At 43.8% G+C, this 62,442-nt stretch overlaps 1 protein-coding gene across 2 annotated transcripts; it reads left to right on the top strand.

Annotated features, from left to right (window-relative positions):
• The first annotated feature begins 15,459 nt into the window (after positions 1-15,459).
• Positions 15,460-57,865, top strand: LOC111972074 (protein shisa-like-1a). Of its 2 annotated transcripts, XM_023998915.3 has the most exons (5): positions 15,462-16,058; positions 35,744-35,929; positions 38,729-38,942; positions 43,447-43,758; positions 54,223-57,865. In XM_023998915.3, coding segments are annotated over exons 2-5 (594 nt in total). In that variant the 5' UTR covers positions 15,462-16,058; positions 35,744-35,862; the 3' UTR covers positions 54,224-57,865. The 2 variants fall into 2 exon arrangements, with proteins under 2 accessions (XP_070302213.1, XP_023854683.1); XM_070446112.1 differs by lacking the exon at positions 54,223-57,865 and having other exon boundaries at positions 15,460-16,058; positions 43,447-43,762.
• The last annotated feature ends 4,577 nt before the right edge of the window (positions 57,866-62,442 follow it).

Here is a 62,442-nt window from a genome sequence, read left to right as displayed (position 1 = left end):
CTTCCTTAAACCGTTATGTCATTCAGCCCTCGATAATCCACGCAGGGGCGCAGAGTACCGTCTTCTTCTTAACAAAGAAAAACCCCGCTCCGGCGGGAGAGGAAGAAGGCACCACTGGTACGGCGTCGAGGAGAACAGACAGATAATCCTCGAGAGCTTACGTTCGGGAGCCGACAGAGAGTATAGTCTACCCGAGGGGGAGTGGTCCCCGGAAGGAGATCAATACAACAATCATACGACCGGTGAGGAGGAAGGGAGTTGGCTCTGGACCGACTAGAAGACCGTGCGCAGATCATGATATTCCTCCGGCACTCCTGTCAAATCACCAGGTTCCTCCTGAGTAGAGGGGACAGAAGAAACAGGAGGGATACAGACATTAAACACTTCACATGACAAGAAACGTTCCAGGATAGGATAGAATTACTAGTCCAATTAATAGAAGGATTATGACATACTAGCCAGGGATGACCCAAAACAACAGGTGTAAAAGGTGAACGAAAAATCAAAAAATGAAATAGTCTCACTGTGATTACCAGATACTGTAGGGGTTAAAGGTAGTGTCTCACATCTGATACTGGGAAGAGGACTACCATCTAAGGAGAACATGGGCGTGGATTTCTCTAACTGTCTGAGAGGAATGTCATGTTTCCGAGCCCATGCTTCGTCCATAAAACAACCCTCAGCCCCAGAGTCTATCAAGGCACTGCAGGAAGCAGCCGAACCGGTCCAGCGTAGATGGACCGACAAGGTAGTACAGGATCTTGATGGAGAGACTTGAGTAGTAGCGCTCACCAGTAGCCCTCCGCTTACTGATGAGCTCTGGCCTTTTACCTGGACATGACATGACAAAATGTCCAGCAGAACCGCAATAGAGGCAAAGGCGGTTGGTGATTCTCCGTTCCCTCTCCTTAGTCGAGATGCGAATACCTCCCAGCTGCATGGGCTCAGTCTCTGAGCCGGGGGAGGAGATGGTTGAGATGCGGAGAGGGGAAACACCGTTAACGCGAGCTCTCCTCCACGAGCTCGGTGACGAAGATCTACCCGTCGTTCTATTACGGATGGCGAGTGCAATCAAAGAGTCACGCTGGAAGGAACCTCCCGGGAGAGAATCTCATCCTTAACCTCAGCGTTGGAGTCCCTCCAGAAAACAAGCGAGCAACGCCGGCTCGTTCCAGTCACTGGAGGCAGCAAGAGTGCGAAACTCTATAGAGTAATCCGTTATGGATCGATCACCTTGACATAGGGAAGCCAGGACCCTGGAAGCCTCCTTCCCCAAAAACTGAACGATCAAAAACCCGTATCATCTCCTCTTTAAAGTTCAGATAATCGATAGAACACTCAGCCCTTGCCTCCCAGATGGCTGTGCCCCACTCCCGAGCCCGACCAGTAAGGAGTGATATGACGTAAAGCGATCCGAGCTCTCTCTCTTGAGTACGTGTTGGGCTGGAGAGAGAACACAATATCACACTGGTGAGAAAGGAGCGACACTCAGTGGGCTGCCCAGAGTAACAAGTGGGTATTAACCCTAGGTTCCGGAGACTTGGAAGACCAGGAAGTATCTGGTGGCACGAGACGAAGACTCTGAAACTTGTCCAGAGAGATCGGAGACCTGAGCGGCCAGGGTTTCAACGGCATGACGAGCAGCAAACAATTCCTGCTCGTGTCTGCCGAGCATTGCTCCCTGGAACTCGACGGCAGTGTTGCGAGAATCCTGTCGCTGGGTCCATTCTTGGTCGGATTCCTTCATTTCTCCCTCTGTTTTCCGCTCCTGTCCTTGTCGGATTCTTGTTTGATGTTTGCTGTCCTGCGTCCTTGTTCCGCCCTGTCGTGTTTTTGCCTGGAATAAAGACTCTGTTTCTTTAAGTCGCTTTTGGGTCCGCATTAATCAGCATAACACTAGGTGATGATGCTTTTTTGTGCTCCATATGAATATGTACTTAATCTCACTTTTTAATTTGCTCCATACGACCAAAATCATAAAACACGGGACGAGATGTTAAAACTCTCCATTGTGCCAATAGATGGTATGCACTCACATGAGATTTGCCGTGATGTTGACAGAGTGGCATGGGAGGTTTATTTCTTAGACTGGGTTAAGATGTCAATTTTGGGACACATCCTCAGTAGTGTGCCTTCGAATCAGTGGGTGTTTTGGCCTTTAATCACTAAACACCCTCATCAAAGGTGGCCAGCTAAAGGGTGATCAAGCCTTAGCTTGTGTCCAATGCCCAATTAAGATTTCCCATGGGACTATGCAAGGCAGGGGCGTCCTCTTCCCTGAGCCAGCCCTACAGTTGACCGCATACCTCATATGCCCTCCTCAAGTTGGAGGGATCTGAATTGGGATCTCAGGTAGCGGTGGGGGGTCATGAAGTTATAGCCCAGCAAGGGTCCTTCCGTTTGATCCAGATCCACTGGCTGCCTCTTTCAGCTGCTTGAGAAACTGCTCTGACGGTCTGCCGCAGAGCCTGTCCATGGATTCCAAGTTCTTTCAGCAACCAGATGGTGGAGGAAGCTACGAATCCTCTGCATCCCACTTCAACTGGTCAGACTTTTGCATTCCAGCCACGCTGAGTTGCGTCTGCTGCCAACTCTGTGTAACTCAGTTTCTTACGCTCGTAGGCCTCTTCAACAGAGTTTCCCACGAGACTGTGAGCTCTATGATGTACACAGCCTTTCGTGAAGGGGACCAGAGTACCATGTCTGGCCTAAGGTTGGTAGAAGCAATCTCAGGTGGAAAAATGAGTTGCTGGCCAATATTGACAAGCATCTTCCAGTCCCGGGCCATGACTAGGTGTCCAGTTTCTGGCTTCCTAGGAGGATGCTTGGGACTTTTCTGTCCCTCCCGGATGAATGTTGTTGTTTTGACGGGATTGCTTGTTTCTGGAGGTAATGAATTGGTTGCAGTCCTCTTGGTCTCAAGTGCTGCAGCCAGGCTCTTGAGGACCTGATTGTGCCTCCAGGTGTAGCGGCCTTGTGAGAGGCTGGTCTTGCAACCTGTCATTATATGCCTGAGAGTCGCTGGAGCTGGGCAGAGGGGGCAGGTCGGGTCCTCGCCATACCATTGATGTCGGTTTTTTGGTGATGGAAGCACATCATAAACAGCTCTTATGATGAAGCTGATGTTGCTTGCCTCCATTTGCCAAAGCTCACTCCAGTTGATCTTTCTCCTCTCCAGGCCTTCCCACCGCATCCATTGCCCTTGTTTAGCAAGAGAGACAGCCTTTGCACTTCTTGCAGTCTCCTCCTGTCTGCGCACCTCCTCGATCACCAGCTTCCTGCGTTCAGATGTTGTTGCCTTATGGAACGTTGGTTTGCTTGCTGCCAGGCCAAAGCCTCCTCTTCCATGCTGGATATTCCCCACAATGTCTTGGTGTCTCAGGGCTGATGTTGCTTGCTGCACGGCCTTGGATGATGTCCATTTCCGTCCAGTTTGCAGGGGAGGTGCAGCCTTGCTAATGGTCTGGTCTTTGGAGTCCTTCAATGTCATCTGAAGTCTTACTTTAGAGCACTTGAACTCCTCCGTTAGACTTGTAAGAGGTAGTTCAAGGACCCTTTTGCCATAGAGGCCGATGTTACTCAGGCATCGTGGGACACCCAGCCATTTCTTCACGTATGAGGTAATGGTTCGCTCCATCTTCTCCACTGTTGTTATTGGGACCTCATAGACGGTGAGTGGCCACATTACCTGGGGGAGAAGTCCAAACTGTAGGCACCAAAGCTTGAGCTTCCCAGGCAGTAGGGTCTTGTTGATGTTCTCAAGACCGTCGGCGATGTCCTGCCTTACTTGCTGCACTTGATCTTTATCCCGGAGGCTTTCGTTGTACCATCTACTCAGGCCCTTGACGGGTTGCTCAGACACCGTTGGTATCGGGTCATCTCCAATGCAGAACCTCACATCTTTAAGCTGTCCCTTGACTATGGAGATGCTTCGAGATTTGCTTGGCTTGATTTTCATCCGGGCCCACTTGATGTTATCCTGCAGTTTTGCAAGTAGCCGCCTGGTGCATGCAAATCAGTCTCAAAAACTTCTTAATTAAGGCTTGGGGGCAGTATTTCAACGTCTGGATGAGAAGCGTGCCCAAAGTAAACTGCCTGTTACTCAGGCCCAGAAGCTAGGAAATGCATATAATTGGTAGATTTGGATAGAAAACACTCTAAAATTTCCACGACTGTCAAAATTATGTCTGTGAGTATAACAGAACTGATATGGCAGGCAAAAACCTGAGGAAAATCCTTCCAGGAAGTGGGATTTTTTTGATGTGGGTAGTTTTCAATTGAATGCCTATAGAGTATCTAATGGGTTAGAACCCAGATTGCAGTTCCTATGGCTTCCACTAGATGTCAACAGTCTTTAGACATTGTTTCAGGCTTGTTTTCTGAAAAATGAAGAAGAATGAAACCTTTCTGTCAGTGGACTGTAGAATCATGCAGTGCTGGTTTGCGAGCGTGACCGGGTGCGCCCTTCGTTGTCTTTCCTTTCTATTGAATACTCTATTGCCCGGTTGAAGTATTATCGATTATTTAGACAATTGTTACATTCAGGAATTCTTGGAATCAACCCATTGACCTGTACAGTACGGAGGTCGGCTAACGATTCATCAGAGGACAAATCAAGTGAGGTAGAGCTGTTATTATCAGGTGTTTATAACCCCAGTCCACCAGGCGTGCTGTGTGAAGTCTCTGTAAATAGATACAGTAAGTCTTCACACATCTCTCCATGCTCCCCCTCTGATCTCCACATTATCCCCCTCACCACACCAATGCCCCTGAGAGGGGCTTGACAAGAAGATTCACTGTACTCCATGTTGCTGAAGGACTTCACGGCAGCGGGGGCCGGTCAGTCAGTGATTCATGGTAAGGCTATTGCTTCTAGAGGCATGGGTATTGATTTGATAAACCCACCCTAGAACCCATACGGCCAGAACGGGTCACAGCACAAGTTATGTGGGGGTTTTTCTTCTGTGGGGCTATTTCCTTTCTAAGAAATGGTGATTATATATAACGCAACACACATAAAACATCTGAAAAATAAGTTTCCTTTGCAGACTGAAAATATAATGTGGAACTGAGCTTTTTCAAAGATTGGAAAACCCTCCTGGTTTTAATGGCTGGCTATGTAAGCTGATACACTGCATTTATGGTCTCTCCTAAAAGGATTCAAAGAAATCTCCTTGAGCCAGACTAACGCAGGGAAGGTTGCACGGCAGAAAATATACACTGTGTCAGGTGGATCTCTCCACTCGCTGAAGGATGGAGGGGTTTACAAACAAAGATGAGCAAGTTGGACAAAATGTCCTGTTCAGTTAAATGTTGATCCTGAACAAAAGCGAAGGCACAGCAATTCAATGAGTAAAATGATCGATGGACATTGTTGTACACACACAGCTTTGAAGTATGAATGAAATCAGCTGCATGACCAACACAGTAATGGACAGGGCATTACATAGTTTCACATTTCAAGTTTTTATTAGTCGTATGTACGGTATACACCGTCCAACAAAACTTACTTGCAGGTTCCTTCTCGACAATGCAACAACAATAACAAATAATAAAAGATGAGAATATGAACATAAAGTAAATGGCTCAGTAGAATATAATATATATTTTAGCATAAGTATATTACAGGAAGGAACAATTTGTAGTGCAATATTTGCACATCTATCATGAAGGGGTGATTGGGTGCAAATGTTTAAATTGTGTAGTATTAGCAATAGCAAATTAGAGTCTGGTAGCAGCAGTTAGAGTGAGTGAATGAGTGAGTGAGTGAGTGAGTGAGTGAGTGAGTGAGTGAGTGAGTGAGTGAGTGAGTAAAAGCCTGATATAGAAACAAACAAAAAGTGCTGCTTTGCATTTAGTTCTATTAGGAGACAAATATTTCTTTATCATTTTGATGACTTGTTGTTATGATGTTGTCCTGTTATATTTCACCGAGCACATGTCCCCCACCAGTGTAAATATGTATATAGTATTTATTATTACGATGCGGCAGGTAGCCTAGTGGGTAGAGTGTTGGACTGCTAACCGAAAGGTTGCAAGTTCGAGTCCCTGAGCTGACAAGGTAAAAAAATCTGTTGTTCTGCCCATGAACAAAGCAGTGTCTTAAGTCATCATTGAAAATAAGATTTTGTTCTTAACTGACTTGCTTAGTTAAATAAATAAAAATGATTACTGTTTCACTTCTTACGTCCCCCTTGCTGCTCCCCCTATGCACATTCCCCAACGGACTCTTACCCTGCCCCCGCAGTTGTAAATGTGCATAGATTATTACTATTATTATAATAATTACTATCTTTATTTTGTCTCATTCACTTCTCTTATTTATTTTACTTTTTCATTGATCTGCTCTGTTGGAACCCAGAGCATAAGATTTTCACTGTACCCTTCAATTACAACTGCATCCCTGTACATGTGACTAATAAACTCTAACTATCAAGAGTAGACTGTGTTTCTGCTCTCTTTGTTTGGCTTATTGTTGGAGGGGTCAGACTGTTTAGCCTCCCTGTTAAGTGGTACCATTACTTCCCAGCAATGACAATTGCCACTCTGCAAAGGACAAGAACTGTAATAATAAAGGTGAAAAACTCTAGACAGATGATAAATAAATGTTCTCGCTCATGGCTGAGTAACATTACAGCAGAAACAGCATACATCTCTTGATACAAGCTTCTCCAGTTATCCTCCTCCAGGATTTCCTGTTGGCTGGACATCATAAACTCAGTAAAAAAAGAAACATCTTCTCAACTGTCAACTGTGTTTATTTTCAGCAAATTTAACATGTGCAAATATTTATATGAACATAACAAGATTCAACAACTGAGACATAAACTGAACAAGTTCCACAGACATGTGACTAACATAAATTGAAAAATGTGTCCCTGAACAAAGTGTGGGGGGGGGGGTCAACATCAAAAGTAACAGTCAGTATCTGGTGTGGCCACCAGCTGCATTAAGTACTGCAGTGGATCTCCTCCTCATGGACTGCACCAGATTAGCCAGTTCTTGCTGTGAGATGTTACCCCACTCTTCCACCAAGGCACCTGCAAGTTCCCGGACATTTCTGGGGGAAATGGCCCTAGCCCTCACCCTCCGATCCAACAGGTCCCAGACATGCTCAATGGGATTGAGATCCGGGCCCTTCGCTGGCCATGGCAGAACACTGACATTCCTGTCTTGCAGGAAATCACGCACAGTACGAGCAGTATGGCTGGTGGCATTGTCATGCTGGAGGGTCATGTCAGGATGAGCCTGCAGGAAGGTTACCACATGAGGGAGGAGGATGTCTTCCCTGTAACGCACAGTGTTGAGATTGCCTGCAATGACAACAAGCTCAGTCCGATGATGCTGTGACACACCGCCCCAGACCATGACGGACCCTCAACCTCCAAATCGATCCCGCTCCAGAGTACAGGCCTCTGTGTAACGCTCATTCCTTAGACGATAAACGCGAATCCGACCATCACCCCTGCTCGTCAGTGAAGAGCAATTATTGCCAGTCCTGTCTGGTCCGACGGTGGGTTTGTGCCCATAGGCGACGTTGTTGTCAGTGATGTCTGGTGAGGACCTGCCTTACAACAGGCCTACAAACCCTCAGTCCAGCCTCTCTCAGCCTATTGCGGAAAGTCTGAGCACTGATGGAGGGATTGTGCGTTCCTGGTGTAACTCGAGCAGTTTTTGTTGCCATCCTGTACCTGTCCCGCAGTTGTGATGTTCGGATGTACCGATCCTGTGCAGGTGTTGTTATACGTGGTCTGCCACTGCGAGGACGATCAGCTGTCCGTCTTGTCTCACTGTAGCGCTGTCTTAGGCATCTCACAGTATGGACATTGCAATTTATTGCCCTGGCCGCATCTGCAGTCCTCATGCCTCCTTGCAGCATGCCTAAGGCACGTTCACGCAGATGAGCAGGGACCCTGGGCATCTTTCTTTTGGTGTTTTTCAGAGTCTGTAGAAAGGCTTCTTTAGTGTCATCTTTAGTGTTTTCATAACTGTGACCTTAATTGCCTACCGTCTGTAAGCTGTTAGTGTCTTAACGACCGTTCCACAGGTGCATGTTCATTAATTGTTTATGGTTCATTGAACAAGCATGGGAAACAGTGTTTAACCCTTTACAATGAAGATCTGTGAAGTTATTTAGATTTTTACGAATTATCTTTGAAAGACAGTGTCCTGAAAAAGGGCAATTTCTTTTGTTGCTGAGTTTACTGTACTTCCCTCGAATCCAAGATGGTGTAGCAGTCACCTTTGTCTTCGTCTTGTCGTGTCCCATGTATATATATTTTTTCTTTGCATATATTTCGTGTATATATTTTTAAATATTTTTTAAACCTCAAATTCAACATACTCTCCTGCAACACACCTCACCCAATGTGGTATGGATCTGCTATTTTCTTTACTTTATAACCGGAACCCTCAACAGAAGCTATCCAGCTAACTAGCTACTATCTAGTAGTCAGCTAGCCACTGCTAGCGGTCATCAGCTAACCTTTAGCCTGGACAACTCCTGCCAGTCTGCACAGCACGATTCAACCCAGAGCATACTGGACTCTTTTCCCCCACATCTCCGGAATCCCACCGCAAGCTCTGAACCTTTTCACCTGGATCACCGGAGCTAGCTAGCTGCTATCCGAGTGGCTACTCCTGGCTAATGTCTCTGTCTGGAGCTAGCCTATGCTAGGCCCATCTCCCGGCTAGCTGAAGAGGTCCATCAGCCACTCCTTGGGCTACAATACCAATTGGTATTGCCAATTGGCCTGGATCCCTTTTACTGCCGATACGGAGCCCCGCCGATCCTTCACGACTGGTCTACCAACGTAATCCACCCGAAGGGGTTTTCAGCAGGCTCCTCCGTCGTGACATCCCCTGAATGCCCATCTGCTAGCCTGCTAGCCCCGGCTCGCTAGCTGTCTGAATTGCCGTGTCTCCAGCCCGCCTAGCTACTCACTAGACCCCATGATCACTCGGCTACGCATTCCTCTCCCTAATGTCAATATGCCTTGTCCATTGCTGTTTTGATTTGTGATTATTGTCTTATTTCACTCTAGAGCCTCCAGCCCTGCTCAATATGCCTTAGCTAACCCTTTTTTTCCATCTCCTACACATGCGGTGACCTCACCTGGTTTAAATGGTGTCTCTAGAGACAATACCTCTCTCATCGTCATTCAATGCCAAGGTTTACCTCCACTGTATTCACATCCTACCATACCCTTGTCTGTACATTATGCCTTGAAACTATTCTTCCGTGCCCAGAAACCTGCTCATTTTACTCTCTGTTCCGAACGCACTAGACGACCAGTTCTTATAGCCTTTAGCCGTACCCTTATCCTATTCCTCCTCTGTAACTCTGGTGATGTAGAAGTTAATCCAGGCCCTGCAATGCCTAGCTCCACTCCCATTCCCCAGGAGCGCTCATTTGTTGACTTCTGTAATCGTAAAAGCCTTGGTTTCATGCATGTTAACATTAGCAGCCTCCTCCCTAAGTTTGTTTTATTCACTGCTTTAGCACACTCTGCCAACCCGGATGTCCTAGCCGTGTCTGAATCCTGGCTTAGGAAGGCCACCAAAAACCCTGAAATTTCCATCCCTAACTATAACATTTTCCGGCAAGACAGAACTGCTAAAGGGGGCGGAGTTGCAATCTACTGCAGAGATAGCCTGCAGAGTTCTGTCATACCATCCAGGTCTGTGCCCAAACAATTTGAGCTTCTACTTTTAAAAATCCACCTTTCCAGAAACAAGTCTCTCACCGTTTGCCACTTGCTATAGACCACCTTCTGCCCCCAGCTGTGCCCTGGACACCATATGTGAATTCATTGCCCCCATCTATCGTCAGAGCTCGTACTGTTAGGTGACCTAAACTGGGACATGCTTAACACCCCGGCCGTCCTACAATCTAAGCTAGATGCCCTCAATCTCACACAAATGATCAATGAACCTACCAGGTACAACCCCAAATCCGTAAACACGGGCACCCACATAGATATCATCCGAACCAATCTGACCTCTAAATACACCTCTGCTGTCTTCAACCAGGATCTCGATCACTGCCTCATTGCCTGCGTCCGTAATGGGTCTGTGGTCAAACGACCACCCCTCATCGCTGTCAAACTCTAGCTGAAAACACTTCAGCAAGCAGGCCTTTCTAATCGACCTGGCCCGGGTATCCTGGAAGGATATTGACCTCATTCTGTTAGTAGAGGATGCCTGGTTATTATTTAAAAGTGCTTTCCTCACCATCTTAAATAAGTATGGCCCATTCAAAAAATGTAGAACCAAGAACAGATATAGCCCTTGGTTCACTCCAGACCTGACTGCCCTTGACCAGCACAAAAACATCCTGTGGCATACTGCATTAACATCGAATAGCCCCCACGATATGCAACTTTTCAGGGAAATTAGGAACTAATGTACACAGGCAGTTAGGAAAGCAAAGGCTAGCTTTTTCAAACAGAAATTTGCATCCTGTAGCACAAACTCCAAAAAGTTCTCCTCCCAACTGCCCACTGCAATGAGGCTAGGAAACACTGTCACCGCCAGATAAATCCACGATAATAGACAATTTCAATAAGCATTTTTTGGTCAACAGCCCTGCACCCCCCTCAGCAACTTGCCCAAGCCTCCCCCATTTCTCCTTCACCCAAATCCAGATAGCCGATGTTCTGAAAGAGCTGCAAAATCTGGACCCCTACAAATCAGCCGGGCTAGACAATCTGGACCCTCTCTTTCTAAAATGATCTGCCAAAATTGTTGCAACCCCTATTACCAGCCTGTTCAACCTCTCTTTCGTATCATCTGAGATCACTCGTCTGAGATCCCCCTCTTCAAAGGGGGAGACACTCTAGACCGAAACTGCTACAGACCTATATCTATCCTACCCTGCCTTTCTAAGGTCTTCGAAAGCCAAGTTAACAAACAGATCACCGACCATTTCGAATCCCACCGTACCTTCTCCGCTATGCAATCTGGTTTCCGAGCTGTTCATGGGTGCACCTCAGCCACGCTCAAGGTCCTAAACGATATCATAACCGCCATCGATAAGAGACAATACTGTGCAGCTGTATTCATCGACCTGGCCAAGGCTTTCGACTCTGTCAATCACCACGTTCTTATCGGCAGACTCAACAGCCTTGGTTTCTCAAATGACTGCCTCGYCTGGTTCACCAACTACTTCTCAGATAGAGTTCAGTGTGTCAAATCGGAGGGCCTATTGTCTGGACCTCTGGCAGTCTCTATGGGGGTGCCATAGGGTTCAATTCTCGGGCTGACTCTTTTCTCTGTATACATCAACAATTTCGCTCTTGCTGCTGGTGATTCTCTGATCCACCTCTACGCAGACGACACCATTCTGTATACTTCTGGTCCTTCTTTGGTAACTGTGTTAACTACCCTCCAGACGAGCTTCAATGCCATACAACTCTCCTTCCGTGGCCTCCAACTGCTCTTAAATACAAGTAAAACTAAATGCATGCTCTTCAACCGATCGTTGCCCGCACCTGCCCGCCCGTCCAGCATCACTACTCTGGACGGTTCTAACTTAGAATATGTGGACAACTACAAATACATAGGTGTCTGGTTAGATTGTAAACTCTCCTTCCAAACTCACATTAAGCATCTCCAAATCAAAATTAAATCTAGAATCGGCTTCCTATTTCTCAAAACAAAGCATCCTTCACTCATGCTGCCAAACATGCCCTCGTAAAACTGACTATCCTACCAATCCTACTACCCACCACTGCGACCTGTATGCTCTTGTTGGCTGGCCCTCGCTTCATATTCGTCGCCAAACCCACTGGCTCCAGGTCATCTATAAGTCTTTGCTAGCAGGTATATTTCACTGGTCACCCCCAAAGCCAATTCCTCCTTTGGCTGCCTTTACTTCCAGTTCTCTGCTGCCAATGACTGGAACGAATTGCAAAAATCACTGAAGCTGGAGACTCATATCTCCCTCTCTAACTTCAAGCACCAGCTGTCAGAGCATCTCACAGATCACTGCACCTATACATAGCACATCTTTAAATTGCCCATCCAACTACCTCATCCCCATACTGTTATTTTTTTTTTGCTCCTTTGCACCCCAGTATCTCCACTTTCACATTCATCTTCTGCACATCTATCCCTCCAGTGTTTAATTGCTAAAGGCCAGGTCGCAGTTGTAAATGAGAACTTGTTCTCTACTGGCCTACCTGGTTAAATAAAGGTTAAATAAAAAAAATAAAAAATCTGCATTAGAGTAGCGTCCATTCCCTGTAGGGATCCCTATATGCTCTGGTCTGGTCCTGCCTCTTGCCTCTCTCTGACTGACACTGGCCTTTATCAGGGAGGGCAATGCAAATAGTCTGGGTAGCCATTTGATTAGCTATTCAGGAGTCTTATGGCTTGGGGGTATAAGCTCTTGGAGCCTCTTGGACTTAGACTTGACACTCAGGTACCGCTTGTGGTGCAGTAGCAGAGCGGACAGTCTATGACTAGGGTGGCTGGAGACTTTGACAATGTTTAAGGCTTTCCTCTTACACCACCTGGTATAGAGGTCCTGGATGACAGGAAGTTTGGCCCCAGTGATGTACTGGGCAGTACGCACTACCCTCTGTAGTGCCTTGCGGTCGGAGGCCGAGCAGTTGCCATACCAGACAATGATGCAACCCATCAGGATCCTCTCAATGGTGCAGCTGTAAAACCTTTTGAGGATCTGAGGACCCATGCCATATCTTTTATGTCTCCTGAGGGGGAATAGGTTTTGTTGTGCCCTCTTCATGACTGTCTTGGTGTGCTTGGACCATGTTTGTTTGTTGGTGATGTGGATGCCAAGGAACTTGAAGCTGTCAACCTGCTCCACTATAGCCCCGTCGATGAGAATGGGGGTGTGCTCGGTCCTCCTTTTCCTGTGGTCCACAATCATCTCCTTTGTCTTGATCACGTTGAGGGTGAGGTTGCTGTCCTTGCACCACACGGTCAGGTCGCTTACCTCCTCCCTATAGGGTGTCTCATCATTGTCTGTGATTAGGCCTACTGTACCACTGTTGTGTCATCAGCAAACGTAATGATGGTGTTGGAGTTGTGCCTGGCCGTGCAGGCATGAGTGAACAGGGAGTACAGGAGGGGACTGAGCACGCACCCCTGAGGGGCCCTCGTGTTGAGGATCAGTGTGGTGGATGTGTTGTTACCTACCTTTACCACCTGGGGACGATCTGTCAGGAAGTCCAGGATCCAGTTGCAGTGGGAGGTGTTTAGTCCCAGGGTTCTTAGCTTAGTGATGAGCTTTGAGGGCACTATGGTGTTAAACGCTGACCTGTAGTCAATGAATAGCATTTTCACATAGGTGTTCCTTTTGTCCAGGTGGGAAAGGGCAGTGTGGAGTGCAATAGAGATTGCATCATCTGTGGATCTGTTGGTGCGGTATGCAAATTGGAGTGGGTCTAGGTTTTTTGGGATAATGGTGTTGATGTGAGCCATGACCAGCCTTTCAAAGCATTTCATGGCTACAGACGTGAGTGCTACGGGTTGGTAATCTTTTAGGCAGGTTACCTTAGTGTTCTTGGGCACAGGGACTATGGTGGTCTCCTTGAAACATGTTGGTATTACATACTCAGACAGGGAGAGGTTGAAAATGTCAGTGAAGACACTTGCCAGTTGGTCAGCGCATGCTCGGAGTACATGTCTGATAATCCGTCTGGCCCTGCGTCGTTGTGAATGTTGACCTGTTTAAAGGTCTTACATCGGCTGCAGAGAACGTGATCATACAGTCGTCCGGAACAGCTGATGCTCTCATGCATGTTTCAGTGTTACTTGCCTCGAAGCGAGCATAGTTATTTAGCTCGTCTGGTAGGCTTGTGTCACTGGGCAGCTCTCGGCTGTGCTTCCCTTTGTAATCTGTAATAGTTTGCAGGCCCTGCCACATCCGACGAGCGTCAGAGCCGGTGTAGTATGATTCGATCTTAGTCCTGTATTGACGCTTTGCCTGTAGTGTCTCATCACTCAGTCACTGTGCAGGTACCACCCACACGCCAAACCACTTTTATGCACACATCAAGATGATAGCAGTGCCATATGTTCCCATCTTTCCTCTTTAAAATGGTTCCCCTTCACTTCATCTTCAGGTGCTGTGTGTGTGGCATAGGGGGAATTATGGCACTTTATCAACACACAGTGCATATATACAGATGTAGGATCTTAATTTGATCACCCTGTTGCAGGAAAACGATCCTGCAATGCAGGACAATTTAAACTTGTAGTGTTTTTGAGGTTTAAAAGGGCTTCTGAAGTTTGTCATTTCCACATTTCTGACACGATTTTCCCTTACAATTTTTTAAATCAACCCCTACAAAAATGTCCATTAATTATAATCCTCATAATAATTCACATTTCCTGTTGCTGCAGGATTATTTTCCTTCTGTAGCAAACTGGCTCAAATTAAGATCCTACATCTGTACATCCATGTCTGTTGGGTGGCGTCTAAATCACCTTCCACTTGACGTCTAATATGGATGGCAAGGGGCTTTCTGTGCATTCTGTAGCATGGTGCTGTGCATTACATTAACTCTCCTGGGAAGAGAAGCACTTACAGCCTCAATTCTGTTACAGGGCACATGTGTCACATCATAAATCAGAGACCTGTAGAGAGATGACAGAGTGCTATTTACAATGCCCATGCCATACCCCGCCCAGTTAAACAGACAGCAAGGACCTCTCATGGTGGGGTGGGAATAACGTCCACTGCTTCTGAGATTCAATCCAAAGCCATCCATTGCGTGTGTGTGCAGGTGTGTGTGCATGTGTGACTGCACGTATGTGTGTTGTGTGTGATTCATTTCCATTTGCAACGGAGATTAGATTATAACTCTCTCTGGGATGCAAATTAACTGTGGGGAATCGAGGAGGAGGAGAAGAGAGAGGGAGAGGGAGGGTGTGGGGAGAGAGAGACAAAGATAAAGAATGAGAGGGGAACGAGAGAGAGAGAGAGACAGCTGTGATAGAGAGTGAGATAGAAACAGATAACTAATTCACACAGGATTCACAGTATGTTGCCTGACGAAGAAAAAAAAGAAGCTGGGCAATGTTTATATAATCCCCCATTTATTTGTTTATACTTTTTCATACTGACAAGGACGATGTCGGACAACAATAGAATGTTCATGACTTAATATGTGCCAAAGCCAGTAAGATGATTTACATTTTATACTGAGCCGTTGACAGGACTTTAAAATATAATACCGCATTCATGACTACCTCGTTTGGTGGAAATAAAAGTACAGGCTTTGTTACTGGCAATATCTTTCTGATATAAAGAAAAGGCAGTAAAAAGAAGACGGCATGCTAAAGTTGGCGGGTTTTTGTCTTGGTCTTGGTATGAATGGGATAAGAGACAGAGACAGCGGTGACAGCAGCTGACCCTGTGGCTTCTGTTTCAGACAACATGTGAGGAATGCCATAGCTCGCACACTGAAACACACACACAAAAGCAAGGAAACACACACGCAAAGCAAGACAGAAGCCCCGTTTATACCTGGTGCTAACATGCGTGCCGTGTCTGGAAAATGTCCACATTCGATTTACCCACATTTTCAGACAGGTGTAGATGATTAAAATACGCATTGTGAACGGATTGTGATCCCGATTTCACAAGTGTAAACAGACTAGATCAAGAAAAGATCAGGACGAAGGACGCATGTAAGTGTCAGGTATAAACGGGGCTAAAGAGTCACCCTAGTGTGAACACTGCTTGCTACCCTCCTCTCTCTCTTACTCGCTTGCCGCTAGCTCTCTCTCACTCACTCACTCAGTATCGCTTCATCTCTCTAGCTCTCTCCCTCTCTCTCTCTTTTTCACACTCTATCGCTGAGCTCTAACGGTTGGATACAGTGCAGCGGACTTGAGGAGAGTGCTCTTTTCTTCTTCTTTGGCATTTCCTTTCTGCCTCTCTCCCTCACGCGCTGTTGATTTAGATCAGGTCCTTAGGGTGAGGATGTATTTGTGTCAAGCTGCTACAAAGGAAGAGTAAACAAAGAGTAAACATTGACTGAACGTAGGAACAGGAAAGACCCTCCTTTATAGGCTCAACAAAGGTGAGTTGAAAAAGCTGGTCTTATAACTAGTAGTTCTCTCTTTCTCTCTTTCTGCTCTGTGTGGACCTATTTTCTGCACTATAACAGTGTGTATTTATATCCTTACATTGTCCTTTCCATAGTCATGCAGGAAGACACACATGAGCTTGTATGGTTTTGTGTGATAGTTTATTATAACAATATATAATAATTTATTCAGATTTAATAGCACTATTCATTATATAAAGAAATCTCAAAGAACTGTAAAGTAAACAACAACAAAAAGCAAGCATTTTAAAAACAACATCATCATGTTGAGAAGATCTACAGTCATGAGACTGAAGGATGAGAAAGTTCACACTTTCTACGTCAAACGACACACTGTTTTCATCGTTGAGGGATGCCTGCCTCTTTTGTTGTGAGGACTGAGGAGAGAAGTTACACTCTGGGTTGGGTTGTAAACATGGTGTGCTCTCTTATTTTCTGATATCCAGGTGGAGTGTTTTCTCTCTACCATGGTAGCAGAGTGAGCTCAGTGTAAGAAAGGCGAGGGCAGCAAATTCTGTCTCTCAGCTCTCCCTTTACATGTGAGGCAATTAAGGCAGATTGGCATTGGCTGTCGGTGGGTAACTTGGAATCAGGCGCGTGGAGGTGCATTGAGAGGATTTAGAGAGGAGAGGGAGAATCCCTTTGTATATCACATAAAGCCTTCTTCTCACTGACTAATGATTTAGAATTCACACTCTTGTGTGTAAAGAAATTAGTTTAAAAAAACGTATGGGCTTTGTTTACCATTGGGCATACACTGGTTGAATAGACGTTGTTTCCACGTCATTTTAATGAAATTGCGTTGAGCCAACATGGAATAGACGTTGAATTGATGTCTGTGCCCAGTGGGTTGCAAGTTTTTGTTTGAGTAAACGTGCCCAGAGGCATCTTGTGTGTGCGTGTGTCTGTGCGTGCACGTGTGCATGTCTGTGATTTGTCTGCGTACAGTATGTGGGTGACACAGTGGCCTTTGGAGTATTTTGAGATAGTGTCCATTAGGGGTAATGCACACAGTGCTGAGCCTTCACATTTAATGACTGCAAACTGGGAAATGATTCAGGCATGGCACTGAGAGCATGTAGCATATTCCCTCTTGAATTGTAGTTGATGGATGCATTTCAGCATGCTTACAGGGTGGTTTTACACAGTAGCTCGCCCGTGGGTCCTTCTCTGAGAACACTGTTCTCTGACGTAGGGAAAGTGATTTAGTGAATGGAAAAGTTTACATTAAATGCTCTGAGGGGGTCTGTGTTGTAAGTGATTATGAATTCACTCGTTTTAATTAAACAAGGGAGAGGATATATAGGAACACACACTCGGTTGGAACATGGGGCAGTATTTCTCAGTGTAAACCAGTGGTGGTCGTTACCGTTTAAGATGAGGGAGGAAGATTGTTATTTATGAGCTTTGCCTTATTTCTATTACAGCATATTGGGTGACTGTCATTCATATTCCATTCACCCAGCTCAATGTAACGTCATGTACCCATCATGAGGTTGCTACAACCTAGCCTATGAATTAAAGTTTACATCGCAGGGGCACAGGTCGAGAATTATGAGTAATCAAGGTGACAGACAGTGACACATTCAATACCGCCTTGCAAACTCTTGCCTGCATCTAGCTGATCTAGGGTGTAATAATTAGTCCAACAGTTGCAAATGAGAGTTTCCATTGGACAAATTCAGGTATGTTTATCCCCGTTTGCTTCCATTTAAGAACAGTTTTTCAACAGAATCTGCAGAATGAATACACCACTGATCACACGCAAACACAGTTCACTTTCATAGCAGCCACATACAAACAGCATGATCCCTTTGCTCCACTTTGCTCACTTTGCTCCTCGCAACTATCTGTGCACTCTCCTCCTCCCACCTTTTCCCTTCGCTTGTGGAACTTCAGTGCACAACACATCAGCTGTCTGTGACCAGGCGAAAAAACCTTTCCAAGCCAAACCATATCATGACTGCTAACCGCTACGCACAGCCTCCATTGTTGTCACCTCATAGTCAACATAGCTACGGGATCTAACACACTAGTAAACCCGCTACAAACATGCAGTACAGTTTACAGTCAGAATTAGCAGTTGCACCGGCGGGCCCTGGCGGCAATTCATTTATAAAACCAAAAGCTTACCTTGACTTGGAAGAGTTCCAGTGTTGGATAGCAATAGCCAGCTAGCTAACATAACATCCCTCTCTGTTTGAGCCAGGTGTTTGAGTAGGCTAAACTAGCTAGCTGCATTCAGCTAGCTAAGTGAAAGTGAACGTTTAAAAAAATGATGTAAACAGCAGTAGACAGTGCCAGAAGCAGATCCAGCAGATGTACTTATCAGGCTTAAACATGAAAGAACTGGAGGAAGTAGGTCTGATAATGGCTAAAAAAAGCTTGGAGTGTCATGACTCTGTTAGTGTCTCACAGGCTGTCACACATCTAACACTGTCTGTCTGGGCAGCTGTTGAGCCCTACAAGGGGAGGTGTCAATTAAAAGCACTAAACATAGCCTCAATCCAATAGGGCTATATTAACACAAAAAAAGAATTTGACATTTTAGTCATTTAGCAGACGCTCTTATACAGAGCAACTTACAGTTAGTGAATTAATCTTAAAATAGCTAGGTGAGACAACCACTTATCCCCTATCAGCAAAGAAAAGTGAAAGGTTTATTTAATTGTATAAGCTTTTCATGGTGGGGGGGATAAGACTGGGATGTCTTATTTAAGATAACACAGAAAGGTTATCAGCATGCCAAGTCTACAAACAAACCATTTAGATGGTTAGCTAAGAAAAAAACTGTCAATGACTTTAATAAACATCTGTAGTCGAAATTTGCAGAATACCATATAGAATATCAGTCTTATCAAGTTATCTCTGCATAAAGTTCATACGGAGTTCCCCATTTCTGGGCTGGGTCTATGAGTCTCTCTCTCTGTCTCTCTCTGTGTGACTGACGGAGCCAGGCAGGCAGCCTCAGTTCATATACAGCAGTCGGTTCCTTGACGTTGCCTTTGATGCTCCCCCGTATCCAATTCCACTCAACAGATGATCATCTCTAGCAGGAACCTAGCAGGAATATATGTATAATAGACTCTCATCTCATCTGATCCACTCATCAGCTGTATTGTGTATCCTCTGTGTCTGTGGGCCCGCAGGGCCTTGTATTTAAAACCATTAGACGCCAGACGCAGTAAGCTAGCGGTCTATCCTGTTACACTGTCAAGTGTAACATCTGATACTAGGAATAGAGAACTCTATTCATTCAGACACCGTTTACTGCTGTGTATTACCGTGTCTGCTCAATGGATAAAACAATGCACAATTAAAGCTTGTCGTTGTTGTTTACTCCATATAAAACCACATTCCATTAATCCATTAAACGCACTCATTAAACTGAAATGTCAATAGTGTTGATTTGTTTGTAGTCACCCTTCACTACAATGTCATTCCATCAGTATACACATTAACATTATTTGTGGGTGGTTGCTTTGTCACCCAACACGAGGGTAGAGTCTCTCTCTCTCTCTCTCGTTGTGTATCTAAGCCTTGCTGAAATGAGAAGCAGGAATAATAAAATAAAGAACATGATGTTGAAATTCAGAGACATTTTCACCCACTGGCAGTTTTGAATACTAATGTGCTGTGTGCTTCTGTGTTAATGCTCTGTGTACAGAAGTGCATCGTTGGGTCAACAGAACATGCATCACATTTTTAAATCCTATACTACCTGGCTATGGAAGTATTGACCTATTGATAAACAAGATTTATAATTACAATAATAGCTGCACTTTGCTAAATGGCGCATATAAACTGTGCAAATATTGGTACTATTGAAGCCTTCTCTGCATTATAACACAATCAGACCGAGAAAGCAATTAATCTGTGATGCCATGGAATCAGCATGCCACTCACCATGCTCCTACCATTGGCAAAATGTCTTGATCCATACTACAAAAACATTTATGGATCCACAGGAGCAGGACCTCAATGTTCTGAAAAGCCCGATGTCTGAATCATACTCTAATGAATAGCTCAGCTCCCCGTCGTCAATACTCATTACTTGCTCTACCTGCCTGTGACCAATTGCTGGACTAGTGGATCTGACCTTTGACAGACCAGTGTCACAGTGCACCCTATACATGTCCTATACATGTATTAGGAAACAGGTAATGACAGATCAGTAAGGAGGGGAGAGTGGGGAGGCAGGGGTGTGTCTGTCCATATAATAGACTTAAGGTTCACTGACCTATGCTCAGCCAGTAGGTGTATACAGAGGGGAATGCCACCAGATCGAACGAAAAGTGAATGAGGGAGGAATGTCAATGTCTGACACCTGCCGTCCGTGATTACAGGTGAATGTGTTAGCATTACGGCATGAAGTCCCCCTAGCTGCCTCTTTGTCTCAACTTGACCAAGCTTCAGGACAGGATGAACTTTTCACCCCAGATAAAAGGATACTGTCAAAGCTGTGACCCTGATGCCTCTCTAGTGTCTGTCCACATGCAATGTGACAGCCAGGTGACCGAAGGGAATATGTGACCTCACCTCACGTCCACCATCAAAGGTGCCAGCTCATTCCCAAGAATATCATTATCTATATTAGAGAAAATGGACTGACCTCTAAGTCAACATCACTCAGAACACGAGTAGTAATATCCAAGGTTTGGGTTTAAACAAACCATGAGAGAGTGGATGCAATTATCACCCATAACTCACTGTCCTTGCTCAGAGGGACAACATTTCTCTCATTATTTGTTCATTGATGTTCAGTGGGTAACATAATCTTTTTACCCAAGCTGTTCATATCTGCAGTTTAGATTCCAATGCATGAGGCATATTCAGGACTTCCCCCTATTCCCTCTAAGTGTCCGTTGACTGGCGGCAGAGTGACTCACCAGAGCAGTGGGACTGGAACGATAGATTAGTATATAGTTCTCAGGGTTAAAAGTGGAGCAAGGTGTACTTTCCTTCTTTGACAATGTTCTCATCTCCATGTGGTCTGGTGTGAACGTACTGACAGACAGGATGGCACAGGGACAGAGGGAACCACAGATAAATAAAGGTGCATCCGTAAGAGAGTCGATTTTTGTCTCTTTCTGATCCAGATCCACTGATGTAGCTGGCAGCTGCTTTTCACAATCAAATGATATTCATGGAAAACTGCACAAAATGACACTGAGACGTCTGTGCATTAAACAGAACATGTGATATTTCTGTTGTAGTAATGTCTGTAGTAATGACTGTAGTTGTGTGTATTGGCCTTGTTGTCTGGGATAATGATCGAGGGAATGTGATTCATTATAAGATCTGTTATTTATGACTCCTGATATTTGGAACAGACAGTATTATAATGAGCCATCTTCCCCACCGTTAATAATAGTAATATGAATAATAATACGAATAATTTGGTGGGTGCTTATATTTGTCCTATTTCGCACATTTACAAGTGTGAATTAATATGCATGTGTGAATTGGAAATGTGTTTTTTGCATATTCCAACTCCCCCTGATACACCTTCGGAGCGTTATCATCCATAATTGTTGCAGAATTCAGTTAGTTTTACACTGAAGTTAAGAAAACTTGAATTGTTCTTAAAGAAAGTTGAAGCTCATTTACTGCATTTCTATACAATTTAAAAACTCAAAAATACTGTCGGAGAACAGCAACAAAAAAATCTAAAATTGCCACAAACACTTAGCCTATTAGCTAAACAGTTAACCGCTACACAGTAAGCCACATTAACTCAGCACTTTTTTTTTTACAGTTTTAAAAGTACATCCTGCAATTCTACACATTTTGCCAGGACTTATGCTATGTTAATATGATATCTGAGTGAGAGTAACTAACAACATCAATGGGGGCCCCTTGGTGGTCAGGGCTCCTGAGCACGTGCCCTGCGTGCCCAGGTCGGTAATTCAGCCATGATTACTAGAAGTTTAGATAGCTGTCTAGACTCATTGACCAATCAAAAATAGTTTTACTGACATGGCCTAATTGAGTGACTGTCAGTGAGTGACATATAACAAGAGGAAAACTGCTGATGCACAACCAAGTTTCAACATTGCACCTCGTGTTTTCTACTATTTCAATCAGCCATATTCACAAAATGTTCATGTAATAAGATTTGAGGTTTTACCCCACAACGATGAGATCTCATACCCATTTTGTATGAAATCATGCAAAAAGTAATCACAATAGAATTCAGCTAATATCTAAGTGCCTAGTGCAGGGCTCTCCAACCATGTTCATGGAGAGCTACCATCCTGTAGGTTTTCACTCCAACCCCAGTTGTAACTAACCTGATTCAGCTTATCAACTAGTTAATTATTGAAATCAGGTACGCTAGATTACGGATGGAGAAAAAGGAACAGGGTTGGAGAGCCAAGTGTATATTTGAGAAGGGACAGAATTTTAGTTATAATGATATCGATTTTTGTTTAGAGAGCATGCCAGAATGGAATGGGTCAGTGTGCTTCATCACTGTAGCATGATGAACTACAGTATCTATAATGCTCTGTGAGTATATCCGGTTCATCTTACTAAATACGTTCCTCAAGCTAACACTATGTTGTCCCATCTTCTTATTAATATATGGTTTCAGAAGTTTAAAAAAACACAGTACGTTACTTTTCTATAAAGTTCCATCACCTCACCTTGACTGAGAAGGTGAACTACAGTACGTTACTTTTCTATAAAGTTCCATCACCTCACCTTGACTGAGAAGGTGAACTACAGTACGTTACTTTTCTATAAAGTTCCATCACCTCACCTTGACTGAGAAGGTGAACTACAGTGCCTTCAGAAAGTATTCACATCCCTTGACTTTTTCCACATTTTGTTGTCTTACAGCCTAAATTTAAAATGGATTAAATTGATATTTTTGGTCATTTGCCTACACACAGTACCCCATGTCAAAGTGGAATTACGTTTTTCAATTTATTTATTTTTACAAATGAATAAAAAATGAAAAGCTGAAATGTCTTCAGTCAATAAGTATTCAACCCCTTTGTTATGGCAAGCCTAACTAGGTTCAGGAGACAACATTTGTTTAACAAGTCACATAAGTTGCATGGAATCACTGTCTGCAATAATAGTGTTTAACATGATTTTTGAATGACTACCTCATCTCTGTACCCCACACATACAATTATCTGTAAGGTTCCTCAGTTGAGCAGTGAATTTCAAACACAGATTCAACCACAAAGACCGGGGAGGTTTTCAAATGCCTCGCAAAGAAGGGCACCTATTGGAAGATGGGTAAAAAACAAACATTGAATATCCCTTTGAGTATGGTGAAGTTATTAATTACATTAGGATAGTGTATCAATACACCCAGTCACTACAAAGAAACAGGCGTCCTTCCTAACTTAGTTGCCGGAGAGGAAGGAAACTGCTCAGGGATTTCACCATGAGGCCAATGGTGACTAAAACAGTTACAGAATTTAATGGCTGTGATAGGAGAAAACTGGGGATGGATCAACAACATTGTAGTTACTGCATAACACTAACCTAAATGACAGAGTGAAAAGAAGGAAGCTTGTACAGAATAAAAAATATTCCAAAACATCCATCTTGTTTGCAACAATAATGCAAAAAATGTGGCAAAGCAAGAAACTTTTTGTTCTGAATACAAAGTGTTATGTTTGGGTCAAATCCAGTACAACACGTTACTGAGTACCACTCTCCATATTTTCAAGCATAGTGTTAGCTGCATCATGCTATGGGTATGCTTGTATTCGTTAAGGACTGGGGAGTTTTTCAGGATAAAAAATAAACAGAATGGAGCTAAGAACAAATCCTAGAGCAAAACCTGGTTCAGCCTGCTTTCCACCAGACACTGGGAGATGAGATCACCTTTCAGCAGGACAATAACCTAAAACAGAAGGCCAAACCTACAGTACACTGGAGTTGCTTACCGAGAAGACAGTGAATGTTCCTGGGTGGCTGAGTTACAGTTTTGACTTATATCTGCTTGAAAATCTATGGCAAGACTTGAAAATGGTTGTCTAGCAATGATCAACAACCAATTTGACAGAGCTTGAAGAATTTTGAAAAGAATATTGTACATTCCAGGTAAGCAAAGCTCTTAGAGACTTATCCATAAGACTCACAGCTGTAATCGCTGCCAAAGGGTATTCTAACATGTGTTGACTCAGGGGTGTGTAAGTGAGATATTTCTGTATTTCATTTGCAATACATTTGGAAACATTTCAAAAAACATGTTTTAACTGTGTTATTGTTGGGTAATGTGTGTATATGGGTGAGAAAATATATTCAAAATATATTCAATCCATTTTGAATTCCGTCTGTAACACAACAAAATGTTGAATAAGTCAAAGGGTATGAATACTTTCTGAAGGCACTCTGGCTGTGTCTCTGGTCATTAACCCTCCTGCTGTGTTCCGGTCGAATTGGACTGATTTACAAGTTCTTTCTCTGAAAAATGTAGTTAATGTAATCTGATTGTCATAAGGTTCCATGACTTTGTCTACACAGGGCATCTGAACACACAAAATACATTTAGATGATTTTCATTACATTTTCGGTGCTTTATTTAAAATTACCGGTCATTAGAAATGAATGGGTGAGTCTACAATTAGTGTATAAAATTGAGTTCAGGCTCATGCCCATTCATCAGATGGACACACTTCCTCTCCCAGACCCCCACATGCATGTGTGTTTGAGCACACAGACACACACACACCTCACTCCCCTTCTTGGCTTCCATGGCAACCCCCACGGGAACCTTTCCCAATATAATTTTTCCCCCAATGGGAACCACACCTGTTGACATTCTCACAAACAATTGCAACATTGTTTCAATAATATATAGAACTTTTCTCACAGTTCTGGTATATAAAGTTTTTTTGAGTTCTTGCTCACAATTCATTCTGTGGCAGCACAATGACCAAATTATATACTGTATTTGAAGCTATTGATCATATCTTTGATCATGACACTGGTGAGGAGGAGAGTCCTTGTTAAACTTTGACACAAAGTAGTCTGTGATAAATAGCACAATATATTTAATCTGAGTATTTGTTATAGTCAAAATCATCCATGCATTATGCATACTTATCCATACTTTTTTTACTCAAAAACGAGTTGTATGAGCTCAGGTCAATGAGGCCTACAGGCCATGAAATAACAAATAGAAGTTCAAAACGTGTAATGTTCGCAAGAACTTTAGTTGATAAAAAGATCTAACACAACATTAGGTGATAATATATGTATTATTATGCATTTATAATCAGCTATAATGGGGTGGTCATTTTGGACCAGGAACACAGAATTAATTAACATGAAACGTACACAACAGGGTTAAGAGGACAGACAGGCTCAGTAACGAGGTGGGATTCCTCAGTAAAGGCCCAGCCACCCAACACTTCACATTACAATCTCTTGAAACAGGCTCTAGCTGGAAGAGCTCACCTTAACTCTCCACTTTTTGGTGTTTAACAGTCCATATAAACCACCTGCCAAAACACCATTAGTGTTTGAAACCCAGAGTAGAGTGATAGAAAGTGGATATTGCATTCTCTCAGAGCAAGAGTGATTCCCAGAAGCAGTGTTTGTGTGTGAAGCATGTGTGTGACCTTTGCCCAGTGACCTCTGTGACCTGGTGGAGTCTGAGCTCTCTGGGTGTATATCTCCTGCGGTGTCTCTGTATCTTGGTTTAAGGAGGGTTATCTGCTGTGCCAAACCCAACACTCCTCTACATACACTTCTGATAACAGGATGTAGTACCCTTTTTGGGCTTGTTAGGGACTTCATACTCTTAAGCTTTCTGCCCATATAAGACATGTCTATGTCCTGGAAAGTTTGCTGTTATTTACAACTGTCATGCTAATCACATTAGCGCATGTTAGCTCAGCCTTCCCGGTATAGGGACACCGATCCTGTAGATTAAGGGAGATTGATGTCAAGTCATTCATCTCAGTCAATATGTTTATTGTTAAATTCAGTTACAGTATTTATAGTTTGGGCAAGTAGTCTGACAACCACAACAGCAGGACTAAGGCTATGGGTACCCAGAAAAATATCCTCCAGAGAGATGTCCTATCCCTGTATGTGATCTTTGATATGGGCAGACAAGACAGTATCTCCCAGACACAACCAGACTGTTTGTTTGGATTCTCTGACACTGTGCTTTGGGCTGAACTAATTTCTCTTGGACTGCCACCACATCATCCTCTGACCCTAGCCTCTAAATATACTCCTAGCCCAATAACCTCATGGACAAATAGCCAGATAGGAATTTCAAATATGGAATCCAACATAGAGACATTAATGCAACATTAATGAAAATAAGAATCATCCATAATGACTGGATGATCTTAATCATTCCCTAATGATTTATTATGAACATCTCAGTAGACAACCATGCTGTTATGAGAATGGCTTAGTGTGGGTACATCTAATCTACAACACATTTTGGTGCTCAGTGAAATCTTTCATTCTAACGAGACATAATTCTAACAAGATATTCATACTTAAAACTTCCTCTGTGTTTCCATTAAAAGCGATGCTTCTAAGATTCTGTATAATTTCAGCCAGTAGTTTTGAAAGTAGCGCTCACGAGCCAAAATGGGTCCCCGAAAATGGTGTACTATGTCATCCATTTCATATAATGTATATTTTTTGGGTAGGATATGTTACAAATTCCAATTTGTACAATATGTTACAAATTTGTAAGTGCCGGACTGCATCTTTAAAGCTACCCACAACAATACAAAAAAATACAGGCAGCCAGACATCAGTGTTGACTAGCTGACTGGTGGCAATACAGGCAGCTGCTTCCTTTGTGTTGATCATAATCCACTTAGCCTCATTCAATTTGGCTGATTTTGCTCTCTCTCTCTCTCTCTCTCTCTCTCTCTCGAATTCTCTAAAGAACAGCTAAGTGAGTAGCTAGGTGCCGAGTAACGTACCGCACGCAGATAACACGAAGATCTGACGCTAGTGAAGTTGACGCGAGCGCCGATTGTGTATCTAGCCGCGTGCCCGCCGGGAGAAGACCCAGGGTCTAGAGAGAGCTAGCCTGAAGTATGAAAAGAAATCTACGGTGAAGTATTGCTCTCCTCTCTCTCCTCCGCTCTCTCCTCTCTCTCTCTCTCTCTCTCTCTCTCTCTCTCTCTCTCTCTCTCTCTCTCTCTCTCTCTTCTCTCTCTCTCTTCTCTCTCTCTCTCTCTCTCTCTCTCTCTCTCTCTCTCTCTCTCTCTCTCTCTCTCTCTCTCTCTCTCTCTCTCTCTCTCATAGAGAAGTGGACCATAGTATTTTATATCCCCTAGTATTTTATATCCTCTGGGATGCATGGGCTTTGTAGATAGTAGAGAGCAACAGAGAAAAACGTGCAATATGATAGGGGTTCTAATAAATTCCAATCCACAATTTATTTTGAGGGCCTTGATTGTATAATGAAATCAACTTGTTACACTCCAGTGGCAGGTTCATTAGAAAATCTCTCGGCTACTTGTATATTTGTATTACTGAGTGAGCTTGGCACCAAAAGGACATCATCGTCAGTTTAATTCTAAGTTGGCCCAGAGAGTATTGAGATCAGCTCTGCTTAAAACCGCTGGGTGGCTTTTACATGTTACTAATATATGCCTTTGAATGGTTCATGCATGTGGATACGTCTTAATCAAGTTATGTCTGTATCCTATTTCCATCACTTTCAACTTGCCAATATCAATCCATATTCAATGAGAAGTCAAGCTTCACAATATCGGTCTAGTCAAAGAAATGAGGAAACTTCAAATATGTTAGCGCCAAATGCATATTGCTACAGTTGCCACAGATTGATTTTGAGATATTGAGATATTCTAAGACAGAAAATATTAATTAGCGATGTGACAATATTATTTCATCCCATATGCGTTCAGGCTCGAAATAGTTGTTTTGAAGCCTTTGGAAAGAATATCACCACAATTGCCCCACTTCTAGCCTTTCCAAAAAAAAAGAAACCCACTTTTCATATCTGTCCTTGAGGATTCTGACGGGAGAAGAACGAGCAGTGTGTGGGATGGGGGAGGGGCAGCGTTTTCTCCCTACAGACACATCTCAACAGGCCTCCAGCTGAATTGAGTTTGATTACAGTGCTGCTTCCTCTGATTTTGTCAACTTAAAACTGTAATCCTTAATTGAAACAATAATAGAGTGGACACCCTGCCTGTGTTTTAGTGAACAGCTGAGGGATGGGCCTGGAGAAATGTAAGGTATCCATTATATCAAAATTATAGTTCACTTTGTTTACATATATTGTTTACATATATTTGGGGTTCTGATGTGGTGAGACAGTTAAACTAAGCGCATGAGGCATTTATAAGTTATATTCTTCAAGAGTCAATTAGTATATATAATTCATGTATAAGTCCAAAAAATGTATGTAGCAACTAAGGATTCTAGCTTTAATTACAAGCCAAAAACAATCCTCCCATGCAGGCAGGCACATAATACAGCAACCCATTAAAGTAGTATGGGCCACACTCACCACAAACACACCACGCTCCCTGGCATGGTAACCCTGCCGTGTTGTTTTATTTTTTTTGAATTTCCTGTTCACTACCACAGACGCTAATTACTCACGAGATAGAGCAATAACCACTCTTCCCCCCCGTCTCTTTTGTGAGAGAAGGTTTCCCAGGCAACCTCAAGCCGCAAGTCCATTTACATGTGCACCCTACTGCCTTATGTTTATTTTGAGGATTTTAATCTTTTTAGAAAAAGGACAGAACTACATCCTCTTCAGAGCCGTCACTATGGGAACAGCAGGTATGATGTACACAAGGCACCTCGAATTTGGAGGGGGGATTTTGTGCTTTTGATATTTCAAGCATGGCAATTTAAACTGGACAACAAAATGCACTCATGCCAAAGGAAGGATATACTTCATAAAATAATGCCACCTCTACAAAGGAAAGAGTCTTATACATTCTACACCACACACACACACACACACACACACACACACACACACACACACACACACACACACACACACACACACACACACACACACACAACACACCAAACCACACACACACACACCACACACACACAACACACACACACACCACACACAACAACACACACACACACACACACACACACACAAAGACCAGAGCATGAAAGCACAGCACCGGATGGTCCCCGTTAAGCTATTTGATCATGATCTGCTGTCGAGGCTTGTGTGTCAATTACAGTCATTAGATCCCAGCGTTACTACAGCTATCAAATGTTGGCTCATAATGGACCACAGCACAGTCTCTAGCTGAAACTCTAAAGTCATAAAACTGGAATAAAATCCAATTCATTCGGATATGAATTCATAAAGAGCATCAATCAGACCATCAGTGAGACCAGGAATGGGAACTGATGCCTGGAGACGATAGCTGACCGGAATGCTCAATCTCCTGTGTTCGGACAGCTAATCTTATTTCCCCACAAACTCACTCCTCTTGTGTCTCGGGGGACAGATTGGCACAGTAGAATTGTACATTAGGATGGATAGACAGAGGGCTTGCAACCAAAAAAGCTATTTGTATGGCTATAGGAAATGAGGAGACATCAAGGCTAGCGCTCCATGTAGGCATTTCAACGAGACAAATACAGGTGAATCAGTGATGCCCTACCGCCGGTTTGCCTGGTGTTGGTGTCAGGCAGATGAGAGGAGCAAGGAGGATGAACGCCTCGGCTGATGGCACCCCCGCTTCGGCCTCTTGATCAGGAAACAGGGGAGGGGGCGTACCCGAACTGACACTCGAACGGCGACCGGCAGTGGGATGTGAGCATACTCCGTCCAGATAAGGAACTTGCTGCAGTTGCTGGCATGTGTGGAGACGAAACAGCGGAGGAACTTCTCCAGCTCCTGGTTGGCCCGCTCCGTTTGCCCATTCGACTGTGGGTGGAACCCCGAGGAGAGACTCACTACCTCCCCCCACATTGAGCAGGAGGCTTTCGAACACCGCGCGATGAACTGGGGCCCACAATCCGAAATAATGTCCTGGGGAAATCCGTGTCGTCAAAAGACATGGGCAATCATGAGATCAGCAGTCTCCTTCGCTGAGGGCAACTTGGGTAAGGCAATGAAATGGGCTGCCTTGGAGAATAGATCAACGACCACCAGGATAGTGATAAGACCTTGGGATGGAGGTAACCCTGTGATAAAGTCTACGGACAGGTGGGACCAGGGCCGGCTGGGGATGGGCAGAGGTTGGAGCTGTCATGACTTGCTTTAGGCACAGGTGAAACAGGCCGCAACAAAGGATCTCACATCCTCAATCATGTTGGGCCACCAGATTAACCCCTGGATGCCCAGTTAATTTAGAGGACTGTCTCCATTGTAACACTTGAGAATGGGCTGATCGTGGATCATAAAGTCTGTTAGTGGGACCCCGCCAGCGTCAGGTTCTTGGGTCTGGGCTTGTCATAACACAGGAGCCACAATGCGGGAGCTGGGGATGATGGGCTCGGAGTCCCCTCTCCTCGTTAGAGACATCGTGTTGGCGGGACAGGGCATCTGCTTTCTGATTCTTGGATCCCGGGCGATAGGCTAGAGTGAAGTTGAACCTGTTAAAAAACAGAGCCCACCTTGCTTGGCAAGCGTTCAACCTCCTGGCTTCTTGAATGGAGACCAAGTTCTTATGGTCCGTCCAGATCATGAAAGGATGAGGTGCCCCCTCTAACCAGTGTCTCCACCCCTCAAGACCCCACTTGACTGCCAAGAGCTCCCGGTTGCCTACATCATGGTTGCGTTCTGCTGGCGAGAACCGCTTGGAAAGAAAGGCACATGGGTGCATTCTCTTGTCCCCGTCGTTCCGCTGTGAAAGGACAGCCCCAGCTCCAGTGTCCGAGGCGTACACCTCTACTACAAAAGGATGAGTAGCATCAGGATGAATGAGGATGGGTCCAGAGGTGAAAAGTCCCTTGAGCTCCATGAATGCCCTGTCAGCCTCGGGAGTCCAGCCAAAACGGGTCTGGGACTTGCGGTTTAGGGCCGTGAGAGGCGTTATCACCGCACCAAAGTTCCGTATAAAACGCGTGTAAATATTGGCAAACCCAAGGAACCGCTGGACTTGTTTGAGTGAGGCGGGACAGGGTCAGTCAGTGACCGACCTAACCTTAACAGGGTCCATTTGGATGCTGGCAGTAGAGATAATGTAGCCCAGGAAAGAGACTTGGGATACATTGAACTCATACTTCTCAATCTTGACGTATAGTTTACTCTGCAGAAGGCGTCTCAGGACTGCGGATGTGCAGGATGTGTTCTGGAAGGATCTTGGAGAAGATCATGATGTTGTCGAGGTAAACAAAGACTAACCGATTCAACATATCGCTAAGAGTGTCATTGGCCAATGCTTGGAAGACTGCCGGTGAGTTTGATAATCCGAATGGCATGACTAAATACTCGTAGTGGCCACTACGGGTGTTAAAGGCAGTTTTCCATTCATCTCCCTCCCTGATTTTCACTAGATTGTAAGCTTTGCGGAGGTCCAGTTTGGTGAAGAATTGGGCCCCCTGGGCCAGCTCCAAGGTGACGCACATCAGGGGTAGGGGGTAACGGTTCTTAATCATGATCCTGTTCAGCCCTCCTACATAGCCTATGCAGGGACACAGACCTCCATATTTCTTTCCCACCAAGAAGAAACCTGTACCAGCTGGGGATGTTGAGGAGCAAATGAAACCTGCCTCCAGCGACTCCCGGATGTAATTGTCAATGACTGCAGCTTCAGGGATTGAGGGGGAGTAAATTCAGCCCTGGGGAGGGTTGGAGCCGGGTAGGAGTTCTATTGCACAGTCGTATGGACGATGAGGAGGGAGGGTGGCGGCTTGCCTCTTACTGAAGGCCTCCCGGAGGTCAAAGTATTCGGGAGGGAGAGCGGAGAAGTCCTGGTCTTCAATGTATGCAGGGGGGCACTGCGAGCTTCTACTTGGGGCATTTTAGACATTTAGTCTGGCAGTTCTCACCCCAGTCTAGTAGGTGTCCCGTGGACCAGGAGAGTAGTGGGTTACGTAGCGCTAGCCAGGGGTACCCTAGGATAAGGGGGTTCTCAGGAGCCGTGATCAAAAGAGAACTAAGAGTGATTCACCCCTACCTTCCGTAGAATGGGCTTGGTCTGATATTCCACCTGGCCGGAGCCTATGGGGCATCTATCGAGGGCTTGAATCTGCAGAGGGATGGGACATTTCACGCAGGGGATTTGTAATTCTCTGGCGAAGTATTGATCAATGAAATTATCTGCGGCCTCGGAGTCCACAAAAGCTTGAATCTGGTGCTGACGGTTGTCCCAGTGGAGGGTTGCAGGTAGTGACAGACGGTGACTGGGTAGCCGGGGGTAACTGCACAGCTCGTCAGGGTCTCCCCTTGTCCTGGCGAGCCCTGGAATTTCCCGTCAGTTCTGGGCATGTAGCATGGAGATGGCCGGGACCGTCGCAGTAGAGTCAGCAGCTTTCGCGCATGCGCCTGTCACGCTCCTGTGGGCTCAGACGTGTGTGTCCCAGCTGCATGGGCTCCTCAATGCTGGGTTCGGGGGGCTTGGGATGCTCAGGAAACCAGGATAGTGTCAAAAAAGTGCTGTCTCACACGTTCTCAAAGGTGGTTGTTGATCCTGATTTCCAGCGTTATCAGAGACTCGAGGTCCTCTCCCAGTTCCCGAGAGGCCAGTTCATCCTTGATCGAGTTAGACAACCCCTGGTGGAAAGCGGTGACCAGTGCCTCCGTATTCCACCCACTCTGGGCGGCAAGGGTGCAGAACTCAATGGGGAAGTCAGCCACTGGTCTGGCCCCTTGGCGGATGTTGAACAGTCGGCTGGCCACTTCTCGTCCTCCGACTGGGTGGTCGAAGCTCTGCAGTGAAAGCTAATATGGAGCTGCAGGATGGTGGCTGCTGTTCCCACACCGCCGTAGCCCATTTCAGGGCCTTGCCTGAGAGTAGAGCGATTATGTAGTTATTCATGGCCCGATTGGTGTGGAACGAGGATGCCTGTAGCTCGAACACCAGAGAGCACTGGGTGAGGACCCCCTTGCATTCTCCCAGGTGGTCGTCATACCGCTCGGGGGCTGGGATCTTGGGTTCCCGGTGCAGGTTCCCTGGAGGAACTACGGAGACACCTGTAGCACTGGGTGATGAGACTTGGGCATTGGCTCCTCCTGGGTTGAGGTTGGACTGTGGAGGGAGTTGGTAAGCGCCCGGAGGGTTTCTGATATCTGGAGGAGTTGTTCTTGCTGTGCTCCTTGGTGGTTTACAACATTCTTGATCTGGGTCATCTCTGCTGGTTCTGTGTTGTAGGCTGAAGCTTGCTGTGACATGGTGAGGTTGGACCCAGGTGCAGAGAAGAGACCAGACAAGGAATCAGCGATTAAGGATAAACATAATACTTTACTGAGAAATGGTAATGGAAGGATCACTGGGAAAACAACAAACACTAAGTCTCGAATAAACTCACTCAAGAGACAAACGAACCCGGCACATAATTCAAGCTTCAGCAAAAGACAACAGAAAACACACCTCTAAATAGGACACAGCTGAGTGTCGTAAATGTCTCTAGGACGGTCTCTGTCACCCTCTGGTGACAGGTGGAACCATGACAGCATGCAGGAGTAATTGGTAACATGTCCAGCTCCTGTTTGATTCTCTGTCCAGACCAGAAAAAATTGCAATTTGTGCATAATACTGTAATAGATTGAATATGGTGTTCTGCCTGCTCCTTCATTTGTGCTGCTCCTTAGCAAATGATGCTTACATTGCATAATATTTGTTCAGTTTTTGTTGTTGTTTTTAGAAAGAATGGCTAGAATATTCTGTCATTTTGCGTTACATCTTAGGACAGTCTTTAACATGCTGCAAACAGCCTGCTGCCCATTCATCTGTGTAACATGTCTGTTCACATGTGCAGTACATGTGTTCAACTCCGGAGATTATATTCTGTGTGTGTGTTGGGAATAGGGGTTCTGCTTCACTTACATTAAGCTCATTATGTAAACCTTCTGTCTCCACATCAGATTCTTTGTTTATCAGAATAAATGTCTGTTTACACCATGTAGACTTAAATAGGACAGCCGATGACACAAAGGGGAGATTCCACATTTTAAAAAAAGATTCAAAAGGCAGAATTCATTAAACCCTGTGAAAGACAGCCTGGGGGAGGGAGGAGGGAGGAGGGAGGAGGGAGGAGGGAGGAGGATCTTTCAGAGGATGGGAATCCCTGGCCACGAGTCACATGTTGTCTGACAGAACACGATACCTTCATCCTCTCTCTCTCTCTCTCTCTCTCTCTCTCTCTCCTCACTCCTCTTCTCTCTCTTCTCCTCTCTCTCTTCTCTCTCTCTCTCTCTCTCTCTCTCTCTCTCTCTCTCTCTCTCTCTCTCTCTCTCTCTCTCTCTCTCTCTCTCTCGCTCTCTCTCTCTCTCTCTCTCTCTCTCTCTCTCCCCCTCTCCCTCTCTCTCTCCAGAAGGCAGAGGAAAAGAAAGGAAAGGCTGCCCTAACAGGCTCCGTCTAGAGAGACTCTCTGACTACCTCCCTGAGGAGGAAAGAGCTATTAAAGACAAAAACTGAAAAAGCCCCGCTATACTGTAATGGCACAAACACTATTCTCTCCTTACTGCACTATACAGTATGGCGGCCATCTGGCTTTGGTTGTGTTCCAACAGTACCTATTGCCCTTTTCTTGTCAGGGACATACAGGCCAGGGCTAGATATACTGCACCAAACAGGACCAGGTATGGGAAGATTGACAGAAATCACACAGAGTGATAGAGACCAACAGCCTCAGCAGACAGACATCCACATTTTCTGCATCGTCAACGTTATGAAGCAGGAACCAGCCTCACCAGGCTTTCTCCTCTTCCCCCTGGGAGATGTAGGATTCCTCCTAGCTCTGACAGATGTAGCTACACTGCTGATGAGTGTTTCTGTATCTGTATCTCAGACGAGCAAGAGGAGATTGTCACACTAACTTTTGTATAAACTAAAACCCTTCATGGTTATTCAGAGTGTTTGATGACAAAGTCTGTGGTTTTAAATTTCACAATCTCAGATGAACATTTAATCCACAGGAACACACAGTGACCAATTGCACTTCATCCTTAATTTAAGCATAAACAAGAGGCAAAAACTTGTCCAAGAGCAGAAACAGTCCTCAATCCTCACAAAGTGTGCCTCCTAAGTCATTTATCTCACTAAGCCACAGTGTACGGATGTTGGACAGGTTTGATAGAGTGGTGCGATGCTAATGGCAGCCACGACACAGGCCTCGCGGGGACACTCAGTATTTAAACGAGAGATTTCCTCCATGAACTGCTGTGATGCATCACTACAAGCAGACTCATCGAGAACACCTCTGTAGCCAGACAGGGTCCTCTTCTCACTTTGTATGATTTATCACTAGGTGAGAGAGTCCCACATTTACCAACACAAGCACTCCTATTTATCACAACTATTAGAAGGGTGAGAAACACTTTTTCAAATCGTTTTGGTCCATTGTGAATGCTGCAAGGTGCAATTGTCCAATCAGAGAAAATAACCTGTGGTTAGATTTATGTTATTTGATCCAAAGATTCTGTAGCCCTTTTTCGACAGCTGTTGATATAGTTCTTCCACAACAGGCTTTATACATACATTTATTCTAATTAAGTGATTCATTGGTTCTCTTGTTGCGTCCAGGTTGCTCACCGGACAGCAGCAGCAATGTGATTGTTTGGGTCAGAGAGCAGATGATGTCCTGGTACAGCTAAAGCAGAGAATCTCCCCTCCTGTCCTCTGTCCTATATGAGGACCCGAAGATGACTGTCACCAGCCGGCAGTCCTTCAATGTCCTGACGGTCATCTTCCTCCTGCTGTCCACCGCAGGTCAGTGCGGTTTTATACACCTCTTTGTTATGGTGTGTGTGTGTGTGTGTGTGTGTGTGTGTGTGTGTGTGTGTGTGTGTGTGTGTGTGTGTGTGTGTGTGTGTGTGCGTGCGTGCGTGCATGCGTGAAGATGGCATTTTATTGCATTCAATGTATCTTCACTTTCACCTTTTTTAAATGTGTGATTTTGTTACTTGTGTGTTAATTGGGCTCAAAACGGACATTATTCAAGCCATTACATATTTGTACATTTAACATCAACTTCATCCTCAACATTTCAGTAGTTTGTCTTGTCAATTTCACTGTTTTCAGGTGTGTTGGTTTGTGTCTTGAAAGGTGGTCTATTTGAACAGTGGGAAAAAATGCTTGGAAAAGGTAGACTATATTTTCTGCAGGAAAAGTTTTTATTTTAATAACCTTTTAGCATGGTCTGGGTTTTAACCTCTTTAAAAACATTTGTTTTATAGCCTAATAAATATTTATTGAATTCTGACCATTTTTATCAGTCCAGTTATTATTTGAACCTCTTGATGTGCACAGGGTATGGCCAGCTCCGTCACAGTGTTTGTGTTTAAGTGTGTAGTCTTTTCCCATAGTTGCCTGTGAGTCTGGCAAGCAAGGCTGGTGTATAGCTGTCTCAGGAACAGTATTCTGCATGGTAAAACATCAATGTTGATTACTGCATTTGTGAAACTCTGTCGGTAACCTACAAACTTTATCTTGTTCTTTTGTTTTTCAGCTCACAGGTTGAGGTTGTAAACGTAACAATAGAGCCAAACTGCTTGCTAAAATTGTAAAGGTGTTAATGTAATTAACAACATGGCAACGTTTACGATGATTCCCTAACCAGATCCAGCTGTTTTCCCTCTAATAAGACTGAGACTGCCTTCCCTCTGGTCTGCCTCTCCTCTCCCTAACTCTTTAAGTCTTGCATCATTAGAGGACTTTATGGTCCACTTCTGATCCCGAGCTGCTCTGCTTCCTTATTGCCAATTCACCCTGCTATTACCGCTGACCCCTCCTTTATATCCTGTCAATTATGAGATTAGCTATAGGATCAGAATACCAGAGGCGGAGTTAGATGGGATTATTTTTTGAATAAATAAAAGCTATCTTTCCAATGTCAGTTTGGGATTGATGTTTGACCTTTTAGAAGTCACTGGTTTGATTTATATATCATCATCACATTTACCTTTATCTTGCAGTATACAGTTACAGGTCTTGGCTGTACAGGTTTGAGAAATTGTCCCTGAAAATGTACACAAATGACATCTATATTTTTCTGTGACATCTGCCAGCTCCTCTTTTCTATCAGTTCAGTACAGTATATGAATTCCTGATTTGAGTGCTGACAAAAATTGTATTTCAGAAGCTTAAGTGGCATATATCTATTTGTGAGAGGTTATTTCACAGATAAAGAAGGGTAATGAGATAGAAGACAATGTACTGCTGTGAGTGTGTTTGAGTGCACACACTTTTGTGAGAGTCTGCATACTATTAAACCTCAAGATGAAGTTTTCCTTTTCTCATCAAATACAATCAAATTTCTCTTATTTCCTAGCAAAGATACAAGGTAGAATAAAGAGCCAATTTCTCTGTCTCTCAAATCAATCTCTGACTTTTAACCTCTGGAGTAAGGCTTCATTACAGCTTCCTCACTCCTCATTCTACTTCCCTGTTCAGCATGGACGCAAAAGCTTGACAATTAGAGAGAGTCGGCGGGAAGTCAATTCTAGCTATCCAGCCAGCCAGTCAGTCAGCCATTCAGTCAGCCGGCCTAGAGTGAGGCAATAAGCCAAGCTCATTAGATCTGAGTGTTCTCCCCTTTCAAATGACCAATCTGTTCCTGCTTGGACTGCATAGGATTAGATAATACCTTTACCATCAGCAGCAGAAATATATAATTACCCCCCCATCATTAAGAGGAAGATACAAAGACATGATCTTGTTACAGTTCTCGTCCTCTGTCATTGCTAGTGCAGGCAGCACTCGTTCCCTAATGCTAGAAGAGCTTTCCCCAGCTATGGTATGGGGGCTTTTACCTGTTATTATATTATGTTGTGTTATTAACGGTAATAAAATATGTAAAGATGCCAAATTGTCAACCCTGATCGGTTGTGACGGTGTCTGTCTAACAAGTGGTTTTGTCTTGGTCCACAATGACATATGATACGGCCTTGATCATTATCTCTGGTCTGTTACAATGACAGATTGGTAATTGGTGATCATCTACATGAGTCCAGTCTGCCAAATTATGTTTCCATGACTCCCATCAAAGAGAAACACCTCTCTGGTTGACTCAATCCTTCAAATGTATAATCCTTCTACAGAGATTAGTAAATGTCTGTTGATTTCTGTTTGGTTTTCCATCATTTGCAACGTAATTGAAATCACAACAAACTGAATCATGATGTTCCCAATCATTATAATCCATTTATCAGATTTGTAAAACAATTCAGAAAAATATTTTACCTCACAAAGTGTAAGTGCTTTCCAAGAAGACTACAGTATTAGACTCTCTCTCTTGCTCTCTCTCTCTTGCTCTCTCTCTCTCTCTCTCTCTCTCTCTCTCTCTCTCTCTCTCTCTCTCTCTCTCTCTCTCTCTCTCTCTCTCTCTCGTGCTCGGCTCTCTGCTCTCTCGCTCTCTCTCGTCTTGCTGTTCTATCTCTCTCTCTCGCTGCTCGTCGTATCTCTCTCTCTCGCTCTCATCTCCTCTCTCGCTCTCTGTCTATCTCTCTCTCTCGCTCTCTCTCTCTCTCGCTCTCACTCTCTCACTCTCTCTGTCTCTCTCTTCCACAGCTCTATCAGCTAATTTCAGAGTGTGTGAACCATATTCCGACCACAAGGGGCGCTACCACTTTGGTTTCCACTGCCCTCGTCTCTCTGACAACAAGACCTACATGTTCTGCTGTCACCACAACAACACAGCCTTCAAGTACTGCTGTAAGGAGACTGAGTTCCAGACGGTCATGCAGGTCAACCTCACCACCACCACAGACGGCTTCAAACACAAGTGAGTCCTATTCAGGTTTTGGCAGTGTATATATGGAGTGGTACTGTTCCTTGTCTGTTAGTATGCTAATTATTTTGATTCTATTATACAGTGTACTGTTATTATAAAATGCTAGGCTACTTACATTAGGTCGAGCGGATACCTTAAGAACATAGAAAAAGTTATCCGCAAGGAAACAGCCATTAGCTTCTCACTCACAATTGAGACATTTCCACAGAGAAAAAAGCCCTGGCCTTTAAATGTTAGTGATTGATAAGCTGTTAGCTCCCTTGACAATATCCCACTCATTGACACCATTTGACTGGTGCTCAAAGGGCACATTGACATTGATCTACACCTACAGAGAGAATCAGAACCCCAGCAGTGAAGAGCTGATGCTTTGTTACTGAGTGAGTGGGTGGGCTGCCTGCTGATGCCATCTCTCAGCAAAGTTTAATAAAGTGCTTTAGTGTACTGTATCTTACTATACTGTACTATAGTATAATATTCTATAGTATACTATAATACTGCACTACACTACAAATGTCGGTAAGACCAAGAAGCTGATTGTGGACTACAGGAGAAAGAGCAGAGACCAGGCCTCCATCCACATCGACAGGGCTGTAGTGGAGCGGGTCGAGGGCTTCAAGTTCCTTGATGTCCACATCACTAAGGACTTAACATGGTCCACACACACCTGCACAGTTGTGAAAAATTGCTCCAGCCACCCAAGCCATAGACTGTTCACTCTGCTACCGTCCGGCAAACGGTACCGGAACATCGGCTCTCGGACCAACAGACTCCGAGACTGCATCTATCCCCAAGCCATAAGACTGCTAAATAGCCATAAGAATGCTAAATAGTTAATTACATGGTTAGCCAGACTATCTGCACTGACTCTATCTTGCACTGACTCTATGCACACTCACAATACTATATACATTACACACACTATATACACGCTCACACACACACACACACACACACACAACACACAGCACAACCCACAACACACACCACACACACACACACACACACACACACACACACACACACACACAACACACACACACACACACACACACACACACACACACACACTTTTACACTGATCATTTGCTGCGGGCTGCTACTCTGTTCTTTATTTTACCTTATTATAATCTATCCTGATGCCTAGGTACATTACCCTGCCTTCAAGTACATATCTACCTCAAATACTTCATACCCCTGCACATTGATCTGGTACTGGTACTCCCTGAACATAGCTTCATTATTGTGTACTTTATTCCTCTTGTATTACAATTTTTCTTTTTATTATTATTTTTAACTGCATTGTTGGGAAGGGCTCGTAAGCAAGCGTTTCACAGTAAAGTCTACACCCGTTGTATTTGGCGCATGTGACACATTACATTTGATTTGACTACACTACAATGCACTACACTACTACACTGCACTACACTATACTACACCGTACTATGACAGACTTAAATAGAAATCTTTCTCTATGTAACCAACAGCTCCGTCTGCAGCAACCGGTTAGAGATCAGTAAGAGACGAGTCAGTGAGATCAGTAAGAAAGAGATCAGTAGAGAAGAGATCAGTAAGAAGAAGAGATCAGTAAGAGAAGAGAGATCAGTAAGAGAAGAAGATCAGTAAGAGAGGAGATCAGTAAGAGAAGAGATCAGTAAGAGAAGAGATCAGTAAGAGAACAGACAGGCAGGAATGACCTCCCAGACTGGAAGGAGCTCAGTAAGAGAACAGACAGGGAGGAATGACCTCCCAGACTGGGAAGGAGCTCAGTAAGAGAACAGACAGCAGGAATGACCTCCCAGAGTGTTGAAGGAGCTCAGTAAGAGAACAGACAGGCAGGAATGATCTCCCAGAGTGGGAATGAGCTCAGTAAGAGAACAGACAGGAGGAATGACCTCCCAGAGTGTGAAGGAGCTCAGTAAGAGAACAAGACAGGGAGGAATGACCTCCCAGAGTGTGAAGAAGCTCAGTAAGAGAACAGACAGGGAGGAATGACCTCCCAGAGTGTGAAGACGCTCAGTAAGGAGAACAGACAGGGAGGAATGACCTCCCAAAGTGTGAAGGAGCTCAGTAAGAGAACAGACAGGGAGGAATGACCTCCCAGAGTGTGAAGGAGCTCAGTAAGAGAACAGACAGCAGGAATGACCTCCCAGACTGGGAAGGAGCTCAGTAAGAGAACAGACAGGGAGAATGACCTCCCAGACTGGGAAGGAGCTCAGTAAGAGAACAGACAGGCAGGAATGACCTCCCAGAGTGTGAAGGAGGCTCAGTAAGAAACAGACAGGCAGGAAATGATCTCCCAGAGTGGGAATGAGCTCAGTAAGAGAACAGACAGGGAGGAATGACCTCCCAGAGTGTGAAGGAGCTCAGTAAGAGAACAGACAGGAGGAATGACCTCCCAGAGTGTGAAGGAGCTCAGTAAGAGAACAGACAGGAGGAATGACCTCCCAGAGTGTGAAGACGCTCAGTAAGAGAACAGACAGGGAGGAATGACTCCCAAAGTGTGAAGGAGCTCAGTAAGAGAACAGACAGGGAGGAATGACCTCCAGAGTGTGAAGGAGCTCAGTAAGAGAACAGACAGGAGGAATTGACCTCCCAGAGTGTGAAGACGCTCAGTAAGAGAACAGACAGGAGGAATGACCTCCCAAAGTGTGAAGAGCTCAGTAGAGAAACAGACAGGAGGAATGACCTCCCAGAGTGTGAAGGAGCTCAGTAAGAGACAGACAGGCAGGAATGACCTCCCAGACTGGGGAAGGAGCTCAGTAAGAAGAACAGACAGCAGGAATGACCTCCCAGAGTGGAAGGAGCTCAGTAAGAGAACAGGACAGGCAGGAATGACCTCCCAGAGTGTGAAGGAGCTCAGTAAGAGAACAGACAAGGAGGAATGACCTCCCAGAGTGTGAAGGAGCTCAGTAAGAGAACACGACAGGAGGAATGACCTCCCAGAGTGGAAGGAGCTCAGTAAGAGAAAACAGACAGGAGGAATGACCTCCCAGAGTGAAAGGAAGGCTCATAAGAGAACAGACAGGGAGGAATGACCTCCCAGAGTGTGAAGAAGCTCAGTAAAAGTACTCCCTGACAAACAGAAACATAGAGTGCTCTCTCTCGCGCACTCTTTCTTTCTCTCCTCTAATACCCTCTCAGCGGGTGCTCTCTATGGCCAGTTACACAGCCCCTCTGGCAGGTCAGGATATTTCATCTAGTGGCTGATAACATAATGGGAGGCCATTTCATCCTCCTCCGCTCTGGACTGCACAGCTGAAGTGGTGATATTTACCACTGGCCCCAGGTTAAACTGGCAATAGCTCTGGGTCTGAGACTCTGAGCGTTCTGTCTACTGTTAGGAGCATGAGTTATTCTAATATTGTAGCTTATGATTGGACCATGTATTGGTATTAGCAGGTGATGACTTCATGTGTATGCATTAGGAAATTTGCCTTGTTTAACGTTGTCTAACATTTGTTGTTGCTGTGTGGTGAGTCTGCTCTCATCAATCTCTCCACACAGACAGCTGTCCAAACAGTCCCCTTTGCTTACTCTAGGTTCACTTAAATACACTCCTGAATGGCCCCACTGCCCTTAAACAGACAGATTTACACATCACCATAGACTGCTAAGCTATGCAAACAGTCAGCTATATGTCACACAGGCCCGGCGAAGGAAGTGAGACAAGGTAAACAGGGGTTTTATTTGGGTTTGTTTGAGTGCAGTTGCAAAGCTATGTGACCATGGTGGGGTTATTATTCCTGGTGTTGTGAAATATCTACAACAGCATCCAAGGAGCTATTTGGTCAGCATGTTATGCATTAGACCAGGGTTTCCCAAACTCGGACTTCGGGACGCCAAGGGGTGCACGTTTTGGTTTTTACCCTAGCACTACACAGCTGATAATAATCAACTAATCATCAAGCTTTGGTGTTCCCTCCATATGATAAACCTCACTTTGGCCGTAATATCCTCTCTCATCTGTCTTTCTTGGTCAGAATGATCATTTTAAGTGGACTTTGGAGTTTTGCATTGTAATAGGAATGGGTAGTATCTTCCTGGGTAGTCCCATTTCTAATGCATAGCTCTGCTCCGTAAAATCATCATCTTACTAACACATCCTCGAGACATTTATTACAAGTGTCATTCATAACGCTGTTCGTGGAGGTAGAGTGTAATTGGAAACTATTTGCACTCATTTTTACCTTGCAGCGATTTATGGATTGGAGAGTGAATCCCGCAAATGGTTTAATGCACCACATAAATCCTTATGGCGTGTAATACATTAAATGTGTTGGTGTTGAATACTGGGACAAAATATTGAAGAGCGATGAAGTTATTAAAATGGATAGGCTATGAGAGTCCCCTTTACATCTCAGTAAAGCACTTCCTTTACCGTAATATCAAATTACAAAAAAATATGCTTGAAATGCAACATAAAAATATTTTGAATTATATTTCACGCCATTCTCACTCTGTCTCTCTCTCTTCACCTATCTGTTTTCTACAGTAACTACACAGCCCTGGTAGGAGTGTGGATCTATGGCTTCTTCGTCATGGTGCTGCTAGCCCTGGACTTCCTCTACTACTCGGCCATGAACTATGAGCTGTGTCGGGTTTACCTGGAGAAGTGGGGTCTGGGAGGGCGCTGGCTGAAGAAGGCTAGGAGCCAGTGGCACCGGCCGGTCCCAGGAGAGGAGAGTGAGACCCAGAACCAGGCCCAGGGTCACCCCATGGCCCTCAGCCACCACCACCCCAGACACAGCCTCCGAGGCGAGGGCCAGAGCCCCACGCTCCTCCCCTACCACACACCGACCGTCTGGTGAGTCACCCCGGCACACAGTGGATGTCCATTCAGACTCATTGTGCATTATACAGTATGGACTTGTATAGAGTTGTCAGGATCAGGAAAGTAACACTTTTCAAATGACATTTGGTGCTCATGATTTAATTATATACAGCAGAAAGCACAAGGGAGCCTAGCACATTCTCCCTCAGGGTTCATCACCTCACGTTGTCTTGCTCTCTGTCTCGTTGAATGTTACAATGTTGCTAAGTGAAAGTTACCATAGCAAACCATCAGCACAATATTTCTCCCTAAGAAGAGATTTGGCATCTCCAGCATAGACCAAGTTTCAATACCGGGAATAATTCAGATTTATCCCTAGAGTCCCGGGAGCATTTGAAGCATTTAAAACACAGAGAGCGCTCCAGGACACACAAAATGTTGTCGAATCATAAACACTTTGTAACTGTATAACAAAAGCCAAATGACCAAAGTTGCTAAGCTTGCTAGATAACCTCCTTCAACAAATGACAGAATATCTCCCGTCTCCTATACAGATAGCAGATCAGCTAATGAATAACGGGGAGTGGAAATAGTTTAAATACCAACTCAGTTTTAAAAACTCTCATACCATTTGTTGATCACACATTCTCTACTGAAGCTCTAAGCAAGTATGAGACCGCGCAGAGTAGCAGGGAAATGTTACAGAGGTATCTTGACATGCATAGGCGAGAGAGGTGTTTTGATAATGCAACCTATGGATTACAGAATAAAGTTAGGAATGTTCATGTGAGACAGGAGTCAGGATTTTGGGTATAAGTGGGATTTTGGACTGGATAGGAAAATAGCCTAGGCTGTAGGACGGGATAAGGTAGAATTTTCCCCTCATGCCTCTTGGAATTGTTAACAAACTTCATGTTTGTAACCAGGTTTCCATCCAACCGTTTTATGCAAGTAAAGTAGCCTACATGTTGGATAAAAAATTTCACAACAGGCCTGATGGGAACAGCTAATTTGTCTGTAAACTTTCCATATGTTGACAAAACTAAATACGCTAGACAAGGAGGGATCTGTTTGTGTCAGCAAAATGAATTATGTGAGAAATGGCGGTGGTCCAAAATGACACAAAACATTATTTACCATTTCATTACTGTTACAGTGCTATTTGGTTGTTAATTGGATTCGTTCCGACATTTCTTGATTTGTATAATTTTCTATTATTGTGTACAGTTGACATTTTACTGCATTGTTCAGAGCTAGTAACATCAGCATTTTGCTGCACCCTCTACAACATCTGCTAAACTGTGTAAGAGACCAATAAACTTTGTTTTGATTGCCCCCAAACGCTTCGTAGGATGATGGGAATCAGAAACACTGAGCCTCGCCACACTCTCATGCCCTCACCTTACACACACACACACATACTCACTTGTGTCACATCTTCCAACACACACATGCAGTCACCTACTCTATACCATATCATGTCTCAACATGCTCCTTCAGTCACCACTTAGAGGAGGAAAGTGAGAGACAACCAATGGTATCTTGGAGACACACATCCAGCCTCGACCCACATATACAGTGCATTTGGAAAGTATTCAGACCCCTTTACTTTTTCCACATTTTGTTATGTTACAGCCTTATTCTAAAATGGATTAAAAAATAATAAGTCCTAATTACAATACCCCATAATGACAAAGCAATAACAGGTTTTTAGAAATGTTTGCAAATTTGCAAATTTTTTAAACTGAAATATAACATTTACAGAACTATTCAGACCCTTTGCTCAGTACTTTGTTCAAGCACCTTTGCCAGCGATTACAGCTTTGAGTCTTCTTGGGTATGACACTACAAGCTTGACACATCTGTATTTGGGGAGTTTCTCCTATTCTTCTCTGCAGATTCTCTCAAGCTCTGTCGGGTTGGAAGAGGAGTGTCGCTGCACAGCTATTTTCAGGTCTCTCCAGATATTAGGTTGATTTAAAGTCCGGGGTCTGTCTGGGCCACTCAATAACATTCAGAGACTTGTCCTGGAGCTACTCCTGCGTTGTCTTGGCTGTGTGCTTAGGGTCATTGTCCTGTTGGAAGGTGAACCTTCGCCCCAGTCTGAGGTCCTGAGCGCTCTGGAGCAGGTTTTCATCAAGGATCTCTCTGTACTTTGCTCCGTTCATCTTTCCCTTGATCCTGACTAGGCTCCCAGTCCCTGCCGCTGAAAAACATCCCCACAGCATGATGCTGCCACCACCATGCTTCACCGTAGGGATGGTCCCAGGATTCCTACAGACGTGAGGCTTGGCATTCAGGCAAAAGAGTTCAATCTTGGCTTCATCAGACCAGAGAATCTTGTTTCTCATGGTCCGAGAGTCGTTTAGGTACCTTTGACAAACTCCATGTGCCTTTTACTGAGGAGTGGCATCTGTCTGGACACTATCATAAAGACCTGATGGTGGAGTGCTGAAGAGAGTGGTTGTTCTACTGGAAGGTTCTCCCTTCTCCACAGAGGAACTCTGGAGCTCTGTCAGAGTGACCATCAGGTTCTTGGTCACCTCCCTGACCAAGGCCCTTCTCCCCCGATTGCTGATTTTGGCCAGGCGGCCAGCTCTAGGAAGAGTCTTGGTGGTTCCAATGCTGCAGGAATTTTTTGGTAACATTGTGCCTCAATACAATTGGAGCTCTACGGACAATTCCTTCGACCTCATGGCTTGGTTTTTGTTCTGAAATGCACTGTCATCTGTGGGACCTTATATAGACAGGTGTGTGCCTTTCCAAATCATGTCCAATCAATTGAATTTACCACAGGTGGACTCCAATCAAGTTATAGAAACATCTCAAGGATGATCATTGGAAAAAGGATGTGCTTGAGCTCAATTTCAAATCTCATAGCAAAGGGTCTGAATTCTTATTTAAATAAGGTATTTATATTTTTTTATATATATATAAATTAGCAAAAATGTCTAAACACCTGTTTTCACTTTGTCATTATGGGATATTGTGTGTAGATTGATGAAGGAAAATAATATTTTATCAATTTTAGAATAAGGCTGTAACATAACAAAATGTGGAAAAAGTCAAGGGGTCATGAATACTTTTCGAATGCACTGTATATCTGTCTTCAAGGAATTCAAAGAACAACTGGAAGAATAACCTCAATCAAAAAAAAAGTTATGTTAATCAGAACAAACTCAATCTTCATCAAAGGATTGGATCAACACAGTCAGAATATTAGTCAGAACAACCTCAATCTTCATCAAAGGATTGGATCAACACAGTCAGAATATTAGTCAGAACAACCTCAATCTTCATCAAAGTATTGGATCAACACAGTCAGAATATTAGTCAGAACAACCTCAATCTTCATCAAAGGATTGGATCAATCTCTGTCTCAGACATTCTCTTGGTGTCGAGGAGCTGGCTTGTACTCAAAACACAGAGCTCTCACTACGAGCCAGACAGCCGGACAGCCAGAACGGCAGACAGACAGACACCAGTCCTCTGGCCAAGCCATCTCTCTGACTGTCTATGATAACTTAATGAGAGCAGAGATATGACAAATGGGTTTGTTGGCCGTGCCAGACCGTCAGAGTCAGGGTTCTGACACAGACAGAAGAGCTGAGACAGAATCTGTCCTAGCGGTGAACACATTCCTAGTAACTACCAGTGGGACATGTTCATAGGAACACCTGTCCATAGAGCCTGTCCTATTGATGAATATATGCCTAATTATACTGAACAAAATATAAATGCAACATGTAAAGTGTTGGTCCCATGTTTCATGAGCTGAAATAAAAGATCCTAGAAATGTTCCATACGCACAAAAAGCTTATTTCTCTCAAATGGTGTGCACAAATTTGTTTACATCCCTGTTAGTGAGCATTTCTCATTTGCCAAGATAATCCATCCACCTGACAGGTGTGGCATATCAAGAAGATGATTAAACAGCATGTGTAAACAACATGATCATTACACAGGTGTACCTTGTGCTTTGGACAATAAAAGGCCACTCTAAAAAGTGCCACACAACACAATGCCACAGATGTCTCAAGTTTTGAGGGAGCGTGCAATTGGCATGGTGACTGCAGGAATGTCCACAAGAGCTGTTGCCAGATAATTTAATGTTCATTTCTGTACCACTCTTATTTTCTTAGAATAAGATTAGCTTAATTATTTACAGAAATTCCCTGAGAACCTGCACTAGCACATGGTTATATTAACAGTATTGCATGTAGCCTCATTTTGGCCAGCTAAAAGCCTGACCACCGATCAAGCAACAATATTGACTAAATGTTCAAACCCTGTTGCTGCATGACTATTTTGCTGTGACAATACTGGTCAAGCACCTGTGCCACCAGACATGTCCACAGAGGCACCTTGTTAGAGAGAGCAGTCAGTTCAGTCTGAGACGCCTCATCAGCCTCAGTCAGGGATGCTTGACTCCTACTGGAAACAGGCCAGCTTCACACAGAACATAGGGTCTTTGAAAATGGATCAGGTTGGGTCAGGATTCACATTGTGGATAAAAGACAAAGTAGGCCTATAGGAAGGTAGCATCCATAGGCTACCTGATGGTAATACATGCTGTTGTAATAGATGATTGGTAGTGAAGACTTTGCATTATGCATTATGACTCCGTCAGGTTGTTATGGATGTGTTAGTATGATCTTGTTCTGAAAATAAAGATGTAATATTTGACAATTTTTTTTATTGTATAGAGTAAGCTGAGTTTGGCTTAGGAAGTTCAAAGCGAGTGCTTTCAGAAAAGTATTCATTTGTATGACATTTTCATAATCTGTACAAGTTATGAATAACAAATCATGTTTTCTACCAAATGATACAAACATTGAGATGATACTGAGGCTAAAGGCTCTGTTCAATCACAAGCTGTTTTTCTGGTATGAGATGAAAATAACATTGTTATTGTCTTACACTGCAAATTCTGTAATCGGTTGTGACTGAATAGGATCCAAAGTGTGTTGCCCAAATAAATACACAAACAATGCATCATCATCAGATGGTCTTGAGTTAAGTTGCAAGCGATAGACCCGTAACCCCAGCGACAGGGAGTATGATGGGTAATGGCTGAGAATTAGATTCATACTTAGAGGAACATCTGTTTGTTGGTCGGATGTAAACCAACAGAAATAGGGGTCAAAGGTCACCAAACTAAAGCATAATCTACAACCATTTTCTTTTTACCTTTATTTAACTAGGCAGATCGGTTAAAAGCAAATTCTTATTTTCAATGACGAACAGTGGGTTAACTGCCTTGTTCAGGAGTAGAACGACAGATTTTTACCTTGTCAGCTCCGGGATTCGATCTTGCAACCGTCCGGTTACTAGCCCAACGCTCTAACCACTAGGCTACCTGCCACAACATTACTTCCGCAAAAGTATCAGATCATTTCCCTGCATCTATTTCTTTGTGGGGAGGAATTGCAGCATGGCAGGTTAATGTGTGGGAACAAGGTTTACCATAATCCCAGCTAGCAGATAACGCTGTGAGAACTATATGTTTCTTAGAGCTTGGTGAGAGCATGGTGGTCGTATGGTTATTTTGCATACAACCTTCCCACAACGTTCTGGGAATGGTGCAGGATACCCAGCTAGCACATAACATTCTGAGAACCATGTTTCTTAGGTGGGAATTTCAGTACATAACGCAACATACATAACTTACATCATTTTCTACAGGTTTCCTCATGGTTCTATTTAAAGTCATGATCTCAGAACATTCAGAGAGTATTAAGAAACAATGTTCTGTGGGAATTTCAGTACTTCAGCATAACGTTTTTCTACAGGTTTTCTCATGGTTCTATTTAAAGTCAAGTTCTCAGAAAATTAAGAAAACTTTCCACAAAAACCACAAGAAAACATTAGTAATGTTCAAATAAAGTTCTAAGAATGTTATTTAAAAACATATACATTCCGTTTTCAGTCCCAACAAAACTATCTCTATCCTCTATCTTGTTAAGTGTGTGATCTTATTGAGTGCTTGTTTCCTTTGAAATGGGGTCTGTTTGAATAGACAAAAATTAACAGCTTTGTATGAGTTAAAAGAAACATTGCATGCTCGCTCCATCCTGTTGGCGCAGTGGACTAATTCCATGGATAGAGAACAGAAGAGCATTGGTTTAAATCTCACTGACTTTACTAAGTCTTTCTGAAACATATTCTGAGAAGGTTATTTAATTACCTTCAAATAACCTAGAATTTCCATTCTCAGAACGTTAATAAAACCTCCCAGGAACACTTTCAGGGAACCATAGTAAAATGTTCTCAGAACCTCCCTGCAACCTAAAGATTAACGTTACCAGAACAGGCTAAATGTTCACTCCGCTTCTCAGAAAGTTTAAAAAACGTTCAGTCAGGAAACTTATGGCTTCGTTCCCAGAACCAATGGAAACCAAAAATGTACGTTCCTACAACTTCTAAGGAACCAAATTTTCTAGCTGGGATTCTACTTGAGAAGGCTGTTATGTGTGCACAGACTTAAATCTGTTATTGGCTCAGCGTAGGCGGTCTGGGAATCTGATATTACTTTCTCTCCATGGATAGATTTATAAAAATTCTGCTGTTCAGGTATTGAAGTCAGCCTAAACAAATACAGAATGCTTAACCAGGTACTGTATGTTCTAGCTAAAAGGAAGAGTCGCAATGCATGGATGAGCAGAAAGCACAATCAGTTATTCATGCACAGTCATGTATTTACAGGAACCGATGGGTCCAATATAGATAACAGACAACAAGTCCCCGTTGGTTAAGTGGAACAAATAATATGCACAGTGGGATCATGACAGTATCAAGTATGCCATGATTGATAAGAAGCTGTGGACTATATTGGCTCATAACAGGAAAAAGATCCCAGGCTTTAGTATGCTTTCTTTGACAATTTGTGCATGGAGAGCACATGAGCACATGGCCACATAACTGATATATTTTTGACATTGTGGTCCACTGGGGCCCTGTAGCAAGCCTTTACACAGCAGTAAACACACACAGCTGTTCCTGGAAGCTCCCAGCACAGCGCAAATAAAAAACACTCAGAGCTCAATAATGAAACAGGATCTCCTCCTGACAGTTACAGATGTAGGATCTTAATTTGACACCCTGTTGCAGGATAACTTTCAGGAAATGTAATACTTGCAGTGTATTTTAGGTTTGAAAACGCTTCTGACGTTTGTAATTTCCATTTAGAAATTTGACTTGATTTCCCCTTACAAAAAAAGGATCAACCCCTACAAAAATGTCCATTCATTATAATGCCAATAATAATTCACATTTGCTGTTGCTGTAGGATTATTTTTCTGCTACAGCAAACTGTCTTAAATTAAGATCCTACATCTGTACAATGTCTCAGATCTGGTTAGAATGTCTGGTCATATTAAGGCCAAGCACCACATGCTGAAATTACATTTTTGCATCTACCTGTCAGTATTTATATTTGTTTGTAATATTAGTATTTTCAAAAAGTAAACATAAAAATGTCAAAAAACTTGATTTAAAAAAAAAAATCTTTAGTTTATCATACTACCGTCATTAACATTTTAATGCATTTGAATCACTTTAAAATGAACATACACCAATCATTTCAAAGCTCACTACATTAAAGGGTCAATCAGCAGTTGAAACAATAATAAAGTGTTTTCTCTGCCCCGGTTTTTATAAAAAGCTAAGGGATGGGGCTGGAGAAATTGAACCACTTTCAAATTCATAGAGAGTGCCCAGGGGTGGGGTGATAACCCTTAACTCTCTTGATACCATTGGATCGCACATGTGTGATGGACCCCTTACCAGAGAGAGGTCCTGGATTCAGTTTTGGGATGTTGGCAGATTGAGCCTTCCCTTCTCTATGATTAGTGCTGCTCTTTTGATTCCTCATGTTCCCATACTGATACTAACTTAGTACGATGCCTCAGAGCATCATAAAAAATAGCTGAACTGCAATATCATTTAGGTCAGATACTAGGTTTTAGGCTTTATAATACAGTATGTGAGCGACGATCAAGCTGCTCAGGGCTTGGTGTGTACAGATGTAGGATCTTAATTTGATCACTCTTTAGTTGCTGAGAATTTTCCTGTACAGCAGGAAATGCAAACTACTGTAGCATCGACAGTGTGAAAACTGAATAGGCAGCTAGCAGAATTTCATATCATATTAATGCATGTTAACCATAGTGAGAGATGAAGCTCTATCTCCATGGTGATTATCACCAGAACATTTGGCATCGGATCACAGCAACCAGGCCCGGTGCCATATGGACCACCCACCTCCTGGGTGATGCCTGCCTGCATGCCAGGCTGCCTCACCAGGCCAGCTAGGGTCATCTATAGCAGAGTCGACCAAACGAGGTGGCATCTGTCACCACAGTCATAGGCCCTGACTCAGAGCTGAGCCGTCTGCCTGACCGTCACCTGACAGCCATTTCCAGTCAGGTCTCTGTGGCTAAGATACACAAAAGTATGTGGACACCCCTAAAAAAATTGTGGATTTGGCTATTTCAGCTACACCCATTGCTGACAGGTTTATAAAATCAAGCACACAGTTATGCATTCTCCATAGACAAACATTGGCAGTAGAATGTCCTGCACTGAAGAGCTCAGTGACTTTCAACGTGGCACCGTCATAGGATGCCACCTTTCCAACAAGTCAGTTCGTCAAATTTCTGCCCTGCTAGAGCTGCCCCGGTCAACTGTAAGTGCTGTTACTGTGAAGTGGAAACATCTAGGAGCAACAACGGCTCAGCCGCGAAGTGGGAGGCCACACAAGCTCACAGTCGTCTGTCCTCGGTTGCAAAACTCCCTACTGAGTTCCAAACTGCCTCTGGAAGCAACGTTAGCACAAGAACTGTTCATCAGGAGCTTCATGAAATGGGTTTCCATGGCCGAGCAGCCACACACAAGCCTAAGATCATCATGTGCAATGCCAAGTGTCAGTGGAGTGGTGTAAATTTAGCCGCCATTGGGCTCTGGAGCATTGGAAACGCGTTCTCTGGAATGATGAATCACGCTTCACCATCTGGCAGGCCAACAAATCTGGGTTTGGCAGATGCCAGGAGATCGCTACCTGCCCGAATGCATCGTGCCATCCTGTTTTTCATGGTTCGGGCTAGGCCCCTTAGTGCTGTAGCGTTAAGGGAAATCTTAACGCTACAGCATACAATGATATTCTAGACGATTCTGTGCTTTCAACTTTGTTGCAATAGTTTGGAGTAGGCCCTTTCCTGTTTCAACATGACAATGCCCCCATGCACAAAGTGAGGTCCATACAGAAAAGTTTTGTAGAGATTGGCGTGGAAGAACTTGACTCGCCTGCACAGAGCTCTGACCTCAACCCCATCGAACACCTTTGGGTTGAATTGGAACGCCGACTGCGAGCCAGGCCTAATCGCCCAACATCAGTGCCCGACCTCTCTTATGCTCTTGTGGCTGAAGTGGAGGCAAGTCACCGCAGCAATGTTCCAACATCTAGTGGAAAGCCTTCCCAGAAGAGTGGAAGCTTTTATAGCAGCAAAGGGGGGAACCAACTCTATTTAATGCCCATGTTTCTGGAATGAGATATTTGACGGGCAGGTGTCCACATACTTTTGTCATGTAGTGTATCATATCAGCAAGTCTATCGCCTGGCAGTCTGGTTTCTGATTCATCAGATGGTCAATGTATGGTAGGTACATTGCTTTGACCAAACTTGACCATACGGCAACATACACACTAACAGCAGTCATCTGCCTGCCAGACTACCTGAGCAGTGTGACATAGTAATCTGATAAAGATACCACTTACTAATGCCAGATTCTCTCCAGAAATAAGCTTTGGGCGCTTCAAAAAGCTTTCATGTCATTTCTTTTGTCTCCAAAGCGTGTGTCTATTTCCTGCATATTCACATGGTATCTTTGAACCACAACTGCAGTTGAATGGGTTTGCGTGGAAACGTTTGGGTAGTAAATAAATTAAATCAAGTGAAGTCTGCGGTGTGTGTGTGTGTGTGTGTGTGTGTGTGTGTGTGTGTGTGTGTGTGTGTGTGTGTGTGTGTGTGTGTGTGTGTGTGTGTGTGTGTGTGTGTGTGTGTGTGTTCTCTTATACACATCTAGATGTGTATAAGAGACAGGTGTGTGTGTGTGTGTGTGTGTCAGTGGAGGCTCTTCAGAGGAGGAAGGGGAGGACCAGAGGGGGGGCGGGGGTGGAGCAGCAGCATGTCCAGCATGTCCGGGGGTGAAGTCTGCTAATGAAAAAAATATATAAATATATTGTTAAAAAAACTAAAAACAGCCGGGTAGAGAGGAAGCACCATGGAGAGGAATGGTTGTTGCTTTTATTGTTCACTCCATTGTAATTTAAAAAAGATAACAACAATAATAACTGGCCTTGTTCAATGCAAACATACAACAGAGGAGAACGCTGAAACTAGAGTATACAGCATATGTCTAATTCATTTAGTTGGTTGTACTGTCAATACCATCGTTATAAGGGTTTTAATAGTGTATCACTGTCTTTTTTTCCATTCAGAGTGAAGCTGCAAGAGGATGAATGAGTAGAAGAGTAGAGAGCAGCGACGCCGGGCAGAGGATAGCACGGCTCAGACACCTGTCTCTGTCTGGCTGGATTATTGACACAGTAACGTACCACAGGGTGGCTGGCCCTACGGAAGCTAGTGGCTAGTTAGCAGTTCCTGCTCACCTCCATTCCTCTGAGCTCCTACACACAGGGCTATGGAGGATAGAGTATGACGAAACGTCTAGACTACGACAGAAGGCCCAGGTGGATGGAGCTGCTGCTACCCAAACACTGCTAAGGAACAGGCCACAGGCACTGAAACTGACCATGTATACCCCTGCATGGGCGGGGACTGTTCTAATAAGAAACCAATGGAGACTTGAAATGAACTGGATAAAATGATGTTACAGAAGAGGGGGCTTTGTTTGATTTGTGTGTTTGAGTGTTGATTGCACTTGGTTGCTGTGTGGGGTTAAGTTCAGTAGTAGTCAGAAGAAGTTGTGGGAGTACTGTATCTATTGGGGATTCATTTAAAGTAAACTAGTCAGGGACTTTCTATGAGTGGTAAACATCCTAGACGATTCACCATGGAGGTTGACGCTGAGCATCTTGAAGACAGACAACACTATTTTGCTTCAGCGACAAGTGACTCACCTGAATCGAGAGATATCTCTATTCTACAGTGTCAGCCTGTCTTCAGAAAAGGCCTTTGTGTGTATTTTGTGATCTTATTATTTTTCTAATTAAACATAAGTTGGTGAAGTTTCCTCTACTACAACCTTCACAAACTGATGTCCAGTCCTTTTCCTGTCCAGGCTTTAGTTAAAGAGACCCATTAGGAATAATGATAAAAATGTATATTAATTTGGTTCATTTAAATTATAAGCACCAATGTACCATACCGGTAATAGCCAATCTTATCAGCAATAATGTACAGCATTGAGAGCCCTGACCTAAATGAGAACATAGACCATCTCACACACAGAGCAATCACTGAATTGAATCTGAGGGCTACATCCCAAATGGCATCCTATTCCCTATATAGTGCACTACATTTGGTAGGGCTCAGGTCAAAAGTAATGCACTATATGGGGAATAGGGTGCCATTTGGGATGCAGTCCCAGGCTCTCTCTGCAGGATAGATTTAATCGCAAGGTGAAGTCTATGGAAAAGACATATGTCAACATAATAAAACCTTACTGAACACAGTGGTCTTCCCCTTCAAGCCACCTTGTCAGCTTAGCAATGAGCAAGAGTGGAGTGCAGACAAAATAATCACTTCAGTGAAAAAGAAAGGTGTTAGCAACCGCACAGGGATGCAATAAAGCTGTGCTCAGCGCTTAACTAATTGCTGACATATACTGTACTTTCTGATTGATAAATAAAGTACAGCCTTGTTGTGTTGGGAGGGGGGAGAGAGAATAAAGCATATGTTTGTGTCAGCAGGCTGGGAGGGGGAAGGATTGTGATGGAGGAAGACAGGAGGTCCGCTCGTAGAGAAAAGGGTTCCAAAAGGGTTCTGCGGTTGTTCCAAAGGAGATCCCTTTTTTGTTCCAGGTAGAACTCTTTTGGGTTCCATGTAGAACCCTCTGTGGAAAGGGTTCTACATCGAACCAAAAAGGTTTGTACCTGGAATAGAAAGGATTCTACCTGGAACCAAAAGGGGTTCTTCAAAGGGTTCTCCGATGGGGACAGCCGAAGAACCCTTTTTGGTTCTAGATATCACTTTTTTCTAAGAGCGTATACAGTGCAGTACAGGGGTGTGTCTCTCTTCACTCTACCCCGATTCTGCAGCTGTAACCTGGATATCTGGCAGCTGCACAGCCAGTACATTACGTGCAGAGAATTCCTGGACCGTACCAACCATGCAGCAGGCAGTACACTGCAGTGTCCTTGGTAGGGGCCAATAAAAATGGCAGAACTATACACACTTCTGTTTGGAAGAGACTGGAATTACCACCAACACTCCTGGCCAGCCACTAGGCAGGAGGAGCAGCACAGCTATCCCCCAAATTCTAACAGAGCAATACTGAAAAAATTGTTTTGTCATTATCTGGACTCATACGTTCACTGAAGTCTGCAGGCCCCTAAAAATACACTGGATTTGTACAACCATTTTACACATTTCTGTTATAAGAATGACCCTTGCTGACATTATAATCTGTTGTAATCAGCAATAAAGTTCAGATTTGGTCAGTTTGAGTTAACTTCCGTACATTAAAAGGCTACAGTGTAACTGCGTGGTTGCTCCAGCGGACTTGTATCCTGTGCTGACATGTTTCCAGTTTCAACGTTTATTCTCCACGTGCACAGGATACCACAGTACAGAGACATTCTTACTTAAGAGCTCTTTCCCAACAGTGCAGTACTCATAATATGGTTAATCATAGAAATATATCATTTTTAAATCACAAGAAGTGCGATATAAGTTGACTTGTACCTAGTGCTGAGATAAGATGTGACCAACTGAAATAATTGGGTTGGACTGGACTGGCAAGCTATTTCTTTGTATCTTCCTCTCTTTCCTTCCTTCATTTCTTCCCTCTCTCTCTACCTCTCTCTCTCTGTCACTACCTCTCTCTTTCTGTCACTCCCTCTCCTATCTCTCTCTCCCTCCCCCTTTCCCTCTCTCCCCCTCTCTCTTCTCTCTCCGCCGCTCCCTTCTTCCGTCCGCCACCTCCTTCCCTACCTCCCTCCCTCCTGCAGAAAGTGAGAGAGAGAGCAGTGGCAGCAGCTAGGAAACTGGGAGGAGCAGGAATTTTAAACAGCTGCTGCAATACAAAGGGGATTTAATTGGGCTCAAAGCAGGGGAAATGGCAGAGATCAGATATGCTAGGAACACACGTCTCCTCTGGAGCCACAGTGCTGTGCTGCTGTAACAAAGCAAAGCTACTGTGAGCAGGGAGTTCCTTTTCCATCGACAATATGTAGTCGTGATAAATAGGGAAATGCCCCTTCCCTAGCAACCCACTGGGCACAGACTTCAGTTAAACGTCTAGTAAACAACAGCTGTGGATTAACAGTGAAATACTTATGGTCCGTTCCCAACAGTGCAGAGAGAAAGGAAATAGAGAAATAATACAAAAGTAAAACACGTAATATTAAAAGTAATAATAGATACATAATGAGTAACAATAACTTGTCTATATACAAGGAGGACCAGTACTGAGTCACCGTGCAGGGGTACGAGGTAATTGAGGTAGATATGTACATATAACTAGGAATAAAGTGACATAGTGAACAGTAGCAGCAACGTATGTAATGAGTCAAAAAAGTGAGTGCAAATGGGTCAATGCAGATAGTTAAGTAGTTAACCAAATAGCTATCAGGCCATAAGACTGCTAACTGTTTAGCAGTCTTATGGCTTGGGGGTAGAAGCTGTTCAGGGTGCTGTTGGTTCCAGACTTGGTGTATCGGTACCGCTTGCTTGAGGTTGCCGTAGAGTAAATCTCCACCTGTACAAAGAAGCTTTGTAGTGATTTGTCGGTACCTCACTGTGGGTGTGGTGGTGGTGATGATGATAACGTGCACCACGTTCTGTCCTTGTAATCCACTACAATGTAGAGTTATGAGTTGAATTGTTTCTGCACTTGTTAACTTTGTATTGTTCCACCAGGGAGAAATAAAGTTGTATCTTTTCCAGTGTGTTTAAACATTTCTGTGTGTATGCTGCTCTTTTTTCAACTCAGAATCTCAAAGCCCAAAACATAAAAGTTGAATAAAGTTTGTTTCAGACGTTGTGTTTGGCCAGAGCATTCTGTCTGAGTCAAAGCAGTGGCCTGTAGCTGCCACCCCTGGCCTGGTGAATCACACGACCCAGGCAGCCAGACTAGGACCTGAGACATCATTAAGGCCAGGAGATGACAGGCCAGACAGAAGCAGACAGACGGAGACACAGACAGTCATGTCACGCCTAAATACCTTGTTCTAAATTAGAATCCTGTCTGCCACAGCTGAAGAAGGGTCTCAGATGCCAGAGTATCCAAGGAGATGGCAAGGTTTGTTAGCAAAAAGTATTTTCAGCTTTTTCATTAATCAGCTTTCTCTCTCCAAAATTCTCCATGTTTTACCTCCGACTCTGTTCAATACGCATTTTCTCTCCTCTCCTCATCCCACCAGTCTGTCCTTCACTCTCTTCCTTTCTTCCTTTTCTTCTCCTAAACACATCCATCTGCCTTGCTCCCCATCACATTTCCCCAGACCTTCCTCCCTCTCTGTTTCATTGCTATGATAGCATTATTGTGGAAAAAGACCAGAGGGACAAAGACTTTATAATAAACAGTGTAAACTAGTTAATCCCATTCATCACTATGAAAAACAAAACATTTCTTTGATCTCCCACTGTTCCAGAGGAGCAGGGCTAAGCATCACTCTGGCTGCTGGCATGATGGCATCCATCTATCAAAACCCCATTAGACTGTCCCATCACTAGCATCTACCACCCTGCCCACTCAGCCCTCTCTGAGGCAGGCAGAGAGCCCTTCTGTGGCGCAGAGCCCACGTTAAGTGGATCTTAATGTTGCCATTTCATGCCATTTGTCTAAATGTAATGTGATAAAGCCCATTTGGATGGCCCTATCCGGCCCACTGTTATCAGATTATCATCACAGTGCCGTTGGTGATCAGATGTCAGTCAAAGAGGGAGGCACCCACAGGGGGTGGAGAATAGAGAAGAGGGTAGGGGGAGAGGGGAGAGGAAGGGGAGAAGAGTAGAAGAGAGGAGAGCTGAAGTAGCCAATTGTGAATTTCGGTAAACTAGTCAAATTGTCTCCCTTACTCAGATAACTTTCATGTGTAGATGAATATCTTTATAATAGCACCAAGCATAAACAATAAATATTGTAGCTATCTTTGCACTGCCTCCACAGTCAGCCCTATTTTCCACAGTTTGACATGTATTATCATGAATCATGCCCTGGAGGCAGAACTGAGGGATTTCTGCTAGATGGGCCAGCTGCAAAGTCCAAATTGGCTATATTATAAGAAATGTCACTTTTGGTCTTATTTTAAGGTTAGAGTTAGGCATTAAGGTTAGCAGTGTGGTTATGGTTAGGGCTAGGTTTAAAAGTAGATTTTATGACTTTGTGGCTGTGCCTACTAGTGACCACTCTGCCTAGCTGCCTCCAGGTCAAGATTCATGCAATAAATGCCAACCTACCTATTTTCCCATCAACTGAACTCAGCCTTAAACAAGACTGACAGCCCTTATTCACTATTCCATTTATTGTAATTTCAGACCTTTGTATCTACCACTAAGTGCTGAGAATCTTCAAGGATCTGACCTCTGATCAGAAAATCCATCTGCTATGCCTGTCTTAAATGTTTTGAATGTCCACAATTTTCATCAGGCAAATCTAACTGCCAATCCCCTGAGACGGGGGAGTTCAAGGGCAGTAAATTGGAAGGCTGGCCCAAAAACATTGAGTGAAGAGAAACCATTCTGGTGACCTGACAGCACACTTAAACTGTCTGCTGAAACAGGCTATTTACATGATGAAGAGGGGGAACACAAACCTGGCCAGACCACTCTCTCTCTGTCTGCCCTCTGAGAAGTGTGACATTGAGATGTAATGAACGTGTGCCTGAGCATCAGTCTCAGAATCTTACAACACAATATGATACTCACTCAAACACTCACACATACGTTCACTATTTCAGTTCAGCTAGCTACAGCACTAGGAACTATAATTCATAACTTTAATTGAAACTATAACTTTATTGAAACAGTTCACAAGGCTTTATATAGAAAATCATTCAGACTAAAAAATATGTATATCTTTATTTTGGCCAAGTAAGAAAAGAGCTGAGACAAAGGACTTCCCATGTTTTCACCTTGTTACAGCCTCCTCCACATTCTGTCCATTCTCATCTGCTCTTGAACAGAGCATATAGGACCTCCTATATCTAGGAGAGATGCAGTCAGAGACACATGAAGTGATTAGAGTCATTGATTTATGCTTTGACAGTACCTACAACCACTAGAGCATTGATAATGGGGGTCAGGTGGGTACGTTTAGCGACATTGGCACAAAAAGTCAAATGCAGCATCATATGATGCAAAATGCATCATACCAGTTGTATTTCTGTATTTTGAAAGTTACACATCTTGAAAACTTGATTGCTGACATGCAAAACATTTTGGGACTATATCAACAATGGACTAATGAAACAAATACCAAAATATAGTTTTTCGGTGGAGTTTTCCTTTAAAGTGGGTCACAAAATTTAACCAAAAACAACATTAGATAAAATCTAATCAACGTTTCAATGGTAATATTAGATCCAACAATATCACTCTTCCCTCTGTGGTAATTATTCATTAGATATAAATGCACAATAATTAAATGAATGCACTATGAAGATGGACTCAAGCTCCTGCTAACCTAATTAATGCACACACTGGTGTGTGCCTGTAGACCTGGAGCAGTGGGACTCCTTATTCCATCACAGAGATTAGCCCACAATTAAAAGGATGCTAAAAAACTAATTAAATCAGCCACTTATTCCTGGGTTGAATGCATTGTACCAGTCCAACCATTAACAGTTATCAACTCAAAGCTTTACTTTTAAATGACAGGTTATGCTGCCAAGCAAATTAACCAGCTTATTGCATTATTACAAAGAAAGTAAACACTCAGAGCTTCTTCATAAAAAAAAATTCCGGAAGCAAAATCAAGAAAACCCACAGTATTTTTTTCTCTCTCAATGTACATATTGCCAAAGCTTACTTTGGAGATGTACAATATTAACATAATTAATAATAATAATCAATATTGTCAACGGGACAACAGTAACAACATTAACCAAGGGTCAAAATAACCAGACATTGAACAATAACAATAGTGTGCTCCAACCCACAGCTCTCTGCGTCCCCCCCATCAGGGACGGTCGCCTATTCTCATCAGAGAGGTCTGACACTCTTTAATTGTTTTATATTTTTTCACATTTTGCCAAGGAAATGGAGCTCTGTCACGGGTTCTGCTGTGGTCAGTGGTTGCACAGCCTTTCTTCTACAGGGAGCCAGTTTTCCTTGTGTCTACCCTTCTCAATGGTAAGGCTGTGCTCACTGAGCATGTACATTGCCAAGGTTTTTCAAAAGGTTTTGTCAGTAACCATGGTCTGCCACGGTGTGCTGTCGATTTAGGGCCAGATAGCACTTCATTTTGCTTTGTGCTTGTGTTTCCAATAGGTAATGTAGTTTGGTTTTGTGACTGTATTGTAATTGTGTTTATTCTGATTGATTGGATGTTCTGGTCCTGAGGTTTCCGTGTTAGTAGAACAGGTTTGTAAACTCAGCCCCTATCTATCTTTTTCCACTATCTCCCTTTCTCTATCTTCTCTCTTTTCTTAATCCTCTCTACTCAATTCAATTATCTTTATTTGGCATGACGTAACAATTGAACATATTGCCAAAGCTTACAGCGACATTTAAAATATGAACATAATTAATAATAATAATCAATATTGTCAACGGGACAACAGTAACAACATTAACCAAGGGTCAAAATAACCAGACATTGAACAATAACAATAACATAGAGGACATGTGCAGGTTGGTTGGTCTGTCAGACACGGTCTCTCATTTTATGGCAGCAGCATTGTGTGCGCTGACAACCCACAGCTCTCTGCGTCCTCCCCATCAGGACAGGTCGCCTATTCTCATCAGAGAGGTCTTTGAAATCTTGAATAAGGATTTCAAATTTGGGGAAATTACACTCTCTAATTGTTTTATATTTGTCTCTCTCTCACTCCCTTCCAGTGATGGCATAGTTCCAGTAGCCTGGCTCGAAGTATCAATATCTTGATTAGCTCTCTCTCTCTCTCTCTCAATTCAATTTGCTTATTGCATGATGTTAACAATGTACATATTGCCAATGCTTACTTTGGAGATGTACAATATTAACATAAATAAATAATAATGATCAATTATGTCAACGGGACAACAGTAACAACATTAATCAAGGGTCAAAATAACCAGACATTGAACAAATAACAATAACATAGAGGACATGTGCAGGTTGGTTGGTCTGTCAGACACTGTCCCTCATTTGTGCAGACAGCAATGTAGTGTGCTGCCAACCCACAGCTCTCTGCATCCTCCCCATCAGACGGGTCGCCTATTCTCATCAGAGAGGTCTGACACTCTTTAATTGTTTTTATATTTTTTTCACATTTTGCCAGGAAATGGAGCTCTGTCACGGGTTCTGCTGTGGTGCAGTGGGTTGCAAACAG

Source organism: Salvelinus sp. IW2-2015, linkage group LG13 (assembly GCF_002910315.2).
Source record: "Salvelinus sp. IW2-2015 linkage group LG13, ASM291031v2, whole genome shotgun sequence".
NCBI classification, from domain to species: domain Eukaryota; kingdom Metazoa; phylum Chordata; class Actinopteri; order Salmoniformes; family Salmonidae; genus Salvelinus; species Salvelinus sp. IW2-2015.
The sequence above is the reverse complement of the archived record's forward strand: the minus strand, read 5'-3'. Positions and strand labels throughout refer to the sequence as shown.

Bases quoted from the DNA above. Each gene is read 5' to 3' on its own strand.
- LOC111972074 (XM_070446112.1), top strand. From the start codon at position 35,863: ATGACTGTCACCAGCCGGCAGTCCTTCAATGTCCTGACGGTCATCTTC. The intron at 35,930-38,728 runs GTCAGTGCGGTT...TCTCTTCCACAG, and splicing joins CCTCCTGCTGTCCACCGCAG to CTCTATCAGCTAATTTCAGA. The intron at 38,943-43,446 runs GTGAGTCCTATT...TGTTTTCTACAG, and splicing joins ACAGACGGCTTCAAACACAA to TAACTACACAGCCCTGGTAG.